Source organism: Panicum virgatum, chromosome 4N, assembly GCF_016808335.1.
Source record: "Panicum virgatum strain AP13 chromosome 4N, P.virgatum_v5, whole genome shotgun sequence".
In the NCBI taxonomy this organism is placed as follows: domain Eukaryota; kingdom Viridiplantae; phylum Streptophyta; class Magnoliopsida; order Poales; family Poaceae; genus Panicum; species Panicum virgatum.
Window position 1 is genome coordinate 24,174,284 of NC_053148.1, and position 72,089 is coordinate 24,246,372.

Sequence of the window (72,089 nt, forward strand, 5' to 3'; positions counted from 1 at the left end):
GTGAGCTACACCAGAGGTTCATCACACTTCCTTAGGTGAGATGGCTAGCGACTCACTACGAGGCCGTTACAAAGAATCTCGTTGGTAAGGCGTAACCGCGAGAGTTAGGTTGGCGACGATGGGGCCCACCTCCGGGGGTACAAGCACAGGAGCGCAATCCAAGCACAGACCAAGCCGGAGGAGCAGGGACCATTGAAGCTTACTACTCTTGCCCCGCAGGTAAGTTACTCCAAACCAAAAAGACCTAATTAGTAAGCCAAGTCTATCCCATTCTAGCCTTGTGGTAGCGCTGTTGTCCCAGGTTGTCGCTCTATGAACCGGTCCTTATGGAGAGTGGCCAACCAAGCACTAAGCACCGTGCTGGCCCCCTAAACCATGTTTCTACAAAAACATCTTTTAACGAGACATGAGCCACTCATCCACACAGAGGGCCACTCTCAGAATTAAGTTCAAGTAAACCATTAATCAATTTAATTAAAAACGACCAGAGTGTGTTATAGCGCAGCAACCTAGCACAACTAACCAAAATGCAACCCAAAGGCATATATAAAGGATATAAAGTGGCTAGGAAAGTCCTTATAGGCATACAGTATTAAAATGCAGTATGAAAATGTATTTAAAAGTGATAGGTTGTTCATGTTACAGTTGCCTTCCTCGTACTGCTCTGGCTGCTGCTCAAACTGCTCGGAAGACGGCTGCTCCTAGTACTGGTACTGGGGCTCCTCGGATGGATCAACGTCTACTCACGAACACATGGCCAAAACAATGCACAATAATAAGCATACAAGCAAACACTAACAAAAACTAAGAAACAGTACATCAATACATAAAAACAGCACACTAAACTAATCTAAAACTATTCTACGCATTACAACAATCGCGTGGATATAAAGAACGCTAAAATCGGAGCTAAAACGCGTATTCTAGGCTAAAAACAAGGTTCAGGGGCTTATTTGTAAGAAAATTGAAGTTCCAGGGGGTTTTCTGCAAAAACCAGGGACTAAAACATAATTAAACTAAAACTCTAGGGTCTAACTCGCAAAAAGACTAAGCCTGGACGGTGGGTACTATTCTGGTAAAACTCAGGGGCTAAAATGATAAAAACAGGGCCTAACCGTAAATATTTTTGAGTAAGGCTGGACCGCGGGTTGAATAAAGAAAAACTGAGGGCCTCTTTAACAAAAGTAATGCGCGAAGGGGTATCTTCTAATCTGGGCCGCCGGTTTTGGATCTGATGGTTCGGATCTGGGCTGGATTTGTTCTAATCGCGTCCGTTGGGCTCTAATCGAGCGGCTCAGGGGATCTAGGTGCGCGGGAGGCGGCGCCGTCGCCGGAGACCTTGCTCCGCGGCGGAGCTTCGTCGGAGGAAACCATCCCGGCGTTCTAGGGGGTTATTCGAGCTGCGGTTTGGCTCTGGGGCAAGCCCGTGGCACGCGCAAGCCACTGGGATACTCAGGGGAAGGGATTGGGACGCGGGACGCCGTGCGCGGCGGCGATGGCGGGTGAACGCGGCGGGGCATCACCGGGGCGAGCTCGCGCGGCCTCTGTGGTGCGCTATAGACTAAAGCGGCTAGCGCAAAAGTACGGTGGGCCTTGGGGGTGCTCACCGTGGGCCTGGATCGGGCGAGGGAGCGGCGTAGGGTGGCCGGCGACGAGGACCGGCGGCGAGGTCGTTACGGGCTCGCGTCCGGGGTCGAGGAAGGGGTGCACCGAGCTCCTGGATGCCTCAGATCGACGCGGGGTGCTCCTGCGGCGGTGACACGAGAGTCAGGGAGATTCGGGGATAGCCGGCGGCGAAGAAATTTGGGCGGCGGAGGTACCTGCGGCGGCGCAAAGCTTTCCTGGCAGCGGAGCAGAGCGGGGCGTAGGGCTAGGGCTTGGAGGTTCTGGCGGCGGCGGTGGAGAGGAAATGGGGTAGGCGCAGGGCTGCGGCCAATTTAAAGGGGGGCCCCGGGCATCTTGGGGGAGCGTGCCGTGGAGGCGCGGCGCGATCCTCGGCGAGAAGGGCGGGGTCCGTTGCGCGGAGGAAGGGGACGACCTGCAGGTGGGCCAGGGCAGTCAGTGAGAGCGACGGGGCGCGCGGTCTGTGGGAGAGGGGCGCCGACAAGCGGGGCCGCTCGGTCAGACTCAGATTCGGGTGAGCGGCGCGCGGGCGAAGAGGAGCTAAGGCGCGGGAGGGGCGGCTGACATGCGGGCCTGCGGGTCGGGGAGCTGGGCGTGGCGTGCGCCGCGGGGGGAGCGGGACGGGCCGCTGCGAACTGGGCCGAAGGAGCGGGTGTTGGGCCGTCGCAGGGAAATGGAGAGGGGAGAGGGGTGAGCGTGCTGGGCTGCGGGAGATCGGGCTGGGCCGGTGGCGCGCGAGGAGGGAGAGGGAGGAGTGGGCCGGGGAGAGGCTAGGTCGGGCTGAGGGTTCGGGCTGGTGTTTTGGGTTTTTGGGGTTCCTTTCCTATTTCTTTTTCTTTTCTATTTCTAACCAAACAAAGTTTGAATTCAAATACAAGTTTGAATTCAAACCACACTCAAATAAAAATATGCACCAGCATGAATGCAACACAAATTTTTAAACCTATGATAAAATTTTAATTATTTAAGGAACAAAAATTTAGATTAAATGCAAGACTAACACAATAAACCTTAGAAAATTTAAATTAGGGTGTTACACTTTCCTAGTTAGTTTGATTAGGATTGGCTATAGGTTGCTTGTCTTTTGGGGTAAGTAGAGAGTAGCATAGATAAACCTTAGTAATAACTAGCATGTGTAGGACGTGTTAGGTTTATCTTATGTAAATAGTTTGAGCCCTAGGTTAGAAAGCGAATTAGTGACCCTATTCACCCCCTCCCCCTCTAGGGTCGGACACCCCGGTGATCCTTACAATTGGTATCAGAGTCTGGTCTCACACCTCTTACGAGGATTAGCCAATTCTATTGGTAAATTTGTGAGAAAGCTCGTAGGAGACCCGTCGACTTCACCGTCGAGTGAGTATCATGTCCGGGGAAGGGATGAGTACCGATAGGGCTCCGTTTTTTGATGGCATAGGTTTTCCTCGATGGAAAGTGCTTATGCAAGTACATCTCCAAGCCCGTGGGTTTGATGTTGGCATGTCACCGAATTAGGCAAGAAAAATGAGACTAAGGCCGAGAGACAATATGATGCCATTGCAAAATCAATTCTATTGTCTTCTCTATGTGATAGTGTGTATAATCATGTATTTGCTAATGAAAATGCTCATAAGCTATGGAAGCAAATTGTCGAGAATCATGAGGGCACAAAGGATGTTGCCAATCAAAAATATCATATTCTCGGCGAAGAGCTGAGTACCTTTAAGCAACTTCCCAATGAAAATGCTCATGACATGTATTCACGATTAAATACTCTTGTCAATGAAATCAATGCCTTAGGTCTCAATCAAGTTAAAGATTAAGAAATTAACCGCAAGATCCTCCGAAGCCTTCGCAAGCCTGATTATGACATCATCAACGCTCTCTTGCAAAAAGAAGACTTGGTCAAGATTACACCCAACCAAGTCATCAATCAAATCATCGCCCATGAGTATAGTATGGGGATGACAAAGAAGAAGGAGCAAGAGTCCACCTCTTCTTCAAGCCACAAGAGTCTCACCGCCAAGCACTCATGCAAGCACCAACCAAGGCGACAAGACTCATCAAGCTCAAGTGAACAAAAAGAAGAGAATGAGGAAGATAGTGATGATGAATCAAGTTCAAGTGATGAAGAATATCCAAGGGCCATACTACACCACCACCGCAAGATTGCCGAGCATGTACATGAGCTCTATGAGCTTGGGTACAAAACACTCATTAGAGGGAGTGCGGTTGGGATGGAGAAGATGGCGAAGAAAAAGAACAAGACCCTAAGCTCTCTCTGCCATCTACAAGCCCAAGAAAGGTGGTGAAAGCTCAAGTAAAAAGAACAAAAATTCTAAGAGCTCCACCACTCATCGCCCTCGAAGGACATCACCACCACCCATGTGTCTTATGGCACTATGTAATAACGATGTATGTGATGACTCCTCCTCCAATGATGAATCCAATGTTGAAACTGATGAAACTAGTGAGATGATGACACTTCTTTATAATCAATAAGAACATCTCACTAAACAAAATAAAGAAATCAAAGCTCTCAAGGCTAAAGAAAAACTTCATGCTTCATTTTTATCAAGATATGAGAACTTGCTAAACAAATTAAATTTTTTAGACAATGAGCATAAAGAACTTAAAATAAAATATGAGAGCTTTGAATCTAAAAGTGAATCATCATCGGATAAATCATTTCCTTGCAATATTCCTTGTGCTATTCCCATTGTCAAGGTAGATGCGTCTACCTCTTGTGATCTAACCCCTTGCAATGAGAATGTGATTGTAGAAACATGCGATGATCTCATTGCTAAGGAAAATGATAAGCTCAAACAAGAGGTAGAAAGGCTAATGGCGGACTTGAGGCGGCTCAAAGGAAAGTACACTCAAGAGCAAGCCCAACCTTCTCAAGATAACCCCCTCACAGGCGTGAAGAAGCTTGAGAAGGGAGAAACCGTGACTTGCTTCAAGTGTTGCAAAGAAGGCCACAAGTCCTACCAATGCAAGGAGAAAGAGGGCGAAGAAAAGGGCAAAGAAAACGGCAAGCCAAGAACTTGAACAAGAGCAAGAAGGGACACAAGAAGGCTAAGGAGATCAAGAAAAACACATCTCCAAACTTGAAGGCGTCATACATGTACACCAAGCCCACCCACAAGAACAAGCAAAAGAGCAACCACTACATACTTGAAAAGAAGAAGAATGGCAAGGTGGTAGCTCATGTCATGGGGTGGAGAACATATGGATGGAACCGGCCTATTTGGGTGCCCAAGGATATTATTCATACCATGGATGGCTCTCAAAAGGTTTGGATCACTAAAACTTAGGCGCCAAACAAGCACTACGGGGAATTTGGAGGCTTGGCAAGGTTTGGGATGCATGAGTAGGGATGCATCATGCAAAGTTGAATTAAAGCCGAGTTATGGATTAAAGATTAGTGACCCAAATTCCCATCCACTACATATGAGGTAATGAGCAAGGTAAAAGGACGATCTCAATTCATTTGATATCCTTCATGCATCATTGTAGCTCAATGCCTCTCTAGGATTGCATGATCTTATCTTTACTATTGGTTTCTTTCATTTGATATGCCTTCCTAGAAATTTCACATGGTAGGTTATCCATGCCTTATTCATATCTTGTTGTAACCTACATGAGCTTAATTGATTCTCTCACATGGCATATGTCTTTCATAGCATATCTTGCAATTTGATATCTCTCGTTTTCGTGGTAAAAAAGTGCTTTTGATATCAATTGCTTGCTTATGATGCCTTGATTAGCAAGTTATGAAGTTAAATCCCCATTATGTGAATAACAAGTGCATACATTTATTTAAAGTGATTCAAACACTAATGTACACATTTAGGGGGAGCTAACTCTATAACTTATGTTTGTGTGACTAATATGCTTTACAAGTGATATTTGTTGTAGTCACCTAGAGCTATCTCCATGAGTTCAAATTTCTACTGAACACTACCACTACAAGTCACAATTGGCATCACAATTGGTGTTAAGATGAGAAGTGCCACAAGCTTTGAAAAAGGGGGAGCTTGTTCAAACAAAGGGAGATATGCCAAATTTAGTGGGTATAACACTCTATCACTAGTAAATTCCTTTTGCTACTAATGCTCCTTGCTGTTAGTGGTTATGAAGCTTTTAGGTGTTCGATGACAAAGGGGGAGAAATGTACCCTAAAAGCAAGCAAATAGTTTAGAGTAAATGATGCCATTAGCAAGGGGGAGGAATGGAAAATGCAACACAAAAGGATGCATGGTGATAGGGGGAGGTACTTAGTCAATATGGGGGAGAAGTGCAATTTGATGATCCCATGGACTAAGGTACAAAAATTTTCATTGCTCATATGGTTCAAACCATACAATTGTCTTACATTGGCCACAAGCCATTGTTTCACAATTGCTATCAAGCCGGAAGCATTTCGTCCTATGGACTAATCAAATGCCGGTGGCTTTTAAAATGAGCATTCAAATGTCATCCGAGTAAGCTAAGTAGTTTCTAACTTTTCAATTTGGTACCAATTTCTTATTTTTGCAATTCATCTTGCTTGCTTTGGTGGTGTTGTCATCAATCACCAAAAAGGGGGAGATTGTAGCGAAAATGGCCTCTCATGCCATATTTCAATATAATGTTTTGGCGATTGATGACACACACAACACTTGGACTAATATATGTGTTAAGATGATCATTATCAGGCTTATAGGTCCAAGAGATGAAAAGATACAAAACCCCGAAGAAATCAGGTCGAAAGGAACAAGACAGAGATAATTTGCACTCATCGGTTAAACCGACGTGTGGCAAATTACACTCACCGGTGCAATGGGCTCAGTAGAGACCAAGTCAACAGAGTGCACCGGATGAACCGACGATGGGAAAAGATGTATCATCGGTGCAACGGATCCAGAAGCTAAGGCTAGGGTTCAGCACTGGTTAGACCGGCGATGCTCAAATTGAGCGTCGGTGCAGTTGTCCAGAGACTCCATTTTTTGGGGGTTTCTGAGCTTGCACTCACCGGTTAAACCGACGATGATTTCAAGAGCGTCGGTACAATTGATCAAGTGGCCATTGGAGCAGTAACGGCAAGTAGCTGGGAAAAAGCATTCACCGGTTGAACCGGTGATGGCAAAACTGGAGCGTCGGATCAACCGGCATTCAGGAATTCTATCAGCCTTTCCCAACGGCTCTTTTGGGGTGTGTGGACTATATATACCCCCCAAGGCCGGTTGCTGCATGTGGTTGGACGCCAAAAAGGTTGAAGGAAGTGTTGCCCAAGCAAATCATCATCTCCAACCATCCTAGCAAAGCTTAGTGTCATATCTAGCTTGTGAGAATCTTTGAGAGAGTGCTTTGTGCACTTGTATAGACTTAGTTCTTGAGAGAGCTAGCTTAAGAGAAGTCTTGCTGAGGCAAGCAAAGCATTCCCGTCGACGACCCTTTGTACGGAGCGGTGCCGACACTTTGCACGGGGTAAGAGGAGACCCCCTCCTTGGTGGAGAAGCTCCGTAGTGGATTTCGGCCGGGTGACTGAGAGAGACGGTGGCGGTGCACGAGACTCGGTGTCTTGTGGGCACTTGCCTTTGCTTGCCGGTGCGCCTTGGTGGCTTAGTGCGAGACGGTGATCGGAAGAGCCTCGGTGTCCCGTGGACGTAGGCGTTTGAGCTGAACCACGTTATATGACTGTGTCTACTCGGGAGTTTGCATCCCTCTTGCCCTTACCACTTTACTTACCGTATTACGTTTCCGCATTTACTCTATCTTGCGTGCTGAGTCACGGAGACACGCCGGGTAGTTTGCGGTGCCCAGCCCCCGAGCGGGGTCACCGGTGGAGTCACGGAGATGCGCCAAGTCGTCACGGCGTCCGAGGCCTAAGGCCCTGGCTGGGTCACGGAGACACGCCGGGTAGTTTGCGGCGCCCAGCCCCCGAGCGGGGTCACTGGCGGAGTCACGGAGACGCACCAAGTCGTCACGGCGTCCGAGCCCTGAGGCCCTGGCTGGGTCACGGAGACACGCCGGGTAGTTTGCGGCGACCAGCCCCCAAGCGGGGTCACTGGCGGAGTCACGGAGACGCGCCGAGTCATCACGGCGTCCGAGCACTGAGGCCCTGGCTGGGTCACGGTGACACGCCGGGTAGTTTGCGGCGCCCAGCCCCCGAGCGGGGTCACTGGCGGAGTCACGGAGACGCGCCGAGTCGTCATGTCGTCCGGGCCCTGAGGCCCTGGCTGGGTCACGGAGACACGCCGGGTAGCTTGCGGCACCCAGCCCCCGAGCGGGGTGACTGGCGGAGTCACGGAGACGCGCCGAGTCGTCATGGCATCCGGTCCCTGAGGCCCTGGCTGGTTCACGGAGACATGCCAGGTAGTATGCAGGAATATTTGAAGCATATTCGCATCGGGGTAAAAATCCAACCGTTATCCTGCGCGCGGATCTGTCGCAGCTGACAGGGGAACGGGGTTGTCAGAGGCAACGGTAAAAAAGGGAGTTACCATTTATCCCGCCTTATCCGCCGTGAGATCGCCGGCCTGATCAAATCCGGCCGTTAATTTCGGATCTGCCCGTTGTGGGGCTTCCGATATTTAAACAGGGGAGGCGGAACGGAGCAGCCACCAAGTTCCCGAGCACTCTAGAGCTTTCCGCCACCTTAGCCAACACGGCGAGTCTCCAGAGCTCTTGGCCTTCTTCTTGCTTGCGATTTCCTCTTCTCGCTTGTGCTCCACCACCATCGCCATGGTCGCCTCGCCTGCTGTTGGTATTTTGCAACGTCACGAATAAAATCCGCAAGCGCACAGATACCGCTGTAGCTTTCACCCAAGAGTATTCCAGGGTATCGTATCTACTAAGGAACGTGAGTACGCTATCTACAGGTTCAGGCTCATCCAAGGACACATGCGCCGGTGTGGAGAAGATAGAAGAGAGGACTTTCTATATCTAGAATCTGTGCCTAGAAGAAGAGATCACGTCGTCGTTATACTTCGAGTAAAAGGTATCGACCGACTTATGCAAACCGGTAGTTCCAATATGTGCTCTATCTGATATCCGAACGTGGTGTATTACTAAAAGGATCAAACAGGGCTGTCACCACCTACCGGCTACCTCTACAAACTATGGGACTATCAGACAACTGAGTGGTATAGTCCAGCCTAGACACCACGTCTATGCCTTTCCCTACTAACCTTAGCCCTGGCCAAGACTACCCTTTTCTATCCGGGGTCTTAAGCTAAGATCAAATGCTACTCGCTAGCATACACATCAACTAATATAAGGTAGAGATGACAACTTGCGATCTAAACTCTAATTCCAAATAAACAAACAAAGAAAGTCTTGAACACTTACAACCGAATAAGCATCCGTCGAGGTACAAGCGGAGAAGAGTGCCGACAGACCCGGCACTTCCCCGGACTCCTCCTCACTCTCCTCCTCTTCGTCTACACCGCCTAGTCTACCTAAGCATCTAGGATGAAGGCCTCAAGCTCCAAGGGAGAAAGGTGAGTTGAGAGGGTGTGATGTGTGTGTGTGTCCATTCCTCTACCCCCTCCCCTTGTATTTATAGGAGGGAGCCACGGGCTGAAGCACCTGGAACCGACTTAAGCAACCAGCAGGGAGGCGCCACATGTCGAAACTGAGGCGGAGGGGCCCATGGGCCTGGTCGACCGACCAGTAGGTCGGTCGGCCTGCCAGTTGGGCCAACCGCCCCCAACTTCGTCCAACAGGCTGTCCTGGGCCTCCTTGTCTTAACCCAGTTGGGTTTGGCCTGTCTTGAGTGGTCTGAACTGGGTTTTTGGGCTACACTTGGTCCATTTGAGCCTGAATCGGTGCTCTGATAATTTCTGCGAGTTATGTCGAGCCAAAGTGTACTTGAAACCTGCAAAATTAGTTCAAAACCACCTGCACACATTCTCAAGCACCATATGTGAAATTTGTTAATAAATAAACCCTATGCTAGCATTTATTCCACTTTGTGGTTCCCTTTTGTGCAGGAGTTGACGGTCAAAATTGGTCGTTAATGACTGTCAACAAGATCCCCCACACTTGGCCCATTGCTCGTCCCGAGTGAAGGTCAGGAATAAGGAAGCCGATAGCTTCCTGATAGAATATTCTACACAAAAGATATTTCATACCTTGCTCTTACTTGTGAACTCAAAAGTGTTTATCATGATATCTTGAGTTGTTGAAGAACAAAATGGTCTTGGCTTCAAGTGTCGTCCTGTCATGTTGCCAGACTTGGGGATTTTGAAAAATATTATTATAAAATTGTTCATGATCTTACTCTCCTCCATGGGTCTCTCAGAGTCTCACATAGCCTCTTACCAGCATTTATCCTTATTTTACCTCACCGGCTCTGATGGTATAGATGGAGTTTCGATGGATGAGGTAGAATGTTGTCTGCTTGGCCCAAATCTATTGCAAGATCAAAGATTGGATCCACAGGTGTATACTCATATTTACGACGGATCAGGTTAGTGCATAGATAAATATGTGCTACTTTTCATGTATGATTTTATTTGCTGGGTCATGCTTCTTTGGCATGCCATCTTTTCTCTCTCTCTCTCTCTCTCTCTCTCTTTTTTTTGGGTCATGCTTCTTTGGCATGCCTTCTTTTCATCTCTCTCTCTTTTTTTTCGATAACATTGTCAGACAGTGTTTAAGGAGCACAAGATTCATCTGAACATAAAACCTTAAATCAAGTGCGTAAACAGAGCAGAACCATGATGGGTCACAAAATTTGATCAAGCTCAATCATGTAGCTGAGAGACATAGCATGGGATTTTTATATGGCTCTGGTAGCATGGTGGATAAAGAGATAAGACCAAGAACTTAGTTTTTGTTTTCTAACTAAAAAATCCTAGACTGGTCAACATGAAAGAGACGAACAACTTTAACCAGACATGTCATGTTAGTCAACAACTAAGCATCATGGGTCCAATAAAATATGGTTCACAAACTTAAGCGCGGTATAAAAACATTTATGTAAGGCATCTATCAAGAGCTCTTATTAGAAAAATTCTTAAACAGGTTCAAGAGTTTGAAAAGATATGCTCATGTTTAGAAATGCTAAAGGGAGGAAACAAGTGAGGTAGTGCAAACTCATGAGTCGGAGCGGGAGGTGCACATGACATGTGAATGTGATCATAGATGTGTAGCATCATGGGATCTCCCCCCACACTTGTTTTCGGCCTGCTCTTCGATCATAGACAAAACAAACCAAATATGAAAGATAATGGGGCTCTGCCGGCATTAACACCGGGGAGCCAAAGTTCACAAATCTTGATGAAATAAAGACCTTGGCGCGACTAGATTGAAGTAAACCTAAACGTCTCGATTAAGACTAGCGCCCTAACTAAACCTATGATAATGACCTTTCTTAGGAAGTGACTCCTAATAGTGGTCCTTGTGACACGTAGCCTCAAACAAGCGCTTCATCTTAGCGCTCAACCCCATCCGCAGAAGACGTAAGTCATCCCGAAGCTCTTCACCTCGATCTTCCTCTCCTCAAGCTGGTTCTCGAGACGCCTATTCTCCAGGCGTAGCTGCTGGACCATCGCGGTGAGGTCGGCGATGGTGGATCCCTCTGAACTCACGTCGTCCTTGGGCTTTGTAGGCAACGACTGAGATCTGGCCTTCTTTGGCGAAGGACTGACGGCAGCGCTCTTCCTCTGAGCATTTGAAGTCTGTGTTGAGGTTGCCCCCTTGTACAGCCTCTGGAGCGCACTTTTGTGTTACAGGAGCAACCCGTGCAGTCTGAGGTAGCACTGGTGATTCTGTTGCCGCTCCATCCTTGAAGAGCTGCTATACTGTTGGCCTTGATGAGGCCGAAGCTTCTCTGGATGGCCTTCCATAGGGACTGTGCGCTCGTGCCCTGGATCTTGCAATCTTGAGAGGCGAAGGGGAACGTGCAGCGGAGCAAGGGTGCTGGATGTCACGCCCCATGGTCGACCGACCAAGTAGGTCGGCCGATCGGAGGGTGGCTCCCACCAGTCCTCCGCTGTTCCCCTTAGCCGGGATCATGGCCAGGGGCTGCACAAAGGTCGCCATGTCTTCCATCGATGCTTCAGTAGCAGGAGTTGGGGTGTTGATTGCTGGAAGAGTCGCTAGAGGAGTCATGGCCGGTGTGGTGGCTACGGTTTTGGATTCTCCCTTGCCGGCCATGGGTTGATAGTGATGAGATGCTGGTGGAACCGATGAAGATTTTGGGGAATAGATGGAAACAAGGTATGGAGTTTAGGGTTTATGAAGAGAATAAGAAGGGTACGAGACTCCTTTTCACGTCGCGAAACGCTGTCACGCATCGCGGAGTTGGACTCTAGGTGGGTCAAGCAGGCCGTGCCCCAAAGCTGGGCCTCACTAGGGCTGGCCCAGATTCAGCCGACCTATAGGTCGGCTGGCCTAGGCTAGGCCCTAGTGGGCCCCAGCTTGCGCGGGTCAACTGCTGGGGTTATAAGTTTGAGAGGTAGGATGGGGTTATAAGGGAGAAAGGTGAGTTGAGAGGCCTTTCTCCCTTGGAGTTTGAGGCCTTCATCCTAGATGCTTAGATAGACTAGGAGGTGTAGAAGAAGAGGAGGAGAGTGAGGAGGAGTCGGGGGAAGTGCCGGGACTGTCGGCACTTTTCTCCGCTTGTACCTCGACGGATGCTTATTCGGTTGTAAGTGTTCGATACTTTCTTTGTTTGTTTATTTGGAATTAGAGTTTAGATTGCAAGTTATCATCTCTGCCTTATATTAGTTGATGTGTATGCTAGTGAGTAGCATTTGATATTAGCTTAAGACCCCTGATAGAAAAGGGTAGTCTTGGCCAGGGCTAAGGTTAGTAGGGAAAGGCGTAGACGTGGTGTCTAGGCTGGACTATACCACTCAGTTGTCTGATAGTCCCACGGTTTGTATAGGTAGCCGGCAGGTGGTGACAGCCCTGTTCGAGCCTTTTAGTAATCCTCCACATTCGGATATCAAATAGAGCACATATTGGAACTACCGGTTTGCATAAGTCGGTCGATACCTTTATCTCGAAGTATAACGGCGATGTGATCTCTTCTTCTAGGCATAGATCCTAGATATAGAATGTCCTCTCTTCAGTCTTCTCCACACTGGCGCATGTGTCCTTGGATGAACCTGAACCTGTAGATAGCGTACTCATGTTCCTCAGTGAATACGATACCCTGGAATATTCTTGAGTGAAAGCTACAGCGGTATCCGTGCGCTTGCGGATTTTATTCGTGACGTTGCAAAATACCAACAAGCTTTCTGGCGCCGTTGCCGGAGAACGGTAGCTACATTATCTACGGACTCAATCATCCTCGTATCATTTTTTTTCTTTTTCTTTGATTCTACCTCAACCCCCGTTACCCATGGAGCAGCTATCCCTTTTACAGCTCTCTTCACCCAAGATGGAGTTCTATGAGCCAGCACCCTCTGCTGACCCAATTCTTTCTACAAGCTATGAACCCGACTCAGGCTACATAGCCTTTGTTCAGGAAAATTCCTTTTCAAGAAGGGATTGTGAAAATCCCTACCATCATCTGCGCGAGTTCGAGCAAGTGTGTTCATGCAAGAAAATCTCGGGCATGACACACGAAACTCTTAAATGGAAATTGTTTCCTTTTTCCCTTTCGGGAGAAGCGAAGCAATGGTACATCCGTGTCGTAGGCTATGTGAATGGAAGTTGGATTGAACTTCGGGACAGATTCTGTTATGCATTCTTTCCGCTTTCATGAATATGTGCCTTATGCACGGAAATTTTAACTTTCCGTCAGAATGATAAGGAATCAATCGGTGTAGCTTGGGCTAGATTTACCTTATTGGTAAAATTAGGCCTAGACTTGTCATTACCCAAGCATTTATTGCTCCAGCATTTTTATGCTGGTCTTGACAAGGAGTCTGCACACCATCTCGAGCTTACCTCTGGAGGATCTTTCGCTCATCTTACCCTAACCGAAAGTAGGGAAGTCCTTGACAAAATTTTGGACAGAACCTCTTTCATTTGTATCCACGAGCCAGTCCCCACAGAGCCCGAGATGCGTCAAGCGGAGCCTTCAGAAATCGAATTGGAATCCCCTGGAAGCCCATCAGTAGATTCGATCTATGAGACCGCCCCAGAACATAAATTTGAAACATCGGAGGAAGAAGACCCTCTACCTCTGGAATTTCTCCGAAGTATCGAGCCAGATGTCTTCGAAGATTTTGGCAACACCTCAGGATACTTCTGCCAGAAGTGACCATCAAGCCCTGTCACTCCTACGGATCCCTTAGAGGGGAATTTTCTTCGGGAGACAATTCAAGAGTTGACAACATTGATCAGCAACGAATGGCTGCAGGAAGGAGAGTCATCTGTATCTCCAATCTGTCTAAACTCTCCCTCCACATCATTCCGTTGCCGTCTCCAAAATCAAAATGTGGACGCTCTCTATAGTCCTGCTGTCGGAGCTAATCTCATGTCAGATGAGTTTGCCTTAGCTTTTCTAGGCAATTACAAACTCACTCCGACAGACAGACTGCTCAGGAGACCTTCAGGTTCTCTTACGAGCAGCTACGGGATAATCACCGATGTGCCATTATGGCACAATGATGTTAAAATCCGTCTGAACTTCCATATCTTCAAAGATCTCAACTTCAACTTCTTGATAGGACATCCCGTTAAAACTCTCTTTTCGGATGTTCCTAAGGATGGATGTTTAAGCATCAAGTTAGGGAAGGACACGTTCCACATCCCCGTGGATCGAGCATTGACATGCTCAGTGGAAGATCTCCCTATTCTAGAGCCAATCGAGGAAATAATGGCCACTTCCACCTTTGAGTCTGTTAACTTGGGTCTCGAGGAGGATATCGAGGAAATGCTGGAAGAAGTCAGCGATGCAGAAGAAGAATCCGGTGAAACTTCTAAACTGCTCGCGACTGAGAAGCCATCATGACCTCCGATTGAGCTAAAGCCTTTACCTATAGGGCTTAGATACGCCTTTCTGAATAGCGATGTAGAATCTCCTGTAATCATCAGTGAGAAACTCTCAGAAGAGGAGACGAATAAGCTCATCGCTGTTTTAGAGAAGCATCGATCGGTCTTAGGCTATACCCTACAATACCTCAAGGGCATCAGTCCTGCCCTCTGCACCCACCGAATTCCATTGGATCCCGCAATAGCACCTTCTAGGGAACCCCAAAGGAGATTGAACAATGCTATGAGGGAGGTGGTAAAGAAAGAGGTTCTTAAACTCTTAGATGCTGGAATTATCTATCCTGTTGTCGGTGGAGAGTGTTTCCGGAACGGACGGACACTACAATAGTAATGAATGATCACGCAAAACAAGGAGGAAAGGTTCTCTCTCTATTCCATCTGTCCCATCAATGGGCATGACAAGGAGCATTTATAGGTGGCGTTACACCTCCTAGATACAATTACGCTTTTGCACCCTTACAATGGTCATATTCTCGGAATATTCCTAAATGTACATGTAATTTTGCTAGGGCAACGTGAGTGCGCTACAGATCAGACGGGCTCGTACTTCCAGGCAGTCCTCTTCGTCCATCTCGTCGAAGGTCAAGGGACCCACTTGATGACTGTAACACCCGGTTTACAAAAGGACATAAACCGAGCAATCATATACGTGCTAGGATCAAGTCACACGTATATACAACAGAATGAACAGTATATACAACCGGCTGGGCTGGTTTGCTCTGGTTTTCACTGTTCTCTAGTTTTCCTCTTTCCTTTGACTCAAATCTAATTGAATTCAAATGAAATTTGAATTCAACCCTAAGCACTCAAACAAATAAAACTATGCACCAGCATGTATGCACAAACATGTTACCTTAAAATAAATTTTAATTACTTGTGAAAGAAAAATTAAATTAAATGCAAGGCTAATCATATAAACCTTAGAAAATTAAATAAAGCCAAATACATTTATTATTAAATACTAAAATTTAAATTAGGGTGTTACAATGACTCCTCGCCCAGACGGTTTCATCGCCGGGTCTTCGCATATCTTCGTCTTGCCACCCGAAGATAAGCGAAGATGGATGTCCTCTACGTTCGTTCCTGGCGTTGGCTTCAACGCATACGCTGTCTGGTCTTTGCGGACCTTCGGTGTCCGATCCGAAGGTGGTGTCCCCAACAGTAGCCCCTCAGAGCCTCGGCCCGACCTTCGGGAGGGGCGTGGCTTCGACCTCGTGGGCGCCGTCAGCACCCCAAAGCGCCACCCTTCGGGCTAGGCACCGCGATGGTGTCCGGCGAAGCACAGTCCGTGTTACACTGCAAAAAATGTTATACTTTCACCGAAGGAGCAAAGATTTCAGAATTGTATCGAATTAAAAATTCTTGGCAGGGAAATTTCTCTTTGACTCGTGGCTTTTAAAAGACCAAAATGGCCCCTCGGTTCTCTAATCTTAGACGCGTAGCGCGGGGTACTGCCATCTTTCCACTTTGCGGCGCCGCGCGTGCTGGGTCTCGCGCTTGCCCCCCCCCCCTTAAATAGCGGCGTCGCGACAGCGCAAAGCTACTTCACGTTGCCTTTGCTTTCCAGCCTCCTCGTTTGTCATCTAGTGGAGGTTCTATCGGAGCTCATTTTTGTTCGAACTCTATTGGTAATACACTTCAAGAGTGGCGACCGCGGAACAATCTGGATCTTCTTATATGGCTCTGAAGAAGAATCACTCGGGAGGTCCGACAACCACTGTACTTGGCTTGTCGAAGATGACTCCATCCCTCCTCGATGATTTGGCTTGTCGAGGCTTCGTCTCTGCGGACGATGTCCGAGCTCCTCCGACGGGTGAGACTGTTGCTCATCCCCGCGCCGACAAAGTGATCGTCTTCCGTGACTTGTTCACCGCCGGCCTTCAGATGCCCTTGGACCCCGTGGTGGTGGACATCTTTTGTCTATTCAAGGTGTACTTGCATCAGATGACACCTACCTCGATCGTGCGGCTGAACCTGTACATGTGGCTGGCGAAGACCTGCTGCCTTTCACCAAGCGCTGACGGCTTCGCTCGTGCCTTCAGGATGCATTATCAACCGAAGAAAATTTCTGTGCAATCAACCGGAGGTGCGGAGATATCAGCCATTCCCAATATGGTTGTTATACCTTCGCCTTTCACAAGAACCTTTCGAGTCCAGTCACCGCGAGCAAGAACAAGTGGGCCAACGATTGGTCATCGTACTGGTTCTATCACAAGGTGACATTGGACCCCATCACGAAGACCCATCCCCTCGTCGTCTACCGCATTGCTGCTCTTGGCGATGTGCCGAAAGCCGCCTGTCATGTCCGAGCCGCAGATGAGGCTCTTCTCGCCCTGCTGCAGAAACTATCGAAGACCTTCAGCACGCAAGACTTCATCGAAGAGTTTGTCGCATGCGGCTGCTTTCCCGTCAGGGTCAGCTGGGACATCTCCAGCTGGTTGGCCGAGGACCGCTGGATCGAAGGTATTCCGGTACCTAATTTCGTGAGCGTCTTCAGCCTTCGGATCGATCATGAGTTTTCGTACTTAAGCTCTTGTTATGGATGTCTATGCTCTTTTGCTTACACTTTGTGCCTCTTCGGCGATGCAGGGGTGGACCCTATTGTTATCGAGAGCCGGGCCGGCGAGATGGTCGGGTCGGTCTCGAGGGATGAGTACAAAGCCCTTGTCGGGCATCTTAGCGGGGCTTGACGGAACCGGGTGTTCCACGTCTTGGGTCTCGCCACTCCTCAGCGGGCGGCCGAGTTGAAGCTTGTTGAGGGCTAGGGCGGCCCAGAGAAGGCGAAGGCTTTGGAAAAAGAAAAACAGAAACGGGCGTCTTCGTCCGCAGAGCCGAAGAAGAGAGGCCGGCTCCTCGACGCCATCTTGCAACAGTCTCCCCTGCAAAGCAAGGGGGACTCCGAAGATGACGGGAGCGAAGACAGCAACCCCGCGGCTGCCGAGGCGCCACCCTTCTCTGCTCCTAAAGAGGCGCCACCCTTGAGGGCGGTTCCTCCGAACCTGGACCTTGAGTTCAGCACCGCTCCGGAGAGCGATGATGAGGAAGGCGACGAGGAGGTGAACATCATCATCGACTACCCCCCATCGCTCGTCTGCGCCGCCCCAAGTCTCTGCCTCCGGCAAAGATGCCGAGAAGTTGCCTGAGTAGAACACTACGTCCAGCTCTGGGATGAAACGGAGTGCTGGCGAAGAGTCAAGCAGCATTTCGGACAGCAGCAGCTTCTTCGTGTGCAATGCTGACCTCGATGAAGGTTTTCCCTGGCCCGGAGAAGCTGCAGTTCGCCCGGAGGCACTGCCCGCTCTTGCGAAGAACATTGCCAAAAATTTCATGGACCACTTCTTCAAGGGCGAAGGCTGCGCGATCATGCGTCGCTAAGTTGATCGATTGAAGGCCCAGGTAATTTCATCTTCTCTTTGATGCGCCTTTTCTTCGCCCTGAAATGCATCTTTACATCTATGGGAATTCATGTTTTTAGCTTCAAGCCAAAGCCGACGCTGTTGCGGAGCCCATCCTTGCCGAAGCTCCGACTGCTGATGCCGAAGGTTGTGGCGACCACACCAGCGGAGGCGCTACGCCGCCTTCTGGCGATGATAGTGGCGAGTGAGCGGTCGGGGAGGGAGGAAATGCCAGCGGCGGTCGTGGGGCCACCGACCGAGCCTCGGCGGCCGAAGACCAAGACACAGGGTGCTCTTCTCACCCTGCAGCTGGCGTGGTGTGAGGGCCGTGGTCGTGTGACAGTCCACTTTTGTGTTATAATTATGATTTTTTGGAAACTAACACGTTCGGTGCGTGCGCAGGACCCTGCGTTGGCCCCTGCGCAGGTGACCGAAGGCGTGCTGCCTCGCCAGCTGAAGCGAGGGAATTTCTATGTTGCTGATGCATCCTGGGCGAAGTTCCATATTCGTTACCGTTTGGTTTCATTTGAAGAATTTTGGGCAGATAGGGAGCGCGTTTACGATCTTCGGAACGCCGATACGAAGCGATTTTTTTGCCGAATTTCAGCGTGATCCTGAAAACACGCGAAGATCCTTGCTGACCGCACGCTTCATCGCAAAATGAAATGGATTCTCGATACCGATAGGCCGTATAGTCCTCCCGCCGGTCTCCGTGAGTCGAAGCCGGAGCCGGTGGACGAAGAGCCCCTGTCGCCTCATGAATTTATGTACCGACTCAAAGGCATCTTCGACGAGAGCTCTAGTTAATTTGCGTTGCCCTCGGTTTCAAGAGACAACTTCGAAGCATTTCTTCGATGGACAGCCGAAGAAATAATAGATGTGGCGGTCCGGGAAATCATATCTGAGGTGGACCGCCTAGTCTTCGAGGAAGAGGCCTCAGATGTAACTATGTAATTTATTTCTTCGTGCCTTCGCATGAAGTGTATCTTTGCGGTGTACAAAACCTGTACTTTGTGCGTAATAAATTATGTAATTTTTTGGCGTTTATCCTTCGACTGTGCACAAATATATTCTGCGAAGAGCCACCCCCCCTTTTGCGCGGGCGAGGTTACAAACGCCTTTTTGTTCGTTCATCTTCACCGGCGTCGTGCGTGTTTCTTTGTTTGGCGAAGCGCCACCCCCTTCGCTCAACTGGCGGGGATGATGACTGTGAAATGTGTTTTAGCCCCTCTGGCCTCTTGTGCGGGAGAGATTCGCGCATATCCTTCGGCTTTCGCGCGACAGGACTTTCCACCCTTCGCTTTCATGCGACGGGATTTTGTTAGGTGACCTTCAGCTCTTTAGCCGGAGAGGTTCGCGCCCAACCTTCGGCTTTCGCGCGATAGGACTTTCCACCCTTCTCTTTCATGTGACGGGATTTTGTTAGGGGACCTTCGGCTCTTTAGCCGCAGAGGTTCGCGCCTAGCCTTCGGCTTTCACGCGACAGGACTTTCCACCCTTCGCTTTCATGCGACGGAATTTTGTTAGGGGACCTTCGGCTACTTAGCCGGAGAGGTTCGTGCCTAGCCTTCGGCTTTCGCGCGACAGGACTTTCCACCCTTCGCTTTCATGCGATGGGATTTTGTTAATTTCTTCGGAAGTGAGGCTAAGAGGAGCAAAGCCCTTAATCGGGGTTGCGCCTCGTGCTTACTTCTTTCAAGCGTTATGGCTTGTACTTCGCGCCGATGACTCCCCTCTTCACTTTGACGAAGAGGGATAGATGCTTCGGCGCCTTTGCAGCGTGCCTGTTCCTTCGACTCTTTTGTGGGGGCCTTGTTTATATTTCACAAGGGGTTACATAGGGTTCCGCCTCGTTAAAAACCTCACACCTTCGGCGCCCGAGTGGACACTCGAAAGCTTCCCCTGTGAGGAAAAGAGTACGGGCCCTTCGGTACATTGTGCGGATATACACATGAGAAAAAGGGAAGATGCAAAAATGAAAAAGAATTTGCCCTACAAGCCCCTTTGGTTATTTTCCTCTAGTGGCTTTTACACATTTCCTACACGTAGTACTTCTGTAGCATGTCTTTGTTCCATGAATAAGGGTCTTCGGTGCCTTCTATCGTGCGGAGCCTGCAGGCCTCTGGCCTTGCCATAGATGCGATGATGAATGGGCCTTCCCACTTGCTGTGCATCTTGCCCTTTTGCTTGGCCTTCGGTATTCTTCGAAGCACCAAGTCGCCCTCTTTGATGTTTCTGGGCTTCACTCTCTTATTCTTCCAGCATCGTGTTTCCTCTTGATATTTTCCCAAGTTGATTGCTGCTTGTATCTTACCAGCTTCGATTGTGTCAATTGAGGGCTTGATGTCTTCTTCGATGTTTTCTGCCCCTTCGGCTGTTCTCCAGGAATTGAGTTTGATTTCCTCGGGTGTTATGGCTTCTTCACCATATAGAAGCTTGAAAGGGGTGAACTTCGTGGTCCAGGACTCTGTTGTGTTATGAGACTATATGACCCTCGGCAGCTCATCCGCCCATTTCCCCTTTGGCAACTCAGTGATGTTTTTCTTGATGCCTGCGAAGATGATGCCGTTGGCCTTTTCCACCGCGCCGTTGGACTGCGGGTGGTAGACCGAAGTGAACCATAAGTTGGTGCCAAGTTGAGTGGTGAACTCCTGGAAAGTTGCGCAGTCAAACTGTTTGTCATTGTCCACTGTAACCTCCTTCGGGACCCCGAAGCGACAGACGATGTTCTGCCAAAAGAATTTTTGTAGGGCTCCTGCTGTGATATCCCTGAGTGCCTTGGCCTCGACCCATTTGGAGAATGTAACACCCGGTTTATAAAAGGACATAAATCGGGCAATCATATACGTGCCAGAATCAAGTCACACGTATATACAACAGAATGAATAGTATATCATAGCACATATCACGTAAAAAGACATAATAAAGTGAGTACGAATGTTATTCATTACATAAATGACAAAATGTCTGATACAGAGTATGCGGAAGCGTAAAAACATATACGTAAACTCTCGGAAGCTAGGCGCCATAGGGACGTCAACTGGGAGACGAACGCCTAGAAGTCCTCGTACTCCTGGTAGCTCTGGGTGAACTCCCTCGCGTCGGTAGGAATTGAGCAGCTGTAGAGCATCCCCAAAAAGAACAAGAGGAAAAGAGTAGAATAGCCAAGTGTGAGTACACAACTAGTACTCAACAAGTATAACACAAACTATGAGGCTCTAAGGTTGGCTGACTCAACTGCATTAGCTTTTAAGTCTTGGCAAAATTTTATTAAAGCTAATTACTACAAGTTGATGATTTACCATAAACCCAGTTACATAGTAATTAATCAAAATTAATTATGAACTACTGAGAACCAAACCGAAACCACCAAGGTGATCCCACTAATCAAAAGGAGGATCCGGGCCGCTCATGACCATGAGCACGGCTAGTATACCAGTTTTACACTTTACAGAGGTTGCACATCTTTACCCACAAGTCGTGAGCTACGCTAGTGGTTCATCACACTTCCGTAGGTGAGATGACTAGCAAACTCACTACGAGGCCATTACAAAGAATCTCGTTGGTAAGGAGTAACCGCGAGGGTTGAATCGGCGACTATGAAGCAGGTCTAGTGGGCGTCAAGACACAGAAGCACAGACGAGGCCACTCAGTACTTGGGCCATAGAAGCTTACCACCCTTGCCCCACAGGTAAGTTACTCCAAACCAAAAAGACCAAATTAGTAAGCCAAGACCGTCCCATTCCAGTCTTGTGGTTGCGCGGTTGTCCCAGGTTGTCGCTCTAATGACGTACGGTCCTTATGGAGAGTAGCTAGCACAAAAACACAGTGCGAGCCCCCTAAACCATGTTTCTAGAAAAAAAAACAATTTTTAACGAGACGTGAGCCACTCAAGCAGGCCACTCCCAGAATTAAGTTGCATATACCATTAATCAAATTAATTAGAAAGGACCAAGTGTGTTATAGTGCAGCAACCTAGTACAACTAACCAAAATGCAACCCAAGGGATATATATAAGGTAATAAAGTGGCTAGAATGGCATACAGTATTAAAATGCAGTATGAAATTGTATTTAAAGGTGATAGGTGGTGTTCATGTTATACTTGCCTTCCTCAAAGTATTCCTGCTGCTCAAACTGCTCTGAAGATGGCTCCTGGTACTCCTCAGATGGATCAACGTCTACTCACGATCGCAACGCCAAAACGAGTCCAGCACATTCACATACATGCAACCAAAGGCAAACACTAAGAAACAATACAACAATACATAAAAACAGTAACCAAAACTGAGCTAGAACTATTCTACGCATTACAACAATCGCGTGGACATAAAGAACACCTAAAACAGAGCTAGAACGCAAAAACTAAGCCTAAAACAAGATCTAGGGGCTTTTCTGTAAGAAAACTAAATTTCTAGGGGTTTTCTGCAAAAACCAGGGACTTATGCGTAAAAAATGGAAAGATCCGAGGGCTAAAGCGCTAAAACAACCGGGCTGGACTGCGGGTTCAAAATCTAAAAAGCTCAGGGGTCTAAGCGAATAAAACAGGGCCTGGATGTAAATACTTTTGAAGGCGCCTGGACCGCGGGTTAAATACTGGAAACTATAGGGGCTCTTTAGCAAAATAGGTGGGCGCTGACCGGTATCCTCTCGTTTGACTCGGGCGGGTTCGTTTTTGGGCCGCAGGATCTGGATCGGGTGGTCCAGGGAAGGTTGGGCGCGCGTGGCGGCGAGCAGAGGCGGCGGAGTTGAGTCGGACTTCACCAAAACAGTGTTCCCCGGGGCCATTTCGGCTTGTGTTTAGGTCGGGGAGCGAGTGTGCGCGACGGCGAACTCATCCCGGTGCACTAGGGGGCGCGTGGGGCTGTGGCGTGGCACGCAGCAGCACCGGGCGGCGGTGCGCGGCCGCGGGCTCGCCGGCGTGCGATTGCGCGCCGGTCAGAGGGGAAACAAGGGGTAAAAAGGGCATGTGAAGGTGCTTTACCTCTGTGCAATGCGCAGGAGATGTGCAGAGGGGAGGAACGGCGGTGCAGATATGGCTGGGCAGAAAACCCGATACCCGATACCCGAACCCGAAAAACCCGAGCCCGAACCCGAAAAGTCCGAACCCGAAAAACCCGAACCCTAATTCGGGTTCCAACCCACGGTACCCGAAATTAATACGGGTAGTTCGGGTATTGGGCCACGGTACCCGAAATACCCGAACAACCCGAAATGATTTGTTTTTTCATCTATGATTTGATTTGTGTGCTTCAAAACTATGTTTATTAATTGTGATATGTGAAGTGTGAACTGTCACGGTTTGGACGTGTGAAGTGTTAGTTAATTTCGTTTGAACTGTCAGTTTGGACGTGTGAACTGGATGTATGGTTGGGTGTATTTGATTTGATTTTATACTGCATATATGGAATTCCAGAATTTCGGGTAATTCGGGTAAAACCCGAACCCGAACCCGAATTTTCGGGTACCCGAATTTTCGGGTTCTTCTTTTTCCCAACTGATTTCGGGTATCATTTTTGGAAACCCGAAATTCCTAAAACCCGAACTACCCGACCCGAAAATTTCGGGTAACCCGAATGCCCGGCCCTAGGTGCAGAGGTCCTATGGCGGTGTCGCGGTGGCTCCGAGCTCGGCGAGGCGGCTAAGCGCGGGGAACGGGGCCGCTGCAGGGTGCTTCCGGGCTCCTGGATCCCACGGGCGGCTTCAACGTCGAGCTACGAACCCAGGGGAGAGGTCAGCGAGACCGGAGGACCACCAGCAGCATGAGATCGCGGTGAAGGCCGAGCTTACCTGCGGCAAGATCTCGAGGAAATTCAAGACGCAGGCGAGGGTCTGGATCGAGGCAGAGTGTTCGGGAAGGTCCCTGGGCATGAGACGAAGCTGTGGCGCGACTCGGGGGAGGCTGCGGTGTGGCAGAGTGGTGTGGCCTCGGTGGCGCAGGGGCCTCTTCGCGGCGGAGCTGTGCGGGCGCGGCAGGCTAGGGTTTGGGGCGGCGCTGTAGAGGTAGGGATGGGTCGTAGGGGCCGCGGCGTGGGGGTTTAAAGGGGAAGGCCAGGGTCTCAGCGTGCAGGCCCGGGACGGGGAGCTCGCCGGAGATCTCGGCGCGATGGGCGAGCGTGGGATGCGGGGGACGGGGAGGACAAGCGGCGCCAGTGTGTCAGTGACACAGAGCGGGCACACGCGGGACGCGGCTGCGGGGTGAAAGGGCGCCGACATGTTGGGGCCACATGGCAGCGGGGCTAACGCGCGCGCGGGCGAGCGGGGAAGGAGCGGCTGACGCGTGGGCCGGGGCTGCAGCGAGCGGGCGAGCAGCGGCGAGCGCAGAGCGTGCGGGGAGCGGGGCACTGGCGTGTGGGACCGCAGGGGGGGCCGCTGGCTGACAGGTGGGTCTGTAGTCGGAGGGACAAGTGCGCGCGGCGAGTGCGTTGCGCGGGGCGCGGGAGCAGGCCGGTGCAGAGCAGACCGAGCGTGGGAGGGAGTGGGCCGAGCAGGAAGGGGGAGCTGGGCCGCCTGGGAAAGAAGGGAGGGGTCGGGCCGTGGCGCTGGGCTGCCTGGTTGGGCTGGGTTTTGAGTCCGGTTTGGATTTCTATTTTCTTCTCCCCTTTTCTTTTCTAACACACTCAAACTATTTGAATTCAAAGGCACTCAACCACAATAAAACCATGCTCCAGCATGAATGCAAAAACATGTTTAACCTAAATAAGTTTTAATTACTTGTGAAAGAAAATTAGATTAAATGTAAGACTAATCGTATAAACCTTAGGAAATTAAATAAAGCCAATTAAAATTATTATTAAAGCTGAAATATAAATTAGGGTATTATAAATCCTACCCCCTTACAGGAATCTTGTCCCGAGATTCTGGGCTGGCTAGCAAAGAGAACAAGTATGGGATTAAGTTCTACTCACTCCTGAGTCGGATTCTCATACCCACATGTCTTGAGTTGGAAGTATGTTGAACCTCATGCTCAAATTGCTCTCCTGACGAGGTCTGGACCTTTACCACTCTTTTGGTAGGCTGCATCACAAGTTTGTTTCGAACTGACCAATTTTGACCAAGAATGATGTCGATTCTTGTTGACTCCATTACAATTAGGTCCTCAGGGAAGGTTGTGTCGCCTATCCTCATGCTGACTCGAGGACATATGTAACTGGAGATCTGTTCTTTTCCTGATAATTTGACGAACATTTTCTTCCTCATGGGAAGCTTCAATATCTCATACTTAGCAGCAAACTACGCGCTGATGAATGAATGTGTAGCACGAGGATCTGTCAACACTGAGGCTGGAAATGAGTTGGCTAGAAGCATACCAAGAATGACTGAACTATCATCCCAAATGGTTTCCGCTGACACATGGTGAACTCTACCCTGGAGGTACTCTTTTGGTCCCTTCTTGGATTGCTCATGCTTTGTACGATCACTGCACACTGGCATCACCTGCTGCTGATCCTGGTCATTCTGGGCATCTTGCTTGGAGCAGTTCCCGGAAATAAGGTGGGTCTCTTCACCACTGGTACGCGGGATTGGTGAAAGGTCCTGGACTGGTGCTACCGGTGACAGGTGATTCTGTGGACAACTTTTGGCATAATGACCTTTTTTCTTGCATTGGTAGCACAAGCGGCGGCGGTGAATGGCGCTACATGGTTGACCTCCCTGTGAACTTAACATCCCATCTTGCATTATTTCTGTTGCTTGCTTTTTGGACTCCTTGCGACCGTGTGGCTGAATTACATTCATAGTGATAGTCAACCCATCAACATAATCATAGAGTGCTTGGTTCTTGACCTGTGTATCTCTAGAGCACTCAGGATCCTTTCTCTTCTGGATGGTCTGTAGCTCATCGACCGATGGGGAGTCAAGGAAAAGGGAATCCTCTGCTAGCTGCTCTTGATGAGACATCTTTCTCTTTGTACTGGAGAACAACCTCTGGTTCCTCCTAGTTGCGGCTTCATCTTCAGTCGCACGAACTTGACGACAAGGAACACCATAGAATTGGCAACACGGGCAAGCTTTCTCACCATTCTTCGGGTGGTATGTTATTTGCGAAGACTGATCTTGTACCATTATTGGCTGCTCCACAGAAACCGTTGCATGAACACCATCACCCATTGCACTGTCTCCAAGGTTGTTTTGTTCAGCTGACATTCGAGCTGGCGTAAAGAGGAAACATAGATTGGTAAGGTCAAAGAAGAGAGAAAACACCACTATCTAAGGTTCTATCTTATTTAGACAACACTGCCCAGGCATCACTGCTGCTAACTCTAGATGGGTGTTGCATAAATCCGAAAAAGGGAACTATAGCATAACTCTTCTGCCTCGTCTGAGAGATTCTCAAATTCTCCTGTACTATCTGTAGGCCGGGGTGTCACATCCCTACCCCCTTACAAAAACCAACGTCCTCGTCGGTGAATCCCTGGATATCACATCCTCTTCGCACTATCCTTCTTCTCAACAAGCATGACAGGAGAAACCCAAGGCATGATAAGGTAGAGGGAAACAGAGTGTATGGTTTTATCCCCAACGATCTAACTCAGTTTTATTAATTGATTAAACTTTAACTTAGGAACTGATTTTCATTAAACAAAATTTAACTACTAAGCTATGCAATCAACCAAAATCCAAATCAAACATTAAGCATAAGCACAAGCATTCAAAATTTCACACTTTAGCCGAGCTTAGCACACAACTCGACTAACACAACGTGTCGCAAAACGTTCTATCGTGCTTTTATAAAGGGGTCATTCAGCTTACACTTATGATGGTCAGTCGACTTACTTCAGGCCAGAATCTACGGAAACTATTCTATAGAGAAAAATCAAGGTAAAGACGAGTAAAAGTCTTAGAATTCAAGGAATATAATAGCAAAATATTTTCAGCAGACAAGGATAGAGAGAAGAAGACCTAAAACTCGACCAGTTCTATCTAGGCTTTCGTCCTACAGTCGATATAGCTCTGATACCACTCTATAACACCCGGTTTATAAAAGGACATAAATCGGGCAATCATATACGTGCCAGAATCAAGTCACACGTATATACAACAGAATGAATAGTATATCATAGCACATATCACGTAAAAAGACATAATAAAGTGAGTACGAATGTTATTCATTACACAAATGACAAAATGTCTGATACAGAGTATGCGGAAGCGTAAAAACATATACGTAAACTCTCGGAAGCTAGGCGCCATAGGGACGTCAACTGGGAGACGAACGCCTAGAAGTCCTCGTACTCCTGGTAGCTCTGGTTGAACTCCCTCGTGTCGGTAGGAATTGAGCAGCTGTAGAGCATCCCCAAAAAGAACAAGAGGAAAAGAGTAGAATAGCCAAGTGTGAGTACACAACTAGTACTCAACAAGTATAACACAAACTATGAGGCTCTAAGGTTGGCTGACTCAACTGCATTAGCTTTTAAGTCTTGGCAAAATTTTATTAAAGCTAATTACTACAAGTTGATGATTTACCATAAACCCAGTTACATAGTAATTAATCAAAATTAATTATGAACTACTGAGAACCAAACCGAAACCACCAAGGTAACCCCACTAATCAAAAGGAGGATCCGGGCTGCTCATGACCATGAGCACGGCTAGTATACCAGTTTTACACTCTACAGAGGTTGCACATCTTTACCCACAAGTCGTGAGCTATGCTAGTGGTTCATCACACTTCCGTAGGTGAGATGACTAGCAAACTCACTACGAGGCCATTACAAAGAATCTCATTGGTAAGGAGTAACCGCGAGGGTTGAATCGGCGACTATGGAGCAGGTCTAGTGGGTGTCAAGACACAGAAGCACAGATGAGGCCACTCAGTACTTGGGCCATAGAAGCTTACCACCCTTGCCCCACAGGTAAGTTACTCCAACCCAAAAAGACCAAATTAGTAAGCCAAGACCGTCCCATTCCAGTCTTGTAGTTGCGCGGTTGTCCCAGGTTGTCGCTCTAATGACGTATGGTCCTTATGGAGAGTAGCTAGCACAAAAACACAGTGCGAGCCCCCCTAAACCATGTTTCTAGAAAAAAATAATTTTTAATGAGACGTGAGCCACTCAAGCGGACCACTCCCAGAATTAAGTTGCATATACCATTAATCAAATTAATTAGAAAGGACCAAGTGTGTTATAGTGCAGCAACCTAGCACAACTAACCAAAATACAACCCAAGGTATATATATATATATATATATATATATATATATAAGGTAATAAAGTGGCTAGAATGATCCTTATAGGCATACAGTATTAAAATGCAGTATGAAATTGTATTTAATGGTGATAGGTGGTGTTCATGTTATACTTGCCTTCCTCAAAGTTTTCCTGCTGCTCAAACTGCTCTGAAGATGGCTCCTGGTACTCCTCAGATGGATCAACGTCTACCCACGATCGCAACGCCAAAACGAGTCCAGCACATACACATACATGCAACCAAAGGCAAACACTAAGAAACAGTACAACAATACATAAAAACAGCAACCAAAACTGAGCTAGGACTATTCTATGCGTTACAGCAATCGCGTGGACATAAAGAACACCTAAAACGGAGCTAGAACGCAAAAAACTAGGCCTAAAACAAGATCTAGGGGCTTTTCTGCAAGAAAACTAAATTTCTAGGGGTTTTCTGCAAAAACCAGGGACTTATGCGTAAAAACTGGAAAGATCCGAGGGCTAAAGCACTAAAACAACTGGGCTAGACTGTGGGTTCAAAATCTAAAAAGCTCAGGGGTCTAAGCGAATAAAACAGGGCCTAGATGTAAATACGTTTGAACGCGCCTGGACCGCGGGTTAAATACTGGAAACTATAGGGGCTCTTTAGCAAAACAGGTGTGACACCTCAGGTGTCAGTACACTTAAATACAGATCACAGTACCCCAATTAAACTCAAAAGAAAAAAATGTGGGAATTTAATTTAAGAGAAGGGGTCAAATAAAAGTCAAAGTATACAAAAGAAATTAAAGGAGAAAGAAAAAGGAGTGAAAAGCTACTCAAATTCCAATTCAAAAATGTGCACAAAATTTTAGTTGGCTCATGAGAGATAGTTCAATTGACATGTGCTCAATTGAACTTCAGCCAAAAACAAATAAAAAACTGAATAAAACCAAAGCCCTTTTATGCAAGTTTGAAAATTTACAAATAGTTCAAAATGTGAGTTTCAAATGAAAATTTGCATAACATGAAAGTTGTAGATCTTGAAAAATTATGCAAAATTGGTATTCAACACTTTTTAATTTGAGCCCTCTAAGAAGGAGATATTTTTAGCTTACCGGCAGGTCCCTGAATTTTCAGAATTCACGAAAATGCCCTCACATCCATCTCTCTCCTCCCGGTGCTCTGTTTCGCCCGCCGCCCGCCGTACGCCGCCGGTGGACCTCGTCCACGGCGCGTCCGCGGCCAAATGGACCCGGGGTACCCCTCTAGCACCACCTGGCCCTCCCCTTGGCACCTTCCCACGCTCACACGCGTCCCAGACGCACTCCCGAGCTGCCACGCCGCCCCGCCATGCGCAGCGCCGCCCGCTCGCTCCGCCAGACCGCCGTCGAGCCACCCCAGACCAAACCAGCCTCCCCCAGATGCCACTCCACTCGCCCAGGTGCACTCTGGCCTATAAGTACCCCCAGAGCTCCACCATCGCGCGGCTTCCCCTCTTTCTTCCTCCTCCCGCCGTCCGCCATGGCCGGCGAGATCTAGTTTGCGCGGACCGACCACCACAGCCCTGCATTGCTCCATCCAACCACCCCAGAAGCTTCTCCACCTTCCAGTTGAGCTCCACGCATGCGGAATCGAACCCAATCCCTTTCCCGACGCCGTTCCCCTTCTGCGCCGCCGCCGGCGAGCTCGGGCTCACCGCGGACCAGCCAGCCCAGAGGGAGACCGTGCACGACAGCTACCCCAGGCGCATCCTCAAGCTCTCGTGGTGCTCATGCGCGCCACGTTCCTCCACCCCGAGCCTTGCTTCGCCTACAACGCCGGTGACGCGAACATCCTCTCCGGCATTAGCGCCGGCGAGCTCGATCCGACCTTCCTCCACCCGAACGGCTGCAAGGGTAGGTGTTCCTCGATCTCTACTCTCCCACGCGCCTCCCCGTGGCAGCCCCGGTAAGCCCTGCCTAGCAGAACACCACCGGCAAGATGCCACGGCGGAGAATGCCGGCGAAGGGCCCAGTTGTAATTTTTTTTTTCGTTCAAGGGTGTGTTTGCAAGATTTCCAGTGTATGGCAGTGAACTTCTAAAAAGCAAAACAAATCACAGAAAAATCGTAAAAATATAAACTCAACTGATCTAGAATACTTGTAACAACATCTACAAGTTTTGTAACAGTCAAATCTGTATAAACCCTACCAAATTTAATCTAGGAAAAAGAATAAGAAAATCGACCTATGCATGTTCAGGAAGTTCTACTCAACAAATGACTTTGATTTTTTAATATGTTATCACTAATAGAATAATAAGCTCACACTAAAAATATGGCATCCAACCAAAACATTTATCATGTTGGAACAATCAAGATTCTCTGATCTGTTGTTGGCATTCTCGATTTAATACTGGAAAATATATACATGAACTTGCTCTGGAATTTTTACTGCGTGCATGTGCAACTGAAAAACTTTTAATGCAAAAATTTCAGATTTATTAGAGTTCATTTACTATATACCATGATTTATGCTTGTTTAATCAACTTAATTCATCATATATATTTCTTATGCTCAGAAAAGTCTATATTTATTTTTGAAGTCTCTTTTTGGTTTTGTGATCCTGTCTAATAATTTCGAGCTGCAGTTACTGAGTTTTGCTTTGGTTAAAAATCATGCTTAACATCTCATGGCTAGATTTACCATTTTTGTGCTGAGTAAACTAGGCCGTATCTGATCATGATTTTTTGACATGTTCTTGTTTAGAGTACGTGCTAGCTATAATAAAAAGTTAACATGCAGTACTGGTCAAATGGACTTTGAGAAAATTATGCTAACTCATGTTAAGTTAAAAGCATAACTAATTTATCTGGTGAATATAAAACTTGATAATTTTTCTGGAGTATGCATATCTCATGACTAGGATCTGGTAAAAATTTGAGAACCATATTCCTAGTATAACTCTCTGTAGAATTAATCTTAGTTAATGGCTTGCTGATTTTCTTCTTTTTGTCACCTCTGCTGTATAAGTGAATAAAATCTGAATAAATTACAGTACTGAGTAGATTCTTTATAGATGCTCCCATAAAATTTGTAACACCAGAACCCATGTCAAATTTTTTGTGCAAAAAGGTGAAGCAGCTAGAGTATTTTACTTACATGAATAGTTACGGAAATTGCTTTATGGTTAGATGCTGAAATTTATGCCATATATGCTAGAGTATCTAATCTGTGTTACTTTAATTTTTCATCACTAGTTCATGTGTTGTGTTGCTATTATGAAATATTGAAAGCATGCTATGTTTTAATGATAAAAGGAAAACCAAACCCCACACTCATTCATGATGAAACATAGTTGTGTTTACTACTCTATAAATGACTGCCCATGAAATGAAATGTTGAAATCATCACTAAATTAACTTTTGTTGAACTACAACTTTATCATGAAGGAAAGAAATCGTTATCCATGGATAAATCATAATCTTGCATTGCATATAGAAATGGTTAATCTCGCGGACGGTGACTACGAATTGGTGCCCGCGAACTCTCGTGTGGATCAGGAGGTCAATTTGAACTGTGCTAACTTGTCTCAAGACCTGGGCCAAGCCCCAGAGGCTTTTCTGCCTGACAGTGCCCAAGAAGGCAAGCCCCGGAGCATAATCCCACTATTTTTCCGAGTTATATTCATCTATCTATTTATATGTGTTGTAATACTTTTATTTCTGCATTTAAGTTTTCTAGGCGTTGATCGAAAACCTTAGATTCATGATCCCTAGGTACCTATGTTTGATGCCGGATCTTTTTATCGACTAGTTGCCATGCTAATTAGGAACGGTAGAAGTCGAGTGGTTTCCTGCCTCTCGTGAGCAAATAGGAATTTTACTGACTTTAATTCCTGCTGAAATATAAGGACAACGGGCGGGGTTGTGTAGTTGTGATACCCCGCTAGTGTAGTAAAAAATGGCTAAGGTCGCGGTGTGTGGCTCATTTCGTTAAGCGTTTCAAAGTACTAGCCACATACCGAGAAATATGGTAATCGGTAAGCTTAAGTACCTGATTGGACTGGCGAGTGGAACGATCTCGCACCCTCCTGGTAGAAGTAGGGTTTATATTTTTGTCGCGACGTACGGGTGCAGAGACGTCGGGCTCTGTAGTCGGGGAGGGTGTTCCGGATCCACGGACTGGAAAGAAAGGGGAAAAGTAGCGTGGGCGGGAGCGAAGTCGATCCCCATGCGTGTGGTCTAGGTTCCCCTGGCCAGGTTGAAATTCGATTCAGAATCGTCCGCCTCTCACGGCATGAGATTGCTTAATGTTTTCGGTCACACAGAGTAACAAGTGGAACATGATTATGATAATACTGCTGGTTGATTAAATGAATGCTCTACCATGTTTGTGTAGAGTTAGATGCAAACTTAGAATGGTTAATCCAACTGGAAGATGGCTAAATAAAATCTGAAAATAAGGATCAACATTAGTGGCGTTTTTGGCAAAACAAACCCCACCAACCAAAAAGCCTTGCATGTTTAGTTATCGGACTATGTTATATCCAGTGACGGGTCAGTCTTGCTGAGTATTAGTATACTCAGCATTGCTTATGGCACTGTTTTTCATGTACTAACTTCGAGGATCTGTTTGCGAGTCTTACTTGGCCGTGTACTCTGCCTCCGGGTTAGTCTGTTGAGTGGGATTGCCCTTCAGCTGGTGCTGACCACCCTCCCGCTGAGTGACGCTTTCGTACGAGCTTTATCGATACGTCACGTATTTCGCTAGTTATCTTTTAATGCTTCCGCTGAACAATGAGACTTGAATAATTTGTGTAGTTTGGAACTCTGTAGTACTTCGCTACTCTGAACATGGTTTGTAATAAATTTCCTTTCCGCTGCAAACTCTGAGATGTATGAAATGTTCTGTGTTGTAATCTCTGGGCTCACCTTCGTGTGAGTGTTGTCTGCTGATCTTGGAATAGCGTGGCTTTTATCGAGGCTTCACTCGAGGAACTACCGGTGAGTGCCAATTTAGGTCAGAGTTGCTTAGCAACAAAGATCAGTGCACCCGGGCCCAGTAGTTATGGGTGGTTCTGCCACAACAGGTGGGCGCTGACCGGTATCCTCTCGTTTGACTCGGGCGGGTTCGTTTTTGGGCTGCAGGATCTGGATCGGGTGGTCCAGGGAAGGTTGGGCGCGCGTGGCGGCAGCACCGGCCACCGGCGACGAGCAGAGGCGGCGGAGTTGAGTCGGACTTCACCAAAACGGTGTTCTCGGGGCCGTTTCGGCACGTGTTCAGGTCGGGGAGCGAGTGTGCGTGATGGCAAACTCATCCGGGAGCACTACGGGGGGCGTGGGGGCTCTGGCATGGCACGCAGCAGCGCCGGGCAGTGTTGCGCGGCCGCGGGCTCGCCGGCGTGCGATTGTGCGCTGGTCAGAGGGGAAACAAGGGGTAAAAAGGGCATGGGAAGGTGCTTTACTTCTGTGCAATGCGCAGGAGATGTGCAAAGGGGAGGAGCGGCGGTGCAGAGGTCCTGCGGCGACTCTGAACTCGGCGAGGTGGCGAAGCACGGGGAACGGGGCCGCTGCAGGGTGCTTCCGGGCTCCTGGATCCCACGGGCGGCTTCAACGTCGAGCTACGAACCCAGGGGAGAGGTCAGCGAGGCCGGAGGACCACCGGCAGCGTGAGATTGCGGTGGCGGCCGAGCTTACCTGCGGCGAGATCTCGGGGAAATTCCCGACACAGGCGGGGGTCTGGATCGAGGCAGAGTGCTCGGGAAGGTCCCTGGGCACGAGGCGAAGCTGCGGCGCGACTCGGGGGAGGCTACGGTGTGGCGGAGTGGCGTGGCCTCGGCGGCGCAGGGGCCTCTTCATGGCGGAGCTGTGTGAGCGCGACGGGCTAGGGTTTAGGGCGGCTCTGTAGAGGTAGGGATGGGTCGCAGGGGCCGCGGCATGGGGGTTTAAAGGGGAAGGCCAGGGTGTCGGCGTGCGGCCCCAGGACGGGGAGCTCGCAGGAGATCTCGGCGTGACGGGCGAGCGAGGGACGCAGGGGACGGGGATGACAAGCGGGGCCGGTGTGTCAGCGACATAGAGCGGGCGTGCGCGGGACACGGCTGCGGGGCGAAACAGCACTGACATGTGGGGGCCACATGGCAGCGGGGCTAATATGCGCGCGGGAGAGCGGGGAGGAGTGGCTGATGCGTGGGCCGGGGCTGCAGCGAGCGGGCGAGCAGTGGCGAGCGCAGAGCGTGCAGGGAACGGGGCGCTAGCGCGTTGGACCGCGGGGGGGGGGGGTGCTGGCTGACAGGTGGGTCTGCGGTCGGAGGGACAAGCGCGCGCGGCGAGTGCGTTGCACGGGGCGTGGGAGTAGGCCGGTGCGGCGTAGATCGAGCGCGGGAGGGAGCGGGCCGAGCAGGAAGGGGGAGCTGGGCCGCCTGGGAAAGAAGGGAGGGGTCGGGCCGCGACGCTGGGCTGCCTGGTTGGGCTGGGTTTTGGGTCCGGTTTGGGTTTCTATTTTCTTCTCCCCTTTTCTTTTCTAACACACTCAAACTATTTGAATTCAAACACAAGTTTGAATTCAAAGCCTATGCACTCAACCACAATAAAACCATGCTCCAACATGAATGCACAAACATGTTTAACCTAAATAAATTTTAATTACTTGTGAAAGAAAATTAGATTAAATGTAAGACTAATCGTATAAACCTTAGGAAATTAAATAAAGCCAATTAAAATTATTATTAAAGCTGAAATTTTAATTAGGGTGTTACAGAGATGTACTCTACCGCCACACCAGTGTACTTGTAGTTTCCTGCAGCTGTAGGCAGTGGTCCAACAATATCAATGCCCCATCGTGCGAGGGGCCATACCGGAGGCAGTAGCTGCACCTCGTCGGGTGGGAATTTGCTGTCTGGGGCGTGCCTTTGGTAATTTGGACATGTGCGAAACACATCGTGAGCGTCCGCCACAGCCGATGGCCAATAAAATCCTTTGCGGAAAGCTTTGCCGACCAGGGCCCTAGTTGCGATGTGCGAAGAACACATCCCTACATGTATCTCTTCAAGCAGCTATTTGCCCTCTTCGCGTGAGATGCACTTTAGGAGAGGTGCGCAGACCCCCCTCGGTATAACTCTTCGCCTATGATTCTGTAATTCCTGGCCTGAAGTGCCATTCTCTTCTCTTCCTTCTCGTCCTTCGGGACGAAGTGTCCGCGAAGATAGGCCATTATGGCCGCACTCCAGTCTTCGCTAGTTATGGTGTTGACGAATTTGGCTGGTTCTTTGGCACAATTGACGGAGGCTTGCTTTAATGTTTTGAAGAAGACATCTGGCGGTAATGAATCGAACTGTGCTGCTGCCTTTGCCAGTTGATCAGCTTGCTTATTCTTCGTTCTGGAAAAACTGCGGATACTAAACCCGAGGAAGTATTTCTCCATGCTTCGAACTGCTGCTAGGTACTTCGCCAATTCTGGCTTGAGAGCCCTGTTTGACTTGTTTATTTGGCCTGTGATCAACTCTGAATCAGACCTGATCGTTAATCTTTGTGCGCCCAGCGCTCTTGCTTTGCAAAGACACAAAGAAGGCCTTCGTATTCTGCGACATTGTTGGTGCACCCATTGAAGTCAAGTCTGACTGCGTACTTTAGTTGCATACCTGAAGGTGCTGTCAGGACTGCTGAAGCTCCTGCTCCGTCTCTCTGGTAAGCCCCATCACACTCAAGTTGCCATATTGCTTCTATCTTCGGCTGCTCTTGCGAAGGTGCAACTGGGGTCCAATCTGCGATGAAGTCAGTCAAGACCTGTGACTTGATTGCTGATCTGGAGACGAAGTCAATGGTGTGCTAAGCTAATTGCGTAGCCCATTTGCCTATCCTGCCGGAGGCTTCTCTGTTTTCGAACAAGTCCCGAAGTGGGAAAGAGGTTGGAACCTTGATTTTGTGGCTCTGGAAGTAGTAGCGAAGCTTGCGTGCTGCCATGACCACCGCATATGCCATTTTCTCCATTTCTGAGTATAGCAATTTTGACTCGTTTAGGGCTTCGGATATGAAGTATATAGGCACCTGTGTCAATGCCCCTTCGATCGCGAGCTCTTCGACGAGAGCAGCACTTACGGCTGCACCTGATGTGGAGATGTATAATAGCAACTCCTTCTCCGAAGGGCTGGACATGACTGCCAATTTCTCAATGTACTGCTTGAGGTCTTCGAAGGCCTTCGCCTGCTCTTCGCCCCATTCTAAGATGCCAGAGCCTTTCAGCGCCTTGAAGAATGGGAGGCACTTCTCTGCTGACTTCGAGATGAATCTGTTCAGCGAAGCCAACCTGCCTGTTAACTTCTGCACCCCCTTTCTTGTGGTAGGCGGCTTCATCCGCCTAATGGCTTCGATCTTCTCCGGGTTTGCCTCGATTCCCCTTTCGGTGATCATGCAGCCCAATAGTTTGCCTCTTCGCACGTCGAAGACACATTTCTCTGGGTTCAGCTTGAGGCCATGGCGACGAAGATTCGCAAATGTTTCGCGAAGATCTTGGATATGATCCTCCTTCTTTTTGCTTCTTACAACCATGTCATCGACGTATGCGGAGATGTTTCTCCCCAATTGATCCCCCAATACTTTTTTGATCATTCTGTTGAAAGTGCATCCGGCATTGCGAAGGCCCTCCGGCATTCTCACGTAGCAATATGTCCCGAAGGGGGTGGTGAAACTGGTCTTCTCTTCGTCTGCCTTCTTCATGAATATCTGGTGACAACCTGAGAAACAGTCCAACATATTGAGCATCTCCGAGCAAGCTGCTGCATCGACCAGGGTGTCAATTCGTGGTAGTGGGTATTCATCCTTCAGGCACGCCTTGTTCAAGATTGTGAAGTCAATGCACATTCACCACTTCCCGTTCTTCTTCGGTACCATGACAATATTTGCTAGCCACTCCGGGTACTAGACCTCGCGGATGACGCCCGCGTCCAACAATTTTTGTACCTCGGCCTGAGCCGCTTTCTGCCTTTCTTCAGACATTGACCTTTGGCCCTGCTTTACTGGTTTTGCCTTCGGGTTCACCCTGAACTCATGCTCGATGACTTCTCAACTAACCCCGCGTAGATCCGAAAAGGACCAAGCAAACACATCTTGATTGTTGCGGAGAAACTGTATAAGCCTGGCCTCTTCGTTCTCTTCAAGCCCTTTTCCGATGATCACCATTCGGTCGGGCACATCTTCGCATAATGGCACCTTCTTCATGTGTTCCGCTAGGGATACCCCCCCTGACTTTTCTGGCTCTTCGCTATTTACTACCTCATTGTCTTCATTTGGGGTTTCAATGACATGGACATTCTTGTTTGCGGTTGATGCGTTGTCTTCGCACCTTCTTGCTTCTTCCTGGTTGCCGAAGACTGTGACAATTCCTCCGGCCGTAGGCAGCTTCATGCATAGGTACGACTGGTGGATTACTGCTGCGAATTTGACCAAGGTGTTGCGGCCGAAGATGGCGTTGTAGGCGTAGTTAATGTCGACCACATCGAAGGTTATTGCTTCGGTTCTCTGTGCTGCACCTTCGCCGAATGTGACATTGAGCTCTATCTTTCCAAGAGCTTCGATTCTCTTGCCTCCGAAGCCAATGAGCGGATACTGTGACTTCTTCAGCGCTGTTTCTGTGAACCCCATTTTGACGAAGCACTGCCACACGAGGATATCTGCAGAGCTCCCATTGTCCACCAAGATTCTTCCTACATCATTCCCAATGAAGTGCACTGAATTCTTGCCGATGTTTGCCCTTATGACGAGGGGGTCATTATATGGGTAGTGCTGCAGCCGAAGGTCTGCCTGCGTGAAAGATACTGGGACATGCGACCAAGTTGTTCGGAAGCATCTACCCTCGCTGACGTGGGAAACGGTTCTAATGTATTCTTTGCATTGCTTCTTCATCTCATGTACTGGTTCGTTGGATCCTCCGGAGATGGCATTGATGATGTTGACCCTCCTACCGGAGAGTCCCTCGCTTGCTCTTTCTGGTAACTGCCCCGGTTCGAGCTTCGGAGGTGGGGGTAAAGTTGTCGGGTCGTAAGACTGTGGCGTGGAGCTCCTCGACCATGTCTGACTATAATGCGGAGGTGGTAGCATTGGTACTGATTGTTGCGAAGGTGGCGCATACGGTAGCGGATTGTAGTTGAAGACCGGGTATGACACCGGCCAATTTGGCGTAGGAGCCCAAGTGGTTGCCGTCGCCGAAGACTGAGGTGGCAACTCCGAGGTATGATTGACTGGCTTCGCTGGCTGGGAATTCTGCCGATCAAACTCTTCTTTTCTTTCAATGGCGAAGGGGCATTCATTTGTCAAATGGCCTTTGTCCTTCCCGTGGAAGAAACAGAATGGAATTTTCTCTCTTCGACCGCCGCTGTCTCTTCGTCCTTTGTTGTGTTGTTCTTCGCGATGGTGACGATCATCGTGGTTGGATCTTTCTTCGTGGCGGTCCCTCTCGCCTTTGCCCCTGTGATGGTGTCTGTGCTCTCGGGGGGTGGGGGGTACTTCTTTGGACACCTTGTTCACTCTTCTTTTCTGCTTCGGCCCGTCAGCATGCCATGGTTTTGAATGGGACCTCTCGCTACTTCGCGACTTCTTCTGCTCGTTCTTCTCCTCGAGCCTTCTCCTCTTCGCACGGTCGGATATGAAATATTCTTGCATTATTTCGAATAGCTTCGTGACTGTCTTCGGCTTGCGTCGGGATATGTACTCTCCGCATGGTCCTAGGTTGATCCCCTTCACCACCGAATCGATGATGCTCTGGTCGGCAACATTAGGTGCTCTTGCGCGAAGCTTCATGACACTCTGAAGATATTCTTGCAAGGTCATGCTTCCTTGCCTTAGATCGTGAAAGTCGCATGATGTGACTTCGTCGGGCCTCACGGCACGGAAACTTGCACATAACTCAAGGCGAAGCTGCTTCCAAGACAGATGGGTTCCTGGTGGGATGTTTGCATACCATCGCTGCGCCAAGAACTTCAATGCGAGGACGAGTGCCTTAGCTTTACACCCGGTGCCTCCTCCTGATGCTTCTATGGTGGCTTCGTATTTGAGGAGGACCTCTTCGGGGTCTGACTCCCCATCAAACTGTGGCAATATTGCTGGGTTGAGGCGATGATGCCACTGCGCCTCCTCCAGCTCTTCGGACAATGGTGATATTCTTTGATGCCTTCTTCGGTAATGCTCTTCGGTGTCTGACTCAGAGTGGTCATAGATCTCTTCGACCGGCACGAGATTTGGGCGGAACCTTGGTGGTTCTTGTTGCCGTGGGTTGACCCCGATCATCTCCTTCTACGGTGGTGGTGGTGGAGGTGCCTGCAATTTCTCGAGCTACAGCCGCTGGGCACGGAGCTTCTCCTGCATCGCCTTGCAGCGAAGCTCCTCCTCCCTCAACTTGTTGTACTGCTCTTGACGTTCTGCTTTAGTGAGCATAGTCTGCTTCCCCTTCTATCTTGTCATCATCTGTGGCTCCGAAGGTTCTGCTTCCAAGGCCTGCTGCTGAGCCCTTGACGCCTCTTCGATGCGAGCATCGATGCGACGCATCACCGCGATGTCTTCGGCTGAGACGCCGAGGTCTAGAATGTTGACTTCAAGCTGGCCATCTGCAAGGGCATCGATGGAGACGCCGTCGCTGCTAGCCCCGTTCGCCTGCATTGCTGCCGCTTCGCCCTGCGAGGGTGTTGTCATCGTCGTGTCCTCTGAAGTGGCTCCGGTGGTTCCTCTCTTCTTCGTCGCCGCCATGTGGTGTATCGAACCGACGGGTGGGCGCCAAACTGTTGGTGGAGAGTGTTTCCGGAACAGACGGACACTACAACAGTAATGAATGAACACGCAAAACTAGGAGGAAAGGTTCTCTCTCAATATTCCATCTGTCCCATCAATGGGCATGACAAGGAGTATTTATAGGTGGCATTACACCTCATAGATACAATTACTCTTTTGCACCCTTACAACGGTCATATTCTCGGAATATTCCTAAATGTACATGTAATTTTGCTAGGGCAACGTGAGTGCGCTATAGCTCAGATGGGCCCGTACTTCCAGGCGGTCCTCTTCATCCATCTCGTCGAAGGTCATGGGACCCACTTGATGACTCCTCGCCCAGACGGTTTCGTCGTCGAGTCTTCGCATATCTTCGTCTTGCCACCCGAAGATAAGCGAAGATGGATGTCCTCTACATTTGTTCCTGGCGTTGGCTTCAATGCATACGCCGTCTGGTCTTCGCGGACCTTCGGCGTCCGATCCGAAGGTGGTGTCCCCAACACCTGTTCCGCATAGTGAGTGGGTGAACCCAGTTCAAGTCGTGCCCAAGAAAGGATGCATGATGGTGGTGGAAAATAGCAAGAACGAGCTAATTCCCCAACGAACTGTCACGTGATGGAGGATGTGTATAGATTACAGAAAACTCAACAAGGCTACTAAGAAGGATCACTTCCCACTACCTTTCATCGATTAGATGTTAGAGCGATTGGTGAAGCACTCCTACTTCTGTTTCCTTGACGGTTATTCTGGTTACCATCAAATACCCATCCATCCCGAAGATCAGAGCAAGACCACGTTCACTTGCCCCTATGGAACATATGCCTACCGACGAATATTGTTTGGGTTATGTAACGCACCCGCGTCGTTCCAAAGGTGCATGATGTCCATCTTCTCTGACATGATCGAAGAAATTATGGAAGTTTTCATGGACGACTTCTCGGTCTATGGGATGACCTTCGATCATTGTCTAGAAAATTTAGACAAAGTCTTGCAGAGATGCCAAGAGAAGGACCTGATCCTCAACTGGGAGAAATGTCAGTTCATGGTCCGTGAAGGCATCATTTTAGGACACTTAGTGTCCGAAAGAGGGCTAGAGGTGGATAAGGCGAAGATTGAAGTCATTGAACAACTTCCGCCTCCCATCAATGTGAAAGGAATCAGAAGCTTCCTTGTCCATGCTGGATTCTATCGAAGGTTCATCGCAAACTTCTCCCAGATTGCTAGACCCCTCACAAGTCTCCTAGCCAAGGATGCCCCTTTCCAATTCACAGATGAGTGCCATAAAGCCTTTGAGACACTCAAAAAGGCACTCATCTCAGCTCCAATCATTCAACCCCCAGATTGGAAGCTCTCGTTCGAGATCATGTGTGACGCTAGTGATTACGCGGTGGCGGCCGTACTTGGTCAAACCAAGGATAAGAAGCATCACACAATCGTGTACGCATACAAGACACCCATTGGAATGTCACTCTATCAGCTTGTCTACGGGAAAACTTGCCACATTCCCGTAGAGCTGGAGCATAGAGCGCATTGGGCTATCTGGAAGTGGAACATGGATCTTAAATTAGACGGAGAATAACGAAAGCGTCAAAACTCGGAATTGGAAGAATGGAGAGACAAAGCTTATCATAGTGCCCCAATTTACAAAGAAAGAACCAAGAGATGGCACGATAAGCGATTGAAGCCTAAGAACTTCAATCCCGGAGACAAGGTATTACTCTTTAATTCTGGGGTCAAGTTATTTGGTCATGGGAAACTACGAAGCAAATGGCAAGGACCGTATCACGTCATCGACACCTAGAGTCCAACTCCGCGAGGCATGACGGCGTTTCGCGAAGAGAAAAGGAGTTTCGTACTCTTCTTCTTCTCTTCAGAAACCCTAAAACTCCATACCTCGTTTCCATCTATTCCCCAAAATCTCCATTGGTTCCACCAGCATCCCATCACTATCAACCCATGGCTGGCAAGGGAGAATCCAAAACCGTAGCCACCACACCGGCCAAGACTCTTCCAGCGACTCTTCCAGCAATCAACACCCCAACTCCTGCAACTGAAGCATCGATGGAAGATGTGGCAACCTTTGTGCAGCCCCTGGTCATGATCCCGGCCGAGGGGAACCGCGAAGGACTGGAAGGCGCCACCCTCCGGTTGGCCGACCTGCCTGGTCGACCAACCAGGGGGCGTGACATCCAGCGCCCCCGCTCCGCTGCACGTTCCCCTTCGCCTCTCAAGATTACAAGATCCAGGGCATGAGCGCACAATCCCTATGGAAGGCTGTCCAGAGAAGCTCCGGCCTCATCAAGGCCAATAGTACAGCAGCTCTTCAAAGATGGAGCGGCAACAGGATCACCAGTGCTACCTCAGACTGCAAGGGTTGCGCCTGTGCCATAGAAGAGCGCTGCAGAGGTTGCATAGGGGGCAACCTCAACATGGACTTCAGACGCTCAGAGGAAGAACGCTGCCAGCAGTTCTTCGCCAAAGAAGGCTAGATCTCAGTCGTTGCATGCAAAGCCCAAGAACGACGTGACTTCAGAGGGACCCACCGTCGCCGACCTCACCGTGATGGTCCAGCAGCTACGTCTGGAGAATAGGCGTCTCGAGAACCAGCTTGCAAAGAGGAAGATCGAGGTGGAAGGGCTTCGGGATGACTTACGTCTTCTGCGGAGAGGGTTGAGCGCTAAGATGAAGCGCTTGTTTGAGGCTACTGTTGACGGTCCTAAAGTGCTAAAATTAACCGTCAACTCTTGCAGCTTTTCAGGATAAATAATCACCAAACTTAGATATAGGGCTTGTAACTAATCAATTCCGCGAGTTTTGGTGAATTGTCATCTGCAGGCACCCACATTTGCAAAGCGGGGAAAACACAGGAGAACACATGATAAAATGCACAAAATACTGCTACCCAGAAATGCCACTTACAAGGAGGGCCCACAAATCAGAGGAAACGGGCGCACCACGCAAGATGCAACTGAGGATAAGGCTTAGGGCCCACATGTCAGCCTACCAGAGGAGGTATAGCCGAGGAACCTTCACCTAGGGGTCGGCCGACCCCCAGGTTCGGCCGAACCTGGACAAGCGTTTGTCGAGGTGCAGCTCGACGTGGAGTAGTCCCTACTCATACTTATCCCGGGGAGATAAGGTTTCCATACTAGAAAAGGATCAAGGGGGGAATATTCCTAGGATCTCCACTCCCCCAAGGCACCTCCACCACTATATAAAGGGCCTCTCTCCTCCCCCCTCTCATTCTTTATTCAATCCACCACACACCATTTCATTGTGAAGAGTAGTGTAGAGAGGTTCCCACTTGTGTCCTTAGCCTAGGGAGTGTGTGAGGAAGGAGTTCAAGGAGAAGAGCCAGACTTGTCGGCGTCTCTTCGGCTTTGTACCTCTACGGACACGGTACATTTGGAGTACATATCCGGGTTCTTCTATTTGGTGAGTACTAGTAAAGTTATTCTTTTGTTCTCATTCATTCGCGGGTTCATTGTCCGTTCTAGTAGCGGATACTCTAGAAGAGGGCCCCTGATAAAGACGGGATAATGCTGTACAACTCTAGAGTAGTAGTCGAAGGCAAAGGCGTGGTGTCTGGGCCTTAGATTAACTTTGTTTGTCTTGTACTCAGCTGGTATTGTGGGGTAGACGGCAGGTGGTGACAGCCCTGTCCATCCGCTACAGAGACAGTCTGCGTGGTTAGTGCACCCCCCCCCCCCGCCTGGGTACGACATAGAGTGATACTGGATATTCCTTGGCAGACCACGGTCAAACCGGTGCCTGAAGTGAACGAGTGGAATCATTAGTGTATCTTCTCTTGAACCTATCCATAGATCAGAATCACACTACCCTAAGGTCTCTTTATCTCTTATCTTCTTCGGGGTAATCTAGTTAGAAGACAGTTACACACCCGTTCCTCATGGAAAATACGATACCCTGAATACTCCCGGGTGAAGTGCTACAACGGTATTTCCGTGCGCTTGCGGATTCCTCTATGAGAGTTAAGAAATACCAACAAGCATTTCTTGCGCCGTTGCCGCGGAAACGGTTGCCGTAGTAGTCTTCGAACCTAGTTGCTCGAGTGTCTTTTCTTTTCTTTTATCCTTTTTTTTCTTTCTATCCTAATTCCATGGACACCCTTTCCCTTTCTATCCACCAACTCTCCGCTCCCTCGGGCAAGTTCTTAGAGCCACCACAGTCATCCAAGCCAATCACAGCTTTTGGCTTTGAACTCCGCCCTGGCTTCATAGCCATGGTTCGGGAACAACCCTTCTCAGGATATGAGCTTGAAAATCCTTACCACCACCTACGAGAGTTCGAGAAGATGTGCTCTTGCTTGTCAATTGCAGGCATGGCACAAGAAACAATTCAGTGGAAGTTGTTTCCTTTCTCCCATGCTAAGAAAGCGAAACAATGGTACACCCATAATGTAGGAAAGATAAACGGAGAATGGGAAGAATTGCGAAATAGGTTCTGTCTTGCATTCTTTCCCATTTCTTGCATCGCTTCCCTGCGAAAAGAAATCCTCGACTTTCGTCAGGATGAGAAGGAAACCCTTGGCACAGCCTGGGCTAGATTCACACAGCTTACACATGCCGGCCCAGACCTATCCATTCCCGACCATGTGCTGCTTCAACATTTTTGGTTGGGGCTGAACGATGAAACAGCCCAACAGCTTGATATCACTGCTGGAGGATCCTTTGCTTACAAAACCACTTCCGAAGGGATGACACTCCTGGATCGTATTCTGGAGAACGCTTCCTTCACGAAAACCCTCCCAGTAGTAGGAACTTCAAGCCAAGGAGATGCTCCGCTAGCTGAGTCCACACATTCCTTGGTAACCCACACAGACTCACCAGCCGAACCTTTCGCTGAACCAGAAGACCTGGAGGAAGAAGAAATCATACCTCCGGATTTCCCATTCAACATCGAGGAGGATATATTCTTTGATTATGGCAACACCATGCTATATACCCTCCAGAAAAGGCCTCCAGTCCCTTCAGACCCTCCTGACAATCTCGATAAGGCTTCCCTTAGAGAGACCGTGAAGAGGGTAGCCGCTGTCATGAATAGTGAATGGATACAAGAAGGGGAGACTTCATCTGAAATAATTCAATTTCGCGCCCCCTCCTTGACCATTCCATGTTTCATAGAAGGGACTGCAGTCACAGCCTTTTACAATCCCACGGTTGGAATAAACATCATTTCTGCCTTGTTCGCTTCCGATCACTTGGGCGAAAGACATGTTACTCCAACCATAAAATCCCTTAGGACTAGGCCACGCTCCATCATAAATGGGATAGGGATCATGCACGATGTGCCAGTCTAGCACATGGACACAGAAATTGCCCTGGACTTTCATATCTTTGAAGTCCAAGACTTCGACATCCTCATAGGGCATCCCGTGGAAAAGTTTTTCCTAGATGTTTCTGCTCTAGGGAAACTAGAAGTATCTCTTGGGAGAAGATCTTACACCTGGCCCATCGGCCAAACCAAGAACTCCTTGGCCGAACCAACCCCCCAAGAAGAACCATCTGAGGAAGTGTTGGCAGTCATGCTTGACGACACCTCTATACCCTCCTTAGAGCAAGATGCCGAACTTTTCATTCAGGAGGAGGATGAATTAGAGGAAAATCTTAAACTCCCCATCCATGAACAACCAACACGTCCTCTGATAGAACTCAAGCCTCATCCCACTAGCCCACATTGTGTTGTTCTCGATTATAATCGAGAAACAACCTTGATCTTCCCCAATGAACCTCTTATGATAGAAAACCATTGGGCTAGGGAATTTATTGAGGCACTGTCTCTGGAGTGCGAAGAAAGCGGTTCTATAGACGAGCATGGCAGCTTCATCTTGGAATCACCGCCACCATGCTCTTTTAGCATCCCTCCAGAGTCAGCCACTTGTTGCGCCACGAATGCCTTCGCGAGCTGCAACCTCTTTATAGCTCGCTATAGCAAAACTTTTAGAAGGATGGTTGTAGATGCCTTTGTTTATCGTAAACATTGTAAATTTCGTGGTTGTGCTGTCATACTAACCTTGCAGCTTAAGCACAATCAACGGATGGTGGTGAAGGCGGGGGTTACATCACCAATTGATAGCTACAAGAAGAAGCCCCCATGGTCAAGCTCATGACCTTAAACGAAGCGCTACCAGGAGACAGCCCGGATAATCAAAAAGAAAAAAAAAGAGTATATAAAAAACATTCCTTTTTTATAATAAGCATGAACATGTTTTCAGTTTAGTATGCACCTTCGGGTATTCTTGGCCCTAACCAATGTAGGTTAAGATTGAGAAGAACAGGGGACATACGATGACCGGAAACATGGGATCTACATCAACAATTTGGTACACCTGCGATGGAGCACACTCTGAAGGAGGCACCAACACCGCACACATGATTTAGTGTCGTATGACACAAACAAGTGTGGGGGAGATTGGTAATCACTCTGAAATAAGATCCATCCCTACCAAGGTTGGTATTAGCCTACCCTTCTAAAGAAAATGAAAAAAAAGAGAGATGACAAAGGAAGAGAGAAAAAAGGAAAGAAAAAAAAGAAAAGAGAGAGAGAGAAAAAAAAAGAGGGTATATATATATATAAAAAAAGGGGGACTGAGAAAGGAAGGGAGTGAGAATGAGCTAGCTGGCTCTACATACATCAAAGGTTGTTTTGTGTGCACACCTTCAAGCTGTGGCATTACACTTCAGCAGGAAAACATTTCACCGCCTGCTCCACCCAACCTTACTCTCGCGCGCTTGCAAAGCCTTGCCATAACTCTCATCCGCTGCCAGCTTTGCATAGTGTCATTAGCAGCCCCAATGCACGCAAAGAAGAGGAATGCTCCTCTCACGATACAGGGCTTTGCTACTCAACCCCGTGTGGCACATGCTCATATGCAAAGAAAGGAGATGTACTTTGTACCTCCAATCCCAAAGCATTGTGCCAACAGATCATGCCACCTAGGTCCACGGTTTCTACACACTAGCCGTGTGTGCAACCTGGCCTTCTTGTTCACCTGTGTCGGCATGGTGCCCTCCTCCGTTTCAGTTTGCATCAGAAGGAGGAGTCCTTGACAACCATATGCGACCATGACGCTGCCGCAGCAACTCCAAGACAACCATCCATATATGCTGCTAGTAAGTATACTCAGGTATGTGCCAAGGTAAGTCAATGTTCACCAATCCTTCACTCATAGTTATCTCCTTTTGAACATAGCTTGATTCTCCCGAATGCATGCAACCTTTGCCTATTTTTTGGTATGCTCTGGTTTTAGCCTAGTGCTTGGGATCTTTAATCAAATGAGACTTCATGTCAAATTTGATTAATGAACCGCCAGAGTTCATACTTTCGTAGGCATTGGATGTATATATTTTGCGGACTAACCCCTGCAGGAAATACTTCAAACAGATAGGGAAGTCCTGAAGCTAAATTCATACTGGAGGTAAATCAAGGCTCGAGATGTACATAAAAAAAATGCACAACGTACAAAGGAGGCACGAATCACCTATCAAGGTGCACTGTAAGTATTTTGCCAAAATGCCCCTTTGCGTTCATGCAGTTTTATCCTAGCTTTGTTTGAGTTTTCTGAAAAGATAAAAATTTTGTGAACAGCAATAAAAACCCTTTGAAAAAAAAAGAAAGTATATCTCTCTCTTGAAAAAAAATGATGAAATGAAATAATGACAAACAATATGGGATCCATGGCTTTTGAACCTCCAAATCTGATTTTCCTTAAAGCATGGATGTGAACAACTAATCTCAAGGTAAAGATAAAATACATTCAAAACTCTTTAAACAAGCCTCGAGTATTTGTTGTCCACTAACCTTTTGCAGGGAATAAAAAGAAAACAACCAAGGAGCAACATGCAACATCCCAACACTCATGCAACACTCCTTGGTTCCATGGAGGACAGATGCACGAGGAACTAAGCAGAACAAAATGCAAAACTTTACTTCACCAAACTTAGCTATTGCATTATTGTTCATGCTTGGCGAGTTCTCAGGTAAGTAATCTCATAACTCGTGCATCCTCATGTCATGCTTCCACCCTGCCAAGTTATCCATCACGCCTAGCTTGCCATGAAAAAAAAACATAGAAGCACTAAAATAAAAAAATAGAATATAACTAAAAAGTAAACATAAAATAAAAGAAATTTAGGCTTTTTCAAATACTTGTTCAATAAAAGTTTAGACTCCCCGGTGTTTACAACCGGCAGAGTTCTTGTTTGTTTCGACATTTGTTTTGTTGAATAAAAGCAGGTACAAGAATAAGTGTGGGGGAGATCTCTCAAAAGCACAAGGAGCAAACTCACTTGAGATCTCTCCCCCAACATGACGCACGACACCGACAGACCAGCTCCAAGCAACATGCTCAAGACAGGACCTAGCAGGCCAACTAAAGGGTCGGCCGGGCCCCCGAGGCCTGCCAAACTCCTGAGGAGGCCTGTACAGCCCTTCTTCATCCTTCACGCTGGTTTGTACTCCTAAACTCACACCTTCCTATTCAAATAAATTCTGATCTAAAATTTGAAACTCCAAATCACAATGCAAAGAAGGGCCTTGCACTCCATGCGCTTTCATGAATAAACATGCATACTATTTATTCCTTGCATTCTCTCTGGTTCTTGTGAACAATCATTTATCATAGGGGACCCATGCTATCTGAGTAATTGACGAATGAGATATGATTGGATGAATGGAACCATGCTTTCCCTTGCAAAGTACTTGGGATTTCTTCTAAAAAAACACAATGGCTTGTCTCCTCAAATTAAAAATTCCTACCAAGGCCAAAGTTAGATTTTCATGCTGGAACACTCATATGCAGTTTGAATTTGCTTTGAGTTTTGTCAAACTCTTTGACCCTTGATTAGAAACTTGTCATACTCTCATGATCAAGATCATGTACACGTCCACTCACATGCTATACTTCTACCACTGGAAGATAGCAATTATTTCCATCCACTCACAAAATAAAACTCCAAGTTCTATCATGTCTCTCTCTCCAAGATTATCATCAAGGATTTGGGCTATACAAAAAGAAATAAAAGATGCATACCCAAAGAAGGTATACCACATGCCCAAAAGGCATGACAATGAAAAAAAAGAGAAAAGATGCATACCCAAAGAAGGTATGCCACATGTCCACAAGACATGTCAAAAAAAAGAGAGATGAAAAAAAAATATATATATAGCCCATGTCCAAGAAAAAATATACAAAGAGAGCGATAGATCATTCAATGGAGTTCATCCACTATCCACCAAAAATATTCCACACACTTGCACCTCTTGATCAGGTTGTATGACTCGTTTATGCTTGGATCTTGTTTTTGATTAACAACATAAGGAAAGCAAACATGCCTCTTTACCCCTACCCTAAGCTCCACATAAGCCTGATTAGACGGTAGGAGAAAAGAAGGCAACAACTGTGCCTTGGTGAGGTTCTGAAAAGAGAGATTCGAGAGAATAATTTGAGGAGCAAGACTATGCTATTGTTTTCAAAAATAAAAGCCCAAGTTTCTGAGCAGGAAGAGCTAGGAACCTGAAGTCTGCTTCTTTCCATTCTTCAATTACCCAAGAAAGCATGGTAGCCACTCCAAAGTTCACAAGAATTCGAAGAAGCTTGGAATAACTAGTATGCAGGTTATGTTCAAGGAGTGGCAACCACCTTAGTCCTTCAAACTTTACTCGAGGACAAGCAAAGGACTAAGTGTGGGGGTGTTGTTGACGGTCCTTAAGTGCTAAAATTAACCATCAACTCTTGCAGCTTTTCAGGATAAATAATCACCAAACTTAGATATAGGGCTTGTAACTAATCAATTCCGCGAGTTTTGGTGAATTGTCATCTGCAGGCACCCACATCTGCAAAGCAGGGAAAACACAAGAGAACACATGATAAAATGCACAAAATACAGCTACCCAGAAATGCCACTTACAAGGAGGGCCCACAAATCAGAGGAAACGGGCGCGCCACGCAAGATGCACCTAAGGATAAGGCTCAGGGCCCAGATGTCAGCCTACCAGAGGAGGTAGAGCCGAGGAACCTTCACCGGGGGGTCGGCCGACCCCCAGGTTCAGCCGAACCTGGACAAGCATTTGTCCAGGTGCAGCTCGACGTGGAGTAGCCCCTACTCATCCTTATCCCGGGGAGATAAGGTTTCCATACTAGAAAAGGATCAAGGGGGGAATATTCCTAGGATCTCCACTCCCCCAAGGCACCTCTACCACTATATAAAGGGCCTCTCTCCTTCCCCCCTCTCATTCATCATTCAATCCACCACACACCATTTCATTGTGAAGGAGTAGAGTAGAGAGGTTCCCACTTGTATCCTTAGCCTAGGGAGTGTGTGAGGAAGGAGTTCAGAGAAGAGCCAGACTTGTCGGCGTCTCTTTGGCTTTGTACCTCTACGGATACGGCACATTTGGAGTACATATCCAGGTTCTTCTATTTGTGAGTTCTAGTAAAGTTATTCTTTTGTTCTCATTCGTTCGTGGGTTCATCGTCCGTTCTAGTAGCGGATACTCTAGAAGAGGGCACCTGATAAAGACGGGATAACCCTATACAACTCTAGAGTAGTAGTCGAAGGCATAGGCGTGGTGTCTGAGCCTTAGATTACCTTTGTTTGTCTCGTACTCAGCTGGTATTGTGGGGTAGATGGCAGGTGGTGACAGCCCTGTCCGTCCACTATGGAGACAGTCTGCGTGGTTAGTGCACTCCCCCTCGCCTGGGTATGACATAGAGTGATACCGGATATTCCTTGGCAGACCACGGTCAAACCGGTGCCTGAAGTGAACAAGTGGAATCATTAGTGTATCTTCGCTTGAACCTATCCATAGATCAGAATCATACTACCCTAAGGTCTCTTTATCTCTTATCTTATTCGGGGTAATGTAGTTAGAAGACAGTTACACACCCGTTGCTCGTGGAAAATACGATACCCTGAATACTCCCTGGTGAAGTGCTACAACGGTATTTCCGTGCGCTTGCGGATTCCTCTGTGAGAGTTAAGAAATACCAACAGCTACGGGTCACAAGGACCTCTATTAGGAGTCACTTCCTAAGAAAGGTCATTATCATAGGTTTAGTTGGGTGCTAGTCTTAGTCGAGTCGTTTAGGTTTAAGTCAATCTAGTCGCGCCCAGGTCTTTATTTCATCTAGATTTGTGAACTCTGGCTCCCCGGTGTTAATGATGGCAGAGCCCCATTATCTTTCATATTTGGTTTGTTTTGTCTATGATCTAAGAGCAGGTCGAAAACAAGTGTGGGGGGAGATCCCATGACGCTACACATCCACGATCACATTCACACGTCATGTGCACCTCCCGCTCTGACTCATGAGTTTGCACTACCTCACTTGTTTCCTCCCTTTAGAGTTTCTAAACATGAGCATATCTTTTCAAACTCTTGAACTTGTTTAAGAAATTTGCTAATAAGAGATCTTGATAGATGCCTTGCATAAATATTTTTCATGCCGCTCTTAAGTTTGTGAACCATATTTTATAGGACCCACGATGCTTAGTTGTTGACTAACGTGATATGTATGGTTTAAAGTTGTTTGTCTCTTTCATGTTGATCAGACTGGGATTTTATTTATAAAAAAAATGAAAAAAAAACTAAGTTCTTGGTCTTATCTCTTTATCCACCATGCTACCAGAGCCATATGATACGATCCACTTAAAAAAATCCCATGCTATGTCTCTTGGCTACATAATTGAGCTTGATCAAATTTTGTGACCCATCATGGTTCTGCTCTGTTTACGCACTTGATTTAAGGTTTTATGTTTTGATGAATCTTGTGCTCCTTAAATACTGTCTGACAATGTTATTCAAAAAAAAAGAAAAAGACAGAGAGATGAAAAGATGGCATGCCAAAGAAGCATGATCCAAAAAAGAGAGAGAGAGAGAGAGAAAAGATGGCATGCCAAAGAAGCATGACCCAGCAAATAAAACCAGACATGAAAAGGATCATGTATTTATCTGTGCACTAACCTAATCAGTCGTAGATATGAGGACAAACCTGTGGATCTAATCTTTGATCCTGCAACAGATTTGGGCCAAGCAGACGATATTCTACCTCATCCATCGAAACTCCACATATACCATCAAAGCCGGTGAGGTAAAATAAGGATAAATGCTGGTAAGAGGCTACGAGGGACTCTGAGAGACCCATGGAGGAGAGTAAGACCATGAACAATCTTTTCTAAAAAAAATTCACCAAGTCTGGCAACATGACAGGATGACACTTGAAGCCAAGATCATTCCGTTCTTCAACAACTCAAGATATCATGATAGACACATTCAAGTACACAAGCAAGAGCAAGGTATGAAATAATTTTTGTGTAGGATATTCTATCAGTAAGCTACCAGCTCACCTTAGTCCTGACCTTTACTCGGGATGAGCAAAGGGCCAAGTGTGGGGTATCTTGTTGACGGTCACTAACGACCAATTTTGACCGTCAACTCCTGCACAAAAAGGAACCAAAATGTGGAATAAATGCTAGCATAGGTTTATTTATTAACAAATTCCACATACGGTGCTTGAGAATGTGTGCAGGTGGTTTTGAGCTAATTTTGTAGGTTTCAAGCACACTTTGGCCCGACATAAAATCGCAGAAATTATCAGAGCACCGATTCAGGCCCAAATGGACCAAGTGTAACCCAAGAACCAAGTTCAGACCACTCAAGACAGGCCAAGACCAATTGGGTTAGGACAAGGAGGCCCAGGATAGTCTACTGGATGAAGCTGGGGCCGGTTGGCCCACTTCGCAGGTCGACCGACCTACTGGTTGGCCGACCTAGCCCATGGACCCCACCGCCTCATCCTCGACATGTGGCGCCTCCTCGCTGGTTGTTTAGGTCGGTTCTAGAATTTTCAGCTCGTGGCTCCTCCTATAAATACAAGGGGAGGGGTAGAGGAATGAACTCACACACATCACACCCTCTCAACTCACCTTTCTCCCTTGGAGTTTGAGGCCTTCATCCTAGATGCTTAGGTAGACTAGGAGTAGAAGAAGAGGAGGAGAGTGAGGAGAAGTCGGGGGAAGTGCCGGGATTGTCGGCACTTTTCTCCACTTGTACCTCGACGGATGCTTATTCGGTTGTAAGTGTTCGAGACTTTCTTTGTTTATTTATTTGGAATTAGAGTTTAGATCGCAAGTTATCATCTCTACCTTATATTAGTTGATGTGTATGCTAGCGAGTAGCATTTGATCTTAGCTTAAGACCCCGGATAGAAAAGGGTAGTCTTGGCCAGGGCTAAGGTTAGTAGGGAAAGGCGTAGACGTGGTGTCTAGGCTGGACTATACCACTCAGTTGTCTGATAGTCCCACAATTTGTAGAGGTAGCCAGCAGGTGGTGACAGCCATGTTCGAGCCTTTTAGTAATACTCCATGTTCGAATATCAGATATAGCACATATTGGAACTACCGGTTTGCATAAGTCGGTCGATACCTTTATCTCGAAGTATAACGGCGACGTGATCTCTTCTTCTAGGCATAGATTCTAGATATAGAAAGTCCTCTCTTCAGTCTTCTCCACACCGGCGCATGTGTCCTTGGATGAGCCTGAACCTGTAGATATTGTACTTACGTTCCTCTGTGAATACGATACCCTAGAATACTCTTGGGTGAAAGCTACAGCGGTATCCATGTGCTTGCGGATTTAATTCGTGATGTTGCAAAATACCAACACCTACCCCGTGACGAAGGGGCGGTGAACATTAGGGTCGGGGCCTTGGATGTCCCGGCCATCGAGGTGGTCAGGACCGTGGAGGTCCCGACCATCAAGGCAGAGAGGACCCGAGCCGAGTCCACCGAGGGGGTCAGGCCCCCGCCGGCAAAGGAGGAGGCCGAGGAGGACGAAGACGAGAAGGGGACGGCACGATCTCCATTAAGCACGTGGAGTCCACCAAGATCGCCCAGGGACTTGTCGAGGTATGTCCCCTGCCTCTGTCCTTTTGTGAAGCTGACTTGTTCTTGGAAGTGCTATCTTGTAACGCGTGTACCTTCGTCAGGCTCTTGTGGATATGTCAAAGCAGGCCACCTAGGAGCTGGCCAGGGGGAGTGCCGCCCTCGGTCGGGTGGCGGGGCTAGAGGCCAGGGTGGCCGAGCTAGAGGCGCAGAGCCACCATCTGGAGGCCAACAAGGTCAAGGCCGAGGATGCTCTGCGCAAGGAAAAGCACGATATGTAGTCGGAGTCATGTCTGCCGAGTTCTTTGTGCACTGTTTAGTCTCTGACTTGCTTTTGTTTAGAGCTGGAGGCCTGCACCAAGGCCAACGAGGAGCTGCAGAAGCTCCGAGAGGTGGCCGAAACGCGGGAGGCCGCCACCGAGGAGAAGCTTCGTCTGGAGCGGGAGGCTCGGCGAGGTATGACCCAGAGATCATACGCTATGTTCTTTTTGTCATGTTCTTCAGCTTGGGCTGACCCAGCCGGGGGCTTTTTGCAGAAGCGGAGGAGCAGATGGCGTAGGGCCGGGCGACACTGGATCACCTGAGCAGGCTGCTGGAGGCACTACTTGGGGCTTTCGAGCCCGAGGGCGTGGCGGCTGCCGAGAGCCTGGCGAAGAGGCTAGAGGCATCCCGTGGCCGACTGGAGGCCTGCATCAGGGGAGCTGCCAAAGAAGTACGCACAACCTGGCTCTTGTGAAGACCAATCTCCCTGAAGCGGACCTGGACCCGGTGGGAGACAGCATCCCCGAATTCTGCTCGGATGCCAAGTGGGAGGCCAACCACGCCGCCGTCCTGGAGATCGCCGAGCGCATCGTGACCGAGCTGTAGACTGCCGGTCTCCAGGAGTTTGTTTTATTTCTTTTGCTGCAAAGAAAGTTGGTCAGAGTGGACCGACTAAGAACAATATTTATGTAAATAATGTTTTTAGTTTAATGTTAATGTTATGCCCACGGTCTGAGTTCTTTTCTGAATTTGCCGAGTAGCTGGAAAGCGAACTCTGAGCCCTTTGATTGGCGCTTGAGAGCGGATCATCAATGTGCGCGTTTGGTCAGGGTGACACAGAGTGGTTCCTGGACGTACTCGGCTGTGTTCAGAAAGGACGAACTAGGTTGTTCTTGTCCGACTGGTCGGACTCCGAGTGGGGGCTGGCTGGATGGCCAAGACACTACCCCCGAGCGTGTTGAAAATGACTTGGTAAAGAACGAAGAGCAAGTAGGATGCAATATTTGAAATATAAGAAACTTTATTGAATGAGTAGATGGGTACTTAGCTTTGCATTTCCTACGCTTCTACGGATAGAAGCGACGCAGGTGTTTGATAGTCCATGGGTTGCCCACATCTGTACCGTCTGGCCTCTGTGGGTGGTAGGTGTTGACGCTCACTAACGACCATTTCCAGGCGTCAACTTGATCAGAAAATCATGAGAGTTTGCATTTCTTACACGTATCCTTATCCAATAAAGTCCCTAAACCACACTTTACCTTTTAGAATATGCAAGTTGTGTTTTCAAGCTAATATGCAAGTTACAAGCACACTTTGGCCTGACATAAAATCACAGAAATTATCAGAGCACCGATTCAGGCTCAGATGGACCAAAAGTGATGCAAGAACCCAATTCAAACAAGTCAAGACAGGCCAACCCCAACGTGGATCAGACAAGGAGGCCCAAGACAGCCTGCCAGAAGAAGTTGGGGGTGGTTGGTGGCCCGGGCAGGCCGACCGACCTACCTGGTCGGCCGACCTGGCCCGTGGGCCCCACCGCCTCAACCAGGGCACGTGGCATCTCACCATTGGTCCCCTACGTCAGTTGTGAAGGCTTCACCCCGTGGCTCCCTGCTATAAATACAAAGGGGGTGGTGGAGAATAGGACACACACACACCACACGCCTCTCATCTCCTCTCTTGCATTCCTTGCATAGCCTTTAGGCTTAGTGGAGTTTAGGAGAAGTCTAGGAGTCATCGAGTCGTCGGAGTTGCTCGAGAGTCTGGTATGGGTCCATCTATAGCTCTCTCTTGAAATATTCGGTCGTTTGTAATAGAATTAAACTATGGTTACCGATATCTGCTTGAAGTATATTCTGAGTTATCGAGTATATGCTTATTGTCATGGTTGCGTAATTATTCAATGCTTGCATTGCATGATCGCCCTGTGCTAGAGATGGTTAGTCTTTTGTTCTTAGAACTCTATCAACTGCTCCAATATTTGTATGATTGCTCTAGTGTGATGTCTGTCCATCTGGAGGGTAGGGGCTCCGCGTGGGACACTAGAGTACCCCTTACTAGTGTAGACATGGTGTCTATATTAGCTAAGAGTTGCTAGATGTCAACTATACCCACAGTTTGTAGAGGTAGCCGGCAGGTGGTGACAGCCCTGTTCAAGCCTTTTAGTAATCCACCACGTTCGGTACGGGGGGTATGTAACACCCTAATTTAAATTTCAGCTTTTATAATAAATTTAATTGGCTTTATTTAAATTTGTAAGATTTATTATGCTTAGCCTTGCATTTAATTTAATTTTCTTTCACAAGTAATTAAAATTTTTCTAGGTTTAAACTTGTTGTGCATTCAAGCTGGTGCATAAGTTTTATTTGGTTGAGTGCATAGGAGTTTGAATTCAAATTTCTTTTGAATTCAAATAGATTTGAGTGAAGTTTGGAAAAGAAATAGAAAAGGAGCAAGGGAAACAGGAAATCAGAAACCCAACCCGCGAGCCGGCCCAACCCAGGAAGCCCAGCAGACCCGGTCCAAGCCTCCTTTCCCGCGGCCCGATCATTCTCCCCCTCGGCCTGTTCTGCGCCCGATCAGCCCAGCTCTTCCCCGGCCCGACCTCATCAGCCCAGCATGCGGCCTAGCTAACCCTCAGCCCGCGCGCGCTCGCCGTCCCCGCTCTGTGTCGCTGCCACGCCGGGCCCGCGCATTAGCTCCCCCGTCTACCTCGCGTAACGGCCGCACAGCATCACCGCCGAGATCCCCGACGAGCCTTCCATCCTGGGCATGCACGCCTAGGATCCTCCGTCCATTAAATAGGATCCCCGGTCCCCCTGCATCGCACCTCGCCACCGCAGACGCCCCAAACCCTAGCTTGCCAGCACCCGCCTAGCCCGCTGCGCAGACCTCCCTGCGCCACCGCAGACCGGCCACACCACCACCTCCTAGGCCCTGCCAAGCACCGCAGAAGCCCCGCCTCGACGTCAGAGAACTCACCAAGCTTCTGGTGATCGAGCGCAGCCTCCCAAGTGCCGGAATTTCCCCCGACACTGCCGCCGCAGGTGAGCTCAATTCCGAGCAATTCCACGCCGCTGGCGATCCTTCGGCCACGCTGACCCCCTGTACACCTCCACAGGGCCCGATCGGACCTCCCTGGTGGATCAGCCAGCCCGGAGCACCCCTGCTTCGACCTCCTCCGCGAGCTCCGCCACGACTCACCGCCCGGACCTCGCCGTCGACCCCTCTGCAATGGCTCTCCTTCCGTTTCCAGGGCTTGGTGAGCATCCCCACGACCTCCCTCTTATTTTTCGCTAGTTGTTGAGGCCCGTAGGTTGTTCAAGAGGCCAGAACACCCGCGCCGGCGCTCCGCCGCCGCCGCGCCATGGTCGACCCGCTGCTCTACTGTGCCGTAGCCCGCGCTAGGCCTCGGTGTAGTTTAGCCGTGTTGAGTAGATGCTGCCAATGCCAAAAACCCGAGCCAAACGGAACCGTGCTAACGCGGTGCGCCGGTGAATCCAATCCGCCTGTCTCCGCTGGCCGTCCGCTCCGGCCGATGCAGCCCCTTCCTGAGCACCTAGGTGGTTTACGCATGCCACGGGCATGCTCCGTGGCCAAACCGCAGCTTGATTCGACCCCGGGGATGCCAGTTCGGCGAACTCCGGCGAGTCCCCGGTTAAGCGCCGCCGCAGGAACCCAGCTCCGGCGACCAGCGCTATTCCCCCGCGCTCGCAACGCACGTGAGCTGTCCGATCTGCGTGAACGTCCCAGATTAGATCTAGGATCCATCAAACCCTGGCCCTCAGATCTTGATCCAACGGATCAGATCCGCGCGTACCGGTTCGGCTTGGCATTTTTGTTAAAGAGCCCCTGGACTTTTCGGGAATTAACCCGCGGTCCACTGCAGTTCAAAAATAATTCCAGATCAGCCCTGTTTTAGCGTTTAGGCCCCTGAGCTTTCCAGTTTTTGAACCCACCGTCCAGTCCCTGTCTTTTTGCACGTTAGACCCTAGATCTAACCTTTAATTAAATTTTAGTCCTTGGTTTTTGCGCAGAACCCCCTATAGTTCTAGTTTTCTCACAGTTTAGTCCCTGGACCTTGTTTTAGCCCTAGATTTCACATTCTAGCTCCGTTTTAGGTGTTCTTTATGTCCACGCAATCGTTGTAACATGTAGAATAGTTCTAACTCAGTTTTGTTTATTGTTTTTATGTATTGTTGTACTATTTCTTAGCATTTGTCTTTGTTTGCATGTATGTGTATGTGCTGGACCTTGTTTTGGCGTTGCGATCGTGAGTAGACGTTGATCCTTCGGAGGAGTACCAAGAGCCACCTTCCGTGGGACACTTCAAGCAGCAAGAGTAGTTTGAGGAAGGCAAGTATAACATGAACATCCTATCACCTTTAAATACCATTTCATACTGCATTTTAATATTGTATGCCTATAAGGACTTTCCTAGCCACTTTATATCCTTTATATATATATCCTTTGTGTTGCATTTTGGTTAGTTTTGCTAGGTGCCGCGCTATAACACACTTGGTCCTTTTTAATTAATTTGATTAACGGTATATGCAACTTAATTCTGAGAGTGGCCCTCTGTGCTGCGTGCTTGAGTGGCTCACGTCTCGTTAAAACTTGTTTTTTATAGAAACATGGTTTATGGGGCCAGCACGGTGCTTAGTGCTTGGTTGGCCACTCTCCCTAAGGATCGGTTCATAGAGCGACAACCTGGGACAACAGCGCTACCACAAGACATGGAGTAACTTACCTGCGGGGCAAGGGTGGTAAGCTTCTATGGCCCTCGTACTGAGTGGCCTCGTCTGTGCTGTGTGCTTGACGCCCACTAGACCTGCTCCATAGTTGCTGATCCAGTACCCTTCGCGGTTACGCCTTACCAATGAGATTCATTGTAACGGCCTCGTAGTGTGTTTGCTAGTCATCTCACCTAAGGAAGTGTGATGAACAGCTAGTGTAACTCACGACTTGTGGGTAAAGATGTGCAACCTCTGCAGAGTGTAAAACTGGTATACTAGCCGTGCTCACAATTATGAGCGGCCCAGATCCTCCTTTTGATTAGTGGGGTTATCTCCATTTGATTAAGGTGGTTCCTCGGGTGGTTTGGTTTGGTTTGGTTCTCAGTAGTTCATAATTAATTTTGATTAATTACTATGTAATTAGGTTATGGTAATTCATCAACTTGTAGTAAATAGCATTCATTAAATTTTGCTAAGACTTAAAAGCTAATGCAGTTGAGTCAGCCAACCTTAGAGCCTCATAGTTTGTGTTATACTTGTTGAATACAAGTTGTGTACTCACACTTGCCTCCTCTACTCTTTATCTCTTGTTCTTTTTGGGGGTACCCTACTGCTGCTCAATTCCCGGCGATGCGGAGGAGTTCACACAGAGCTACCAGGAGTACGAAGACTTCTTGGCGTTCGTCTCGCAGTCCACGTCCCTGTGGCGCCCAGCTTCTGAGTTTCGTACTTATTTTACGCTTCCGCATATTTGTATCAGACGTTTTGTCATTTATGTAATAAATAACATTCGTACTCACTTTATTATATCTTTTTACGTGATATGTGCTGTGATATACTGTTCATTCTATTGTATATACGTGTGACTTGATCCTGGCACGTATATGATTGCTCGGTTTATGTCCTTTTGTAAATCGGGTGTTATAGAGTGGTATCAAAGCCATATCAACTGTTGGACGAAAGCCTAGATAGAACTGGTTGAGTTTTAGGTCTTCTTCTCTCTAGCCTTATCTGCTGAAACTATTTTGCTATTATATTCCTTGAATTCCGAGATTTTTACTCGTCTTACCTTGATTTTTCTCTATAGAATTAGTTTCCGTAGATTTTGGCTTGAAGTAAGTTGACTGACCATCATAGGTGTAAGGTAGATGACCCTTTTCAATAGCACGATAGAACGTTCTGCGACGCGTTGTGTTAGTCGAGTTGTGTGTTAAACTCGGCTAAAGTGTAAATTTGTATGCTTGTTATTATGCAAATGTTTGATTTGGATCTTTGGTTGATTGCATAGCTTAGTAGTTAAATTTATTTATTGAAAATCAGTCTTATGTTAAAGTTAATTAATTAATAAAATGAGTTAGACCGTTGGGGTCAAAACCATGCACTCTGTCCTGTCTACTTTATCATGCCTAAGTTTCCTTGCAGAAAGATATCATATCCGTCCTAAATTGTTTCTGCAATATCTTTGCTCATGAATCTTTTGTTGAAATCAGATGGTGAACACCAGGCGCACCGGTTCTGGCCAGCAGCAGGGGCAGAACAACCAGGATGCTGACCAGCCATTGCCGATGCCTCCACCCTTGACTCCATAGTAGTTCTTCCAGCTCCAGATGCAGATGATGGCCACCCTGAACAACACCGTTCAGGCACTGCAGCAGGTTCAAGCGCAGCCTCCGCCTCCTCCACCACCGCAGGCTCGTGACAAGCACGCGGAGTTCCTGAGGGGTCACCCGCCGATGTTCTCCCACACGTCTGACCCACTCCAGGTGGATGACTGGCTCTGCGCAGTGGAGCGCCAGCTAGACATCGCCAAGTGCGATGATCGGCAGCGTGTCCTGTAAGCAGCAGGGCAGCTGTGAGGGGAAGCTTTGGACTGGTGGGAGTCCCACAGGATTCAGGACTGCGAGGCTTTCACCTGGATCCAGTTCCGGGAGCGGTTCCGCAGCCACCACGTCCCAGCCGGCGTAATGAAGACGAAGAAGAAGGAGTTCCTTGCGCTTAAGCAGGTAAACCCAGATATAATTCTTCAGCATTTCCTTTTGAGCTAAGACCTCCCTTGTTCTATCTTTTTGAGACAAGATAAGCTATGCTAATCCTTCGTCATACATCTTTCTTTTTTCACTTCAGGGGACGATGACGGTGACGGAGTACCGTGACCGTTTCCTTTAGCTCGCTCGCTACGCCCCTGCCGAGGTCATGGATGACCGCGAAAAGCAGGAGCACTTCATGGAGGGTCTTGAGGACTACATCCAGTACGCGCTGCTCAACCTCCGCTTCGACGACTTCAACCATCTGGTTAATAGCGCGCTCAACACAGAGTGCAAGCACCGGGAGATGGAGGAGAAGAAGAGGAAGATCACTCCAGTTGCTTCCGGCAGCAACACCCGTCCTCACTTCTAGCCGCCCCAACAGCAGCAGCAGTACCGGCCACCTCAGCAGTACCAGCAGCGGCCACAGCAGTACCCGCCATGACAGCAGCAGTAGGCGGGCCAGGGCTAGAGGTTTCCAGCACCACCGGCTCGTGCCGCTCCACCAGCTCCACTGGCACCTCAGGCTCCACGGCAGGCAGCTCCTCCTGCCGAACATCAGGCTATAGCACCCCCTCGATCGTGCTATCACTGCGGCCAGCTGGGGCACTACACCAGCTCTTGCCCCCGAAAGGCGCAGGCGGGATAGCAGTGGCGCCCAGTTCAGCCCAAGGCGCCAGCACAGGGCCGGGTGAACCACGTGACGGCCGAGTCAGCGGCCGAGGCTCCTAATGTGGTTATTGGTACGTTCATGGTCAACTCTCACCCCGCTATAGTGCTTTTTGATACCGGTGCTACTCATTCTTTCATTAGCAAGTCATTCGCCAAGCAGCATCGTATACCAGTTTCTTGTACGAAGACAGCTATGGTAGTTACCTCGCCTGGGGGCCAGATAGATACATGCTCTATATGCTCCAGAGTTAGTATTATCATAAGGGGGTAGAGTTCCGCACTGGTTTGATAGTCATTGACTCCTCGGGGATAGATGTGATTTTGGGCATGGAGACCCTTACCAAATGGGGAGTCCGTATTGATTGTGCTCAGCAAACAGTTCACTTGTTAGCCTCTGATGGCCAAGAGGTGACAGTCAGTGCTACGGAGAATTCTGGATTTCTTCATCAGATGGAGGCTAGACCCACGGATGGTATTCATATGGTATCTGAATTCTCGGATGCCTTTTGGATGATTTGCCAGGTATGCCGCCTAATCGCGACATTGAGTTTTCTATTGATCTCTTGCCTGGCATAGCTCCTATTGCAAAGCGGCCCTACCATATGGCACCTATAGAGCATGAGGAAGTTAAGAAGACTATAGATGAGTTGCTAGCCAAGGGCTATATCCGTCGCAGCTTCTCTCCTTGGGCTTTTCCGGTGTTGTTAGTGGAGAAGAAGGATGGTTCGAAGAGAATGTCCGTCGATTATCGGGATCTGAACGCAGTTACCATCAAGAACAAGCATCCACTGTCCCGTATTGAGGATACCTTTGATCAGCTACAGGGTGCTTGTGTGTTCTAGAAGATTGATCTGCGTTCTGGTTATCATCAGCTGAGGATTCGTCCTGAGAATATTCCGAAGATGGCATTCACCTGCAAGTACGGGCTGTATGAGTACACGGTCATGTCTTTCGGCTTGACTAATGCCCCGTCTTTCTTCATGCATCTGATGAACAAGGTTTTCATGGATTATCTGGATACCTTTGTGGTTATCTTTATTGACGATATCTTGATTTATTGCAAGTCAGAGGCAGAGCATGAAGTTCAGCAAGTGTGAGTTCTGGATTGACGAGGTTCCTTTCCTCGGTCATATCATCTCCAAGGGAGGCATTGCAGTTGATCCGAGCAAGGTGAAGGATGTGCTCGAGTGGTAGATACCGCAGACGGTGAAGGAAATCCGGTCATTCTTGGGCTTAGCATGATATTATCGGAGGTTCATTGATAATTTCTCCAAGATCGCGAAGCCCTTGACTTCTTTGCTAGAGAAGAGTGTGGATTTCATATGGACTGATGAGCGTCAGATGGCCTATGATGAGTTGAATAAGAGGTTGACTACGGCGCCAGTCCTTACTCTGCTGGACCAGGGCAAGAGGTTCACAGTCTATTGTGATGCTTCGAAGGATGGTCTCGGTTGTGTTCTAATGCAGGAAGGCAGAGTGATTGCTTATGCTTCATGGCAGTTGCTGTAACACCCTAATTTAAATTTCAGTATTTAATAATAAATTTAATTGGCTTTAATTAAATTTTGAAGGTTTATTGTGTTTAGACTTGCATTTAATCTAATTTTGATCCTCAAGTAATTAAAATGTATCATAGGGTTAAAATGTTTGTGCATTCATGCTGGTGCATAGTTTTATTTGATTGAGTGTGGTTTGAATTCAAATTCAAATTTGAATTCAAATAAGTTTAGTTTGGTTTGAATTAGAAATAGAAAAGAAGAGGGAAAACCTAGAAAAAGGAAAGAAACCCAAACCCAACCCTCAGCCCAGGCAGCCCAGCACCCAAACCAGCCCAAACCGGCCCAACCCGCTCCCTCCTTCTCCCTCTCCCCGTGGCCCAGCTTGCTTCCCTCTCCCGCACCAGCAGCCCAGTCCCGCGTCCCGCTCGCCCGAAGCCCAGCCAGCTCCTCCTCGCGTTGAGCCCAGCCACCACGAGCGCCAGCAGACACGCTCCCCCCTATCCCGCACTCGGCACGCTCAGCGCAGCGCCCCTCCCGGACCACACGGCACCCACGCTCTCCTCGCCCGGGCCCACTGGCAGCGACCCCCGCCCTCTTCAGCTTGGACCGCCGCTCCCAACCGGCACGCCTCTCTTCCTCTCTCTCACTGACAGCCCGGTCCCGCACGCCAGCGACCCCGCCCGTGCGGCGTCGCGCTCTCTCGCTGCCCCGCCTAGCCCACCTGTCGGCGCCATCCCCTACCTCCCTTCCTTCCTCAGCGAGCTAACCAAACCGAGTTTCCCGGCGAGATCCTCGCCCGCGCGCCCCACAGCACAGACGCCCAGATCCCGCACGCCTACTTTAACTCGCACCCCACGGCCCCCTGTACGCCATCTCAACTCCACAGCCGCCACTGAACCCTAGAGCGCCGCCTCCCCCCCCGCTCTGCACTGCTCCGCCACGCCGTGCCCCTGCTCCGCCGTGGACCGTCTGCCCCGCTGCACCTCAACCATCGCAAAGCATCCCAGAAGCTTCGCCTTGCCGCCAGGACGCTCCTCGAGCCCTCCATCCTCAACCACAACCCTTGCAGTGCCGGAATCGCGCCAGGAACCGCCGCGCAGGTAAGCTCGGAGCTCGCCGCAATTACTCGCCGTCGGTGCCACTCCGGTCCTATTAACCCCTCTGCCGGCCTCGCAGACTCGCTAGGAGTCGATCCGTGGAGCTCAGACGCCGGGAAGCGCCTTCCTTCGAATCCTCCGCGAGCGCCGCCCGCAACCATCGCACGGGATCTCGCCGCCGGCGCCGCTGCTTCACGCCCCGCCAGTTTTGAACCCTCGGTGAGGACCCCTGCACCTTCCCGGTCGTTATGCGCTAGAGTTAGAGGCCCGTGGACCCTTTCCGAAACCGGAACGGCGCTCGCCGTCGTTCCGCCGCCGTGCAGACCCGCCTCCGCCTTGGCGCACGTCCCCCCGAGCCTCCCCGCCCCGCGCACAAGGCCCAGGTGGATTAAGCATGCCGCGTAATCCATCTCAGGCCAAAGCCCGCTCGATTCGACCCTCGGACGGCCAAATTTGGCAAGTCCGGTGAGCCTCCGCCGCGAGAGCTTCTGCTCCGGTGAGCAGCGCCGCCGCCCTGCGCGCCCAGACGCATCGTGGCCATCCGATCCAGATCGAACGGCCCAAAACAATTTCAGCCCAAGTCAACTCAGGCAGGTAACAGTCAGCGCCGTATATTTTGCAAAAGAGACCCTTCCTTCCATAGAAATCAACCCGCCGTCCTATCCTATTCAAAAATATTTCCAACCAGGCCCAGTTTTTAATGTTTAAGCCCCTGACCTTATTAGATTTTGAACCCGCCGTCCACCCTTGGCAGTTTTGCACGTTAGACCCTAGAACTAATGTTTAATTACATTTAGGTCCTCGGTTTTGCCCAGAAACCCCCTGAAACCCCAGTTTTCTTACAAATAGGTCCCTGGAACTTGTTTTTGGCCTAGATTTTGCGTTTTAGCTCCGTTTTAGGCATTCTTTATGTCCACACGATCGTTGTAACGCGTAGAATAGTTCTAGCCAAGTTTTGTTTGCTGTTTTCATGTATTGTTGTACTATTTCTTAGTCTTTGCTCTTGTTTGCATGTATGTGTATATGTGGACTTGTTTTGGCGTTGCGATCGTGAGTAGACGTTGATCCTTCGGAGGAGTACCAGTACCCGGAGCAGACACCATCTTCAGAGCAGTTTGAGCAGCAGGAACAGTTTGAGGAAGGCAAGTATAATATGAACACCACCTATCACTTTAATTACAATTTCATACTGCATTTTAATACTGTATGCCTATAAGGACTTTCCTAGCCACTTTATATCCTTTATATATATCCTTTGGGTTGCATTTTGGTTAGTTGTGCTAGGTGCCGCACTATAACACACTTGGTCCTTTTTAATTAATTTGATTAATGGTATATGCAACTTAATTCTGAGAGTGGCCCGTTTGAGGGGCTCACGTCTCGTTAAAATTGGTTTTTGTTACCAACGAGATTCTTTGTAATGGCCTCGTAGTGAGTTAGCTAGTCATCTCACCTAAGGAAGTGTGATGAACAACTAGCGTATCTCATGACTTGTGGGTAAAGATGTGCAACCTCTGCAGAGTGTAAAACTGGTATACTAGCCGTGCTCAGGATCATGAGTGCCCCAGATCCTCCTTTTGATTAGTGGGGTTATCTTCCTTTGACGAGGCAGGTTTCCCCGGGTGGCTTAGTTTGGTTTGGTTCTCAGTAGTTCTTAAATAATTTTGATTAATTACTATGTAACTGGGTTTATGGTAATTCATCAACTTGTAATTAGCTTTAATAAAATTTCGCCAAGATTAAAAGCTAATGCAGTCAGTCAGCCAACCTAGAGCCTCATAGTTTGTGTTATACTTGTTGAGTACAAGTTATGTACTCACTCTTGCCTACTCTACTCTTTTTCCTCTTGGGGATGCTCTACTGCTGCTCAGTTCCAGCCGACGCGAGGGAGTTCGCTCAGCGCTACCAGGACTACGAGGACTTCTAGGCGTTCATCTCCCAGTCGACGTCCCTGTGGCGCCCTGCTCAGCTTCGGAGAGTTTTTATCGTATTCGTACTTCGCTTCCGCTGAATCAGACATTTTGTCATTTATGTAATAAATGACATTCGTATTCGCTTTATTATATCTTTTTACGTGATATGTGCTGTGATATTTTGTTCATTCTGTTGTATATACGTGTGACTTGATCCTGGCACATATATGATTGCTCGGTTTGTGTCCTTTTATAAACCGGGTGTTACAGTTGCGCCGGCATGAGCTGAATTATCCCACTCATGATCTTGAGTTAGCCGCAGTTGTGCATGCCCTGAAGATTTGGAGGCATTACTTGTTCGGGCAGCAGTGTGATATCTACACCGATCACAAGAGCCTCAAGTATATTTTCACGCAGAGTGAGCTGAATATGCGGCAGAGAAGATGGTTAGAACTGGTCAAGGATTATGACCTGGAGATTCACTATCATCCGGGTAAGGCCAATGTTGTGGCAGATGCTTTGAGCCGAAGAAGCTATGTCAACATGGCCGTGGCTTTCCAGATGCCTCAGGAATTATGTGAGGAGTTTGAGCAGTTGAGTCTGGGTTTCTTGCATCATACTTCGAGTGCAGCATTCAAGGCAGAACCCACTCTAGAGGCAGAGATCAAGCAGCATCAGAAGGAAGATGAGAAGCTTTAGGAGATTCGTGAGTGGCTCAACAAAGGCAAGGCTCCTCATTTTAGAGAGGATGATCAGGGTACCTTGTGGTATAAGAATCGGCTTTGTGTGCTGGACGTGAAGGATCACAGGAAGCTGATTCTGAGTGAGGCTCATGATACAGCTTACTCTATTCATCCGGGCAGTACCAAGATGTACTATGATCTTAAGGAACGATTCTGGAGGTATGGAATGAAGCGTTCTGTTGCAGGGTACGTGGCTATTTGCGACACCTGCCAGTGTGTCAAGGCTGAGCATCAGAGGCCAGCATGTCTGTTACAACCATTGAAGATTCCAGAGTGGAAATGGGAGGAGATCACTATGGACTTCATTGTTGGGTTGCCTCGTACTCAGAAAGGGTACTACTCTATATGGGTAGTAGTTGATCGTTTGACGAAGGTTGCTCACTTCATTCCGGTGAACACTACTTACTCCGGTGCCAGACTTGCAGAGTTGTACATCTCCCGGATTGTCTGTTTGCATGGTGTGCCCAAGAAGATCATATCTGACAGAGGATCTCAGTTCACTTCATGGTTCTGGGAGTAGCTTCATGACTCTTTGGATACGAAGTTGTGCTTCAGTACCTCTTATCATCCTCAGATAGATGGGCAGACAGAGAGAACCAACCAGGTGTTGGAAGATATTTTGCGAACCTGCGCTATTCAGTACGGTACCAGCTGGGACAAGTGCCTGCCATTTGCGGAGTTCCCATATAACAACAGTTATCAGGCTAGTCTGAAGAAATCCCCTTTTGAGGCTTTGTATGGTCGGAAGTGCAGGACTCCACTGTATTGGGATCAGATTGGCGAGAGGCAGGTATTCGGTCCTGATATCATTGAGGATGCAGAGCAGCTGGTACAGCAGGTATGGGAGAATCTGAGAGTCGCTCAGACTCGTCAAAAGAGTTATGCGGATGTCCATAGACGTGATTTGACCTTTGCAGTGGATGATTATGTATATCTGAAGGTCTCACCGATGAGAGGAATCTGCAGGTTCAATGTGAAATGAAAGATAGCACCTAGGTACATTGGTCCATTCAAGGTGCTAGAGAGGAAAGGCGAGGTTGCTTACCGCCTGGATTTGCCTACAAGTCTCTCTGGAGTGCATGATGTCTTCCATATCTCTCAGTTGAAGAAGTGTCTGCGAGTACCTAAGGAGCAGGCACCACTGGATGGGTTATATGTGCAGGAAGATCTAACCTAAGGTGAAGATTCTGGAGACATCGGAGAGGGTTACCCGGAACAAGCGCATCAAGATGTGCAGAGTTCAATGGAGTCATCACAGTGAAGCTGAGGCTACATGGGAGCGAGAAGATGAGCTGAGGAAGACATATCCAGATCTCTTTGCTAGCCAGCCCAGCTGAATCTCGGGGACGAGTTTCCATTAAGGGGGTAGGGTTTGTAACACCCTAATTTAAATTTTAGCTTTTATAATAAATTTAATTGGCTTTATTTAAATTTCTAAGGTTTATTATGCTTAGCCTTGCATTTAATTTAATTTTCTTTCACAAGTAATTAAATTTTTTCTAGGTTTAAACTTGTTTGTGCATTCATGCTGGTGCATAAGTTTTATTTGGTTGAGTGCATAGGAGTTTGAATTCAAATTTCTTTTGAATTCAAATAGATTTGAGTGAAGTTTGGAAAAGAAATAGAAAAGGAGAAAGGGAAACAGGAAATCAGAAACCCAACCCAACCCAGGCAGCCTAGCAGACCCGGTCCAAGCCTCCTTTCCCGCGGCCCGATCTTTCTCCCCCTCGGCCTGTTCTGCGCCCGTTCAGCCCAGCTCTTCCCCGGCCCGACCTCCTAAGCCCAGCGTGCGGCCCAGCTCGCCCTCAGCCCGCGCGCGCTCGCCATCCCCGCTCTGTGTCGCTGCCACACTGGGCCCGCGCGTTAGCTCCCCCGTCTACCTCATGCAACGGCCGTGCAGCATCACCGCCGAGATCCCCGGCGAGCCTTCCATCCTGGGCACGCACGCCTAGGATCCTCCGCCCATTAAATAGGATCCCTGGCCCCCCTGCGTCGCACCTCACCACCGCAGACGCCCCAAACCCTAACTTGCCAGCGCCCGCCTAGCCCGCCGCGCAGACCTCCCTGCGCCGCCGCAGATCGGCCATGCCACCGCCTCTCAGGCCCTGCCAAGCACCGCAGAAGCCACGCCTCGATGTCAGAGACCTCACCAAGCTTCTCGAGATCGAGCGCAGACTCCCCCGCGCCGGAAATTCCCCCGACACCGCCGCCACAGGTGAGCTCGATTCCGAGCGATTCCACACCGCCGGCGATCCTTCACCCACGCTGACCCCCTGTACACCTCCACAGGGCCCGCGCGGACCTCCCTGCTGGATCAGCCAGCCCGAAGCCCCCTGCTTCGACCTCCTCCGCGAGCTCCGCCACGACCCGCCGATCGGACCTCACTATCGAACCCTCTGCACTGGCTCTCCTTCCGTTTCCAGGGCTTGGTGAGCATCCCCACGACCTCCCTCTTCTTTTTCGCTAGTTGTTGAGGCCCGTAGGTTGTTCCAGAGGCCGGAATACCCACGCCGGCGCTCCGCCGCCGCCGCGCCATGATCGACCCACCGCTCTGCTGTGCCGTAGCCTGCGCTAGGCCTCGGTGTAGTTTAGCCGTGTTGAGTAGATACTGCCAGTGCGAAAAACCCGAGCCAAACGGGGCCAGAACCGCGCTAACGCGGTACGCTGGCGAACCCGAGCCGCCTATCACCGCTGGCCGTCTGCTCCGGCCGATGCAGCCCCTTCCTGAGCGCCTAGGTGGTTTACGCATGCCACGGGCGTGCTCCCTGCCAAACCGCAGCTTGATTCGACCCCGGGGACGCCAGTTCGGCGAACTCCAGCGAGTCCCCGGTGAAGCGCCGCCGCGGGAACCCAGCTCCGGCGACCAGCGCTGTTCCCCCACGCTCGCAATGCACGCGAGCCGTCCAATCTGCGTGAACGTCCCAGATTAGATCTAGGATCCATCAAACCCTGGCCCTTAGATCTTGATCCAACAGATCAGATCCACGCGTACCGGTTCGGCCTGGCCTTTTTGTTAAAGAGCCACTAGAATTTTCGGGAATTAACCAACGGTCCACTGCAGTTCAAAAATAATTCCAGATCAGCCCTGTTTTTAGCGTTTAGGCCCTTGAGCTTTCGAGTTTTCAAACCTGCCATCCAGTCCCTATGTTTTTGCACATTAGACCCTAGATCTAACCTTTAATTACATTTTAGTCACTGGTTTTTGCGCAGAACCCCCTGTAGTTCCAGTTTTCTCGCAGTTTAGTCCATGGACCTTGTTTTAGCCCTAGATTTCGCGTTCTAGCTCCGTTTTAGGTGTTCTTTATGTCCACGTGATCGTTGTAACGCATAGAATAGTTCTATCTCAGATTTGTTTGCTGTTTTTATGTATTGTTGTACAGTTTCTTAGCATTTGCCTTTGTTTGCATGTATGTGTATGTGTTGGACCTTGTTTTGGCGTTGCGATCGTGAGTAGACGTTGATCCTTTGGAGGAGTACCAGGAGCCACCTTCCACAGGACACTTCAAGCAGCAGGAGCAGTTTGAGGAAGGCAAGTATAACATGAACATCCTATCACCTTTAAATACCATTTCATACTGCATTTTAATACTGTATGCCTATAAGGACTTTCCTAGCCACTTTATATCCTTTATATATATATCCTTTGGGTTGCATTTTTGTTAATTGTGCTAGGTGCCGAGCTATAACACACTTGGTCCTTTTTAATTAATTTGATTAATGGTATATGCAACTTAATTTTGAGAGTGGCCCTCTGTGCTGTGTGCTTGAGTGGCCCACGTCTCGTTAAAACTTGTTTTTTTTATAGAAACAAGGTTTAGGGGGCCAGCACGGTGCTTAGTGCTTGGTTGGCCACTCTTCCTAAGGACTGTTTCATAGAGCGACAACCTGGGACAACAGCGCTACCACAAGACTGGAATGGGATGGTCTTGGCTTACGAATTAGGTCTTTTTGGTTTGAAGTAACTTACCTATGGGGCAAGGGTGGTAAGCTTTTATGGCCCTCGTACTGAGTGGCCTCGTTTGTGCTGTGTGCTTGACGCCCACTAGACCTGCTCCATAGTTGCTGATCTAGTACCCTTCGCGGTTACGCCATACCAACGTGGTCCTTTGTAACGGCCTCGTAGTGAGTTTGCTAGTCATCTCACCTAAGGGAATGTGATGACCAACTAGTGTAACTCACGACTTGTGGGTAAAGATGTCCAACCTCTGTAGAGTGTAAAACTGGTATACTAGCCATGCTCATGGTTATGAGCGGTCCAGATCCTCCTTTTGATTAGTGGGGTTATCTCCTTTTTATTAATGTGGTTCCCCAGGTGGTTTGGTTTGGTTTGGTTCTCAGTAGTTCATAATTAATTTTAATTAATTACTATGTAATTGGGTTATGGTAATTCATTAACTTGTAGTAAATAGCTTTAATAAAATTTTGCTACGACTTAAAAGCTAATGCAGTTGAGTCAGCCAACCTTAGAGCCTCATAGTTTGTGTTATACTTGTTGAGTACAAGTTGTGTACTCACACTTGCCTCCTCTACTCTTTTCCTCTTGTTCTTTCTGGGGGTACCCTACTTCTGCTCAGTTCCCGGCGACGTGGAGGAGTTCACACAGAGCTACCAGGAGTACGAGGACTTCTAGGCGTTCGTCTCCCAGTTGACGTCCCTGTGGCGCCCAGCTTCAGAGTTTCATACTTGTTTTACGCTTCCGCATATTTGTATCAGACGTTTTGTCATTTATGTAATAAATAACATTCGTACTCGCTTTATTATATCTTTTTACGTGATATGTGTTGTGATATACTGTTCATTCTATTGTATATACATGTGACTTGATCCTGGCACGTATATGATTGCTCGGTTTATGTCCTTTTGTAAACCGGGTGTTACAGAGTGGTATCAAAGCCATATCGACTGTAGGATGAAAGTCTAGATAGAATTGGTTGAGTTTTAGGTCTTCTTCTCTCTAGCCTTGTCTGCTGAAACTATTTTGCTATTATATTCCTTGAATTCCGATATTTTTACTCGCCTTGCCTTGATTTTTCTCTATAGAATTAGTTTCCGTTGATTTTTGCCTGAAGTAAGTTGACTGACCATCATAGGTGTAAGCTACATGACCCTTTTCAATAGCACGATAGAACATTCTGCGACGCATTGTGTTAGTCGAGTTGTGTGTTAAACTCGGCTAAAGTGTAAATTTGTATGCTTGATATTATGCTAATGTTTGATTTGGATCTTTGGTTGATTGCATAGATTAGTAGTTAAATTTGTTTAATGAAAATTAGTCTTAAGTTAAAGTTAATTAATTAATAAAATGAGTTAGACCGTTGGGGTGAAAACCATGCACTCTGTCCTGTCTACTTTATCATGCCTAAGATTCCTTGCAGAAAGATATCATATCCGTCCGAAATTATTTCAGCAATATCTTTGCTCATGAAT